Source organism: Cupressus sempervirens, chromosome 10, assembly GCF_028749045.1.
Source record: "Cupressus sempervirens isolate cs-2001-9-10 chromosome 10, ASM2874904v1, whole genome shotgun sequence".
NCBI lineage: Eukaryota > Viridiplantae > Streptophyta > Pinopsida > Cupressales > Cupressaceae > Cupressus > Cupressus sempervirens.
In genome coordinates this window covers 710,641,180-710,713,268 of record NC_143127.1, presented here as the reverse complement: position 1 = coordinate 710,713,268, position 72,089 = coordinate 710,641,180, and the positions used below count along the sequence as shown (strand labels likewise).

The 72,089-nt window shown below is 36.2% G+C and overlaps 1 long non-coding RNA gene and 1 pseudogene across 1 annotated transcript; one reads left to right on the top strand and one right to left on the bottom strand.

The window, feature by feature from the left end:
- Positions 1–35,395: 35,395 nt before the first annotated feature.
- On the top strand, positions 35,396–35,987 carry LOC149535798 (uncharacterized). The gene is made up of 3 exons (XR_016358203.1): positions 35,396–35,532; positions 35,616–35,712; positions 35,963–35,987. It is a non-coding gene; the product is annotated as an uncharacterized LOC149535798 (long non-coding RNA).
- Positions 35,988–36,015: 28 nt separating this feature from the next.
- Positions 36,016–48,207, bottom strand: LOC149535797 (leucoanthocyanidin reductase pseudogene; annotated as a pseudogene).
- Positions 48,208–72,089: the final 23,882 nt, after the last annotated feature.

Genomic DNA, 72,089 nt, shown 5'->3' with positions numbered 1-72,089 from the left:
TTACATGACCACATATGTCCCTAGGGGTCTTAGGACCCCTAGGGACATATTAAAATCATTCTTATGGGTCAAAGGGGCTCATAGGGTGACCTATGACCCCCTTCAACCCATTAGATGATGACATATATCCCTAGGGGTCCTAGGACCCCTAGGGACATATTACAATCATTTTTATGGGTCAAAGGGGGTCATAAGTCTCTTCGACACATTACATGATGACATATGTCACTAAGGGTCTTAGGACACCTAGGGACATATTAGAATGCTTCATATGGGTCAAAGGGTGTCATAGGTTGACCTATGACCCCCTTCGACTCCTTAAATGATGACATACATAGTTAGGGGTCCTAGGACCCCAAGGGACATATTAGAATCGTTCATATGGGTCAAAGGGGGTCATAGGTTGACCTATCACCCCCTTCGACCAATTGCATGACGACATATGGCTCTAGGGTTCTTAAGACCCCTAGGGACATATAAGAATCATTCTTATTGGTCTAAGGCCTATGACCCTCTTCGACCCATTACATGATGACATATGTCCCCAAGGGGGCCTAGGAACCCTAGGGACATATTAGAATCGTTCTTATGGGTCAAAGGGGCCCATAGGGGTACCTATGATCCCCTTCGACCTATTAAATAATGACATATGTTCTTAAGGGTCCTAAGACCCCTAGGTAGATATTAGAATCATTCTTATGGATCGAAAGGGGTCATAAATCAACCTATGAGCCAGTTTGACCCATATGAACAAATCTAATATGTCCCTAGGCATCCTAGGACCCCTAGGGACATATGTCATCATGTAATGGGTCGAAGGGGGTCATAGGTCAAACTATGACCCCATTTGACCCATATGAACAATTCTAATATGTCCCTAGGGTCTTAGGACACCTAAGGACATATGTCATCATGTAATCTATCGAAGAGGGTCATAGGGGTCATAGTTCAACCTATGACCCCCTTGAACCCATAAGAATTATTCTAATATGTCTCTAGGGGTCGTAGGACCGCTAGGGACGTATGTCATCATTTAAAGGGTCAAAAAGGGTCATAAGACAACCTATGACCCCCTTTGACCCATAAGAACGATTCTATTATGTCCCTAGGGGTCCTAGGACCGTTATGCACATATGTCATCATATAATGGGTTGAAGGAGGTCATAGGTCAACCTATGACATCCTTTGACCCATATGAAGCATTCTAATATGTCCCTAAGGGTCTTAGGACTCCTAGGGACATATGTCATCATGTAATGTGTCGAAGTGGGTCATAAGTCAACCTATGACCCCCTCACACCCATAAGAACAATTCTAATATATCGCTAGGACATATGTCATCATGTAATGGGTCGAAGGGGCTCATAGGTCACCCTATTAGCCCCTTTGACCCATAAGAACTTTTCTAATATGTCCCTAGGGGTTCTAGGACCCCTAGGGACATATGTCGTCATGTAATGTGCCCAAGGGGGTCATAGGTCAAACTATGACCCCCTTTAACCCATAAGAACGATTCTAATAAGTCCCTAGGACCCCTAGGGACTTATGTCTCTAGGACCCCCTTTGACCCATATATACCATTCTAATATGTCCCTAGGGATCCTAGAACCCCTGGGGACATATGTCATCATGTAATGGGTAGAACAGGGTCATAGGTCAACCTATGACCCCTTTTAACCTATGTGAATTATTCTAATATATCCTGAGGGATCTTAGAACCCTTGGGGACATATGTCGTCATCTAATGGTTCGAAGATTCTAATATGTCCCTAAGGGTCCTAGGACCCCTAGGGATATATGTTATCATTTAACGGGTCAAAGGGGGTCATAGGTCAACCTATGACCCCCTTTGACCCATATGAAACATTCTAATATGTCCGTTGGGGTCCTAGGACCCCTAGGGACATATGTCATCATGTAATGGATCAGAGGGGGTTATAGGTCAACTTATAACCCCCTTTGACCCATAAGAATGATATTAATATGTCCCTAGGCATCCTAGGACCCCTAGCTATATATGTCATCATTTAATAGGTCGAACGGGGTCATAGGTCAACCTATGACACCCTTTGACTCATATGAAGCATTCTAATATGTCCCTAGGTGTCCTAGGACCCCTAGGGACATATGTCATCATGTAATGTGTCGAAGTGGGTCATAAGTCAACCTATGACCTCCTTTGACCCATAAGAATGATTGTAATATGTCCCTTGGGGTCCTAGGACCCCTAGGGACATATGTCGTCATGTAATGGGTCGAAGGGGGTCATAGGTCAACCTATAACCCTCTTTGACCCATATGAATGAATCTAATATGTTCCTAGGGGTCCTAGGACCCCTAGGGACATATGTCATCATGTAATATGTCGAAGGGTGTCATAGGTTAACATATGACCCCCTTTGAGCCATAAGAATGATTATAATATGTCTCTAGGGGTCCTAAGACCCTTAAGGAGATATGTCATCATTTAATGGGTCAAAGGAGGTCATAGATCAACCTATGACCCCCTTTGACTAATATGAAGAATTCTAATATGTCCCTAGGGGTCTTAGGACCCCTAGGGACATATGTCGTCATGTAATGGGTCAGAGGGGCTTATAGGTCAACCCATGACCCCCTTTGACCCGTAACAACGATTGTAATATGTCCCTAGGGGTCTTAGGAACCCTAGCTATATATGTCATCATTTAATGAGTCGAAGCGGGTCATAGGTCAACCTATGACACTCTTTGACCCATATGAAGCATTCTAATATGTCCCTAAGTGTCCTACGACCCCTAGGGACATATGTCGTCATGTAATGTGTCGAAGTGGGTCATAAATCAATCTATGACCTCCTTTGACCCACAAGAATGATTCTAATATGTCCTTAGGGATACTAGGACCCCTAGGGACATATGTCGTCATGTAATGGGTCGAAGGGGGTTATAGGTCGACCTATGACCCCCTTTGACCCATATGAATGAATCTAATATGTTCTTAGGGGTCCTACGACCCCTAGGAACATGTGTGATCATGTAATATGTCGAAGGGTGTCATAGGTTAACATATGACCCCCTTTGAGCCATAAGAATGATTCTAATATGTTCCTAGGGGTCCTAGGACCCTTAGGAAGATATATCATCATTTAATGGGTCAAACGAGGTCATAGATCAACCTATGACCCCCTTTGACCCATATGAAGCATTCAAATATGTCCCTAGGGGTCCTAGGACCCCTATGGACATATGTCGTTACATAATGGGTCGAAGGGGGTCATAAGTCACCCTATGACCCCTTTTGACCTATTAAAAGGGTTCTAATATGTCCCTTGGGGTCTTAGGACCCCTGGGGACATATGTCATCATGTAATGAGTCGAAAGGGATCATAGGTCAACCTATGACCCACTTTGACCCATAAGAACAATTCTAATATGTTCTTAGGAGTCCTAGGACACCTAGGGACATATGTCATCATTTAATGGGTCAAATGGGGTCATACGTCACTCTATAACTCTTTTTGACCCATAAGAACGATTCTAATATGTCCCTATGGGTCCTAGGGACATATGTCATCATGTAATAGGTCAAAGGGGGTCATAGGTTGACCTATGACCCCCTTTGACCTATAAGAATGATTCTAATATGTCTCTAGGGGTCCTAGGACCCCTAGGGATATATGTCGTCATTTAATGGGTCAAAGGGGGTCATAGGTCAACCTATGACACCCTTTGACCCATATGAAGCATTCTAATATGTTCTTAGGTGTCCTAGGACCCCTAGGGACATATGTCATCATTTAATGGGTTGATGGGGGTCATAGGCCACCCTATGACCCCCTTTGACCCATAAGAATGATTCTAATATCTCCCTAGGGGTCCTAGGACCCCGAGGGACATATGTCATCATCTAATTGGTCAAAGGGGGTCATAAGTCAACCTATGACCTCCTTTGACCCATAAGAACGATTTTAATATGTCCTTAGGGGTCCTAGGACCCCTAGGGACATATGTCATCATTTAATGGGTTGAAGGGTGTCATAGGTCAACCTATGACCCTGTTTGACCCATATGAAGCATTCTAATATGTTCGTAGGGGTCCTAAGATCCCTAAAGACATATGTCATCATGTAATAGTTCGAAAGGGGTCATAGGTCACCCTATGACCCCCTTTAACCCATAAGAACAATTCTAATATGTCCCTAGGGGTCCTAGGACCCCTAGGGACATATCTTGTCATTTAATGGGTAAAAGGGGGTCATAGGTCATCATATGACCCCGTTTGACCCATATGAAGCATTCTAATATGTCCCTAAGGGTCCTAGGACCCCTAGGGACATATGTTATCATGTAATGTGTCGAAGGTAGTCATAGGTCAAACTATGACTCCCTTTGACCCATACGAATGATTCTAATATATCCCTAGGGGTCCTAAGACCCCTAAGAAAATATGTCATTATTTAATAGGTCGAAAGGGGCCATAGGTCAACTTGTGACCCCCTTTGATCCATATTAACGATTCTTATATGTCCCTATGGGTCCTAGGACCCCTAGGGACATATGTCATCATATAATGGGTCGAAGGGGGTCATAGGTCAACCTATGACCCCCTTAGACCCATATGAAAGATTCTAATATGTCTCTAGGGGTCCTAGGACCCCTAGGGACATATGTCATCATGTAATGGGTCGTAAACAATTTTGAGACGTTCCTAGGGGTCCTAGGACCCTTAGGAAAATTTGTCATCATGTAATTGGTCAAAGGGGTTCATAGGTCAACCTATGACCCCCTTTGACTCATAAGAATGATTCTAATATGTCCCTAGGGCTCCTAGGACCCCTAGGGACATATGTCATCATTTAATGGGTCGAAGGGGGTCAACCCATATGAATGAATCTAATATGTTCCTAGGGGTCTTAGGACCGTTAGGGACATACGTCATTATATAATATGTTGAAGGGGGTCAGAGGTTAACCTGTGACCCCCTTGGAGCAATAAAAATGATTCTAATATGTCCCTAGGGGTCTTAGGACCCCTAGGGAGATATGTCATCATTTTTTGGGTTGAAGGGGGTCATATGTCAACCTATGACCCACTTCGACCCATATGAAGCATTCTAATATGTCCCTAGGGGTCCTAGGACCCCTATGGACATATGTCCTCAGGTAATGGGTCGAAGGGGGTCATAGGTCACCCTATGATCCCCTTTGACGAATTAGAAAGATTCTAATATGTCCCTAAGGGTCTTAGGACCCCTAGGGATATATGTCATTGTGTAATGGGTCGAAGAGGGTTATAGGTCAACTTATGACCCCCTTTGACCCATAAGAACGATTCTAATATGTCCTTAGGGGTCCTAGCACCCCTAGGGACAAATGTCATCATTTAATGGGTTGAATGGGGTCATAGGTCAACCTATGACCCCCGTTGATCCATAAGAACAGTTGTAATATGTCCCTAGGGGTCTTAGGACCGGTAGGGACATATGTCGTCATTTTATGGGTCAAAGGGGGTCATTGGTAAACCTATGACCCCCTTTGACCCATATGAATGATTCTAATATGTCTCGAAGAATCCTAGGACCCCTGAGGACATATGTCATCATGTAATGGGTCGAACTGGGTCATAGGTCAATCTATGACACCCTTTAACCCATATAAATGATTCTAATATGTCCCTAGGGATCCTAGGACCCCTGGGGACATATGTTGTCATGTAATGGGTCGAAGATTCTAATATGTTCCTAGGGGTCCTAGGACCCCTAGGGATATATGTTGTTATTTAATGGGTTGAAGGGGGTCATAGGTCAACTTATGACCTCCTTTGACCCATATGAAACATTCTAATATGTCCCTAGGGTTCGTAGGACCCATAGGGACATATGTCATCATGTAATGGGTCAGAGGGGGTTATAGGTCAACCTATGACCCGTTTTGACCCATAAGAATAATTGTAATATGTCATTAGGGGTCTTAGGACCCCTAGCTATATATGTCATCATTTAATGGGTTGAAGGCGGTCATAGGTCAACCTATGACACCGTTTGACCCATATGAAGCATTCTAATATGTCCATAGGTGTCCTAGGACCCCTAGGGACATATGTCATCATGTAATGTGTCAAAGAGGGTCTTAAGTCAACCTATGACCCCTTTTGACCCATAAGAACGATTTTAATATATATGTCATTATCTAATGGGTCGAAGGGGGTTATAGGTCACCCTATGTGCCCCTTTGACTCATAAGAATGATTCTAATATGTCCCTTGGGGTCCTAGGACCCTTAGAGACATACGTCATCATTTAATGGGTCAAAGGGGGTCATAGGTCAACCTATGACCCCCTTTGATCCATATGAAGCATTCTAATATATCCCTAGGTGTCTTAGGACCCCTAGGGACATATGTCATCATGTAATGTGTTAAAGGGGGTCATAGTTCACCCTATGACCCTCTTCAAACCATATGAAAGATTCTAATATGTCCCTAGGGGTCTTAGGACCCTTAAGGACATATGTCATCGTGGGATGTGTCGAAGGGGGTCATATGTCACCCTATGATCCCCTTCGACCCATATGAATGTTTCTAATATGTCCCTAGGGGTCTTAGGACCCCTAAGGACATATGTCATCGTGGAATGTGTCGAAAGTGGTCATTGGTCACCCTATGACCCCCTTCGACCCATATGAATGATTCTAATATGTCCCTAAGGGTCCTAAGACCCATAGGGACAAATGTCATCTTGTAATATGTCGAAAGTGTTCATAGGTCATCCTGTAACCCCCTTCGACCCATATAAACTATTCTAATATGTCCTTAGGGATCCTAGGATCCCTTAGGGACATATGTCATCATGGAATGTGTCGAAAGGGGTCATAGGTCATCCTGTGAGCCCTTTTGACCCATATAAATGACTCCACTAAAAATAATATAGTAAAAATAATAATAATATAGTATAACAATCATACATACATACATACATACATACATACATATATATATAATTTATAGATTATAATAATAATAACATAATATATTATATGTTAATAATTTACATATGATAATAATAATAATAATATATTATAGATTATAATTTATATGTGATAATAATAATAATATGTATTAATAACATATATAATATATTACGTTATTATATTTAATAAAATTATAGTAAAAATAATAATAATATATTATAATAATATATATTATATTTATACATAATAATAATAATAACATAATATATTATTATATATTAATAGATTATATATTATATCTTTACATTATGTTATATATATATATATATATAATATAATAATAATAATATTTTATTTTATTTTAGACTGCAGGAATCGGTGCAACACGACCCCCCTATAAACTGCAGTGCGCCTAATAAACTTTTTAATGTGACCGGTAGCGCTGGCATGACACGCCCACCGGTACCACGAGGACGGGGGAGACTAGAACCCGTGACTAACCCCCTGCAATAGGGAAGATTTAGCCAACTGAGCTAGGGCCCCCGCCCTATATAATATAATATTATATTATTTTATAATATATAGATTATATATTATTTTATACATAATAGTTATGTTATTATATTATATATTTATAGATTATATATTATATCTTTACATATTTCATAACTCAAATTAGTTATATCACTTATAAATTTGTTTTTCCCTTTAATTTTTGTTCATTTCCCTCCAATTTTTATGTCGCCAATATCGGATATCGGATCTCATATCAGATATCCGATATGAGATCCGATATCCGATCTCATATCGGATATCTGATAAGGCTTGGGCCTTACTTTCCAGGTTTGGTACCTGGATAGGTGAAAAAAAGTTAGAGCGGATTTTGAAGCGCTTTTAGACGTGTTCAAACTCTATTTTTTTCACATTGCCACTTTTTGGCACACCATGATCCTGCACATACCCGTATCTACCATTTGATACACCTCATGATCTTATATTGCAATTATTCTGTACAACAATGTGACATTTATTCTTAGTAAAGATGATGTCAAACTCACAAAAATTAAACATGATCTAACTAATTAAAAGAAAATTGATTTCCATGCCCAAAACAAATCATACAGTAGTGAACACAAGATTTCTACCTCTAGAGAATATCTTAGCATTTCCATTTCCAAAAATGATGTAATTTTCACCACCACTAAAAATTGCTAAATTGGATCGAGACTTACAATCTTTTAACCAATCTCTCTTGTATTTAAAATGGCAAGTTGTTTTAGAATCAATATACCGTGCAAAAAAACCTAATATGACTAGTTGGATGTTGAGCCATGAATGCATAAAAGGTTGATTCTTTTAAACACTTTGTGGCATAAGCCTTATGTTAAGACTCTTTGTGGGTGCATTTTTTATCAACAAACTATTAGCTTTTCTAAGTTTTTGTTTGCATTGATTGTCATTTATGTCAAAACCTCCATAATGATATTTTGTTGATGTTATTTGGTTGTTGGAAACTTTAGATATACACCTATTTGCTATTAGTTATGCAAGTAGAGTTTTGGTTATGTACAGTATGAATTCAAAATGACCATTTTTCCACAAGTGTACAATGGTCTACTCATGGATTATATGTTTTGTTGCACTTGTGTCGTTTTGGTGTCCTATAAATTTCTGGTGATTCAAGTATTTTAGATACCTAGACAGTTCAACAAATGGGTAAAAGCACAAACCCATGTCACCTTTTATAAAGAAAAAAGATCCTAGAATGCAAATTGTTCAACTTTAATGATATAAAAATGGTATTTGTGTTTAGAATTTGAAGATGATGTAAACTAACAAAATGTGTGAAATTGGATGAAGTTGATATCAATAATTTTTTTAATTTTTTGGAATAACAATTTATTCATTTTTAAGAAAAATTGAAGTCCTTATTTGAGTAGAAATCTATAGGGTGTAGTTCTCATCAAACAAGTATACGAAAATCATCTTTTTTTTCTCTAATTTTAAAATATGTTATAGATGACATGTATAGCTAGGGGGAAAAAAAAATATTAGTTTTAAATGTATATTTTCTTTGTTATAAGTACTCGAGATTGACCTTATTAGAAGCCAACAATGTTTTCCTCCCATCAGAACATCCCTATCAAATCTACACCCCTCTCCTATAGGGATACACATAGATTTTTAGTTTTTTGATATGATTTACTAATTTTTTTCCTTTTTTGAGGGGGCATCTTCTCAAATATTTATTTGAGCATCTTCTCAAATATTTATTTATAATATTTTAAAATTATAACATATAACTAATCAAAACACTATGAAATTTATATAATGATGATATTGACTCCAAGATATATAAAAGGGTACTTTTAGTTGTTGAAAAAAGACGAGTTTTGATAGCAAAATGAGATTTGACCAAAACAGGTTTAGAGGTCCTGGAAGGTGACACATATCTCTGCTTTTATGCAAATAGTTTGGGTTTATTAGCTTCATTAGTTTTATCAAGATTTATTTTTAGTAATCTTGATTATTTCATGGTTCGTCTTTTGGACTTGTTTGTGGTATTCAAATATTTTTGTAAATTATTATAATCATTGTACTATCTTAAGTATGACCTATCTATGGGTCATTTTGTAGAGTGTTTATATATATATATATATCCTAGATTCAAGATCAATGTTACACATTGAATGTAATTGTAATTTCTTTTTCTTTGGGGTTATCTCACACTTTGGTGTGGGTAAGTAGATGTTTGATTGGATACCCATACAAATAAAGAAGATCCTTTGTATCTTTGTAGATGAGTGTTGATGTAAAGAGCATAGTGCAAGTTGATGACATTGTTGTATGTGAGAAAACATATTTGAGGAAATCATTTGAAGATCAAAAGGAGGCTTACATACCTATAGAAGTTCTTGACTTCACAATAGGATCAATAACTAGCTATCTAACCTAACTTGGAATATAATATCCTATCTAAGCAATTATCTTTCTCATTAGGAAAGCTCTTTTAATCATCAAACCTAGCTAGGGACATTTACTTCAAATGAGAATGCATAATATATGCTTTAAGGACCAATTGAAACCATACTACTTTCTAAGCTTCAAGAAATAAATGCTTTTGAAAAAAACCTATTCTATGGCCATGGAAATGAATACTTGGAGATTAACTTAATTAAAGTATAGAAAATCAAAGGAAACAATAAGAATCAATTGTTAAACTATTTGTCAATTCTAAACAACTTTGAGGAAACATAACCACAAAACCAACGTATTTTTTTTTTTTCTATTTTACAATGAATGCAATTTCTAATCAATGCAACTCTATGAATTCATATTTTGACCACATGTTTGAAAAGAAAATTATTGAAAGGGGAATTTTTAATGGAGATAAGCCAAAGAAACAACACATCTGCAAATTAAATTATCAAAAGGACATGGTAGGAAACCAATGAAAATAGGAGCAACACTTCCTCAATTCCATTGATGCAATAATCAGCGAGAACTTTAATGAAAATTGAAAGATGTTTCAAGATTCATCAAATTGTATAGACACGAAAAGCGCACACACACAAGACAAATTGCTATGCAAGAACAATAGTGATCATTTCTCCAATTCGTGACAACATCATAATTTATTAACATAAGGTAAACACTAGAATTAAAAGATCACATATTTATCATAACCCAAAAAATCCATTGGCTCCATTACTATTCATGAACATAAATTCATAAAAAATAACACTCTAGCCAAAAAATTACTACACTTTGAATGAGAGCACCAATAGAATTTATTATTGAATCAAAATATCTACCCGAAGTACATATTACATCCATATATTTATAAGAGATCCTCTCCTTGTTTGGTGTTATAAGTGAGAGCTCTTCTAATGCAAACACTATGCTAAAAACTAATAGAATAAAACTAATTATATACAAACTGACTCTCTAAATGATGTTAAGTATGTCTCCACCCTTATTTATATCAATTAATGGGTGCATGAGCCTTTACATAAAACAATAAAATAAGAAGAAGATAAGAAGAGAGAAGCCATGAGATGATTTGGGAGTTATTGGAGCTTCAAAAAATGCAAGCTTGGCCTTCTTTGAGCATTTCTAGGAGTTAAACTACCATCAAAATGTGCTTCTAGTGCATTGAATGCTCAAAAATAGCAACTGACAGTTAACAATCAGTCTCACCGCAACTGATCAAAATAGTCGATGCACCTTAATGTTTGGTGCACCTATGTATTTTTTGCACCTTGGCACTAGCACATCTTTAGGTGGCATGACCAAAATTGAAAGAATTTTTTGAGGTTTCAAAATTTTAATTTCCAACATCTAGGTTCTGTGAACCTTCTACTAAATAGATGTCTAGGTATGTCACTTTGAACTTTCGAATAATGGTAGTGATCTCTAGGGTATGAGGCAAGTCCAAAGCTTCATAATTTGTTCTCATCTCTCGGTGATATTTGCTAACCTCTTTCCTGGTCCCTACAAAATAATCCAATCTGGAGTTCAACTCTATAAGTGCTCTCCCAATCCTTAAAATATGCCTAACATTGTCTTTTGAGGATGCAATCTCAAACAAATTTTGAAATTGTTGCACCACTACTTCGCTTGAACATAATCAAGTCCTAGAGTCATCTTTTAAAATCTTGAAACTGGTTGCACCATAAAACTTATCATCTTCCAAAATTTGATCAAGGGCCCTATTCTTTACATCCTAAATATGTTTATAAACCCAATCATCACCCTATTGCCTGCTGCTATTTTCTCAATCCAATCATCTACTTTATCTAACTCTTTTGCGAAATATATATCCATTAGCATCTGATATCTTTTGGACTTAATTGTTTGCAATGCCTCTAGGTCTTTGGTCCATGTGGTTTCTTCATCCATCAGCCCAAAATCTTGATCTACTATAGCAACTAGCCTATCTATATTCTTCTATATACATAGCAGTTTATCCATGTTGGACTCAGTAATTTGTACTCCTCTATCCTCAAAATTGTGGTGCCATCTCTAATACGCATCCAGAAATGAGCTTGTGGGTGTCAAGCTCGGAGCTCATTTTTCGAGAGCATCCTCTAGGGAAACCTCAAGATGATCAAGGTCTAATAAACTAACTACCTCCTTAACATACTCCTTGAGATAATAATTTTGCTTCCTCGATTCCAAAATCTTAGCTTAATAGTCATCCAAGTGCTAAAACACTTGTTTAAGGCCTATTGTAGTCAAAAATTTGGTTGTGTCCCAAGTGGCCTTCCCCAACACTACTTCCTACATCTAGTAATCCTTAGGAGAAATATCTTCAATATCTTCATGGGGAGGAGGAATAGCTATATGTGTTATCAAGTTGTTTATCTGATTCCTCATGACAAAGGCTTTATTGCCTTTGTCAATGCCTCCAACCCCTCAACCTCTATATATTCTTCATATTTCCTTTAGCGTGTCAAGACCTCTTTCTTCATCCATACTAAAGTGGTGCCCATGGGAGACATATAAAGGCCTGATGGTGAGGTCATCTCTGAAGCTAACCTCTTGCCCACATCACTCTTCCCCGCAGTCTTCTTTGTTCTAGGTGGCTCAATTGACAGAGTGATTGTTATCTTCCTTGGAAGAGAGGTTTATGATCTCTCTACAAGTGGTGTTTTCTCTCTATCAATTTGTCCCTCCTCTAAAATCTCATCATTGTACAATGATTAGAAATCCTCCCTATCAACTATCTCACTATCTAATCTAGTGATAGGTGGTGAAAAATGGGTGGTTTCCTACTTTGGTGCTGGAGAAGGAGGCAAAGGTGGTTTCCCAATGGTGGAGGTGGTATACCCACTGGTCCTTGTATAAGTGAAGGCAACTGATTCTAATATTCACCCAACAATTCTCTCCGTGGAGTGTCCCTTATCACTCTGGCCTCTAAATGGGTCCAGGTTGGCATAAAATCAAACTCTAAGAGGTCAAAGACATCATAGCCATCTCCTTCTCTAGACTCCATCCAACCCTTTTGTTTTGTCTATAGATTCTTCAAGCTGGATGGATTATTTTGGAATGGAGGGAGGTGTCTATGTTGCATTCCTTCATCTTTCCTCCTCTACGACTCTAGTTGACTAGGTTCTCCTATTGAGCGGGAGATATTCAGTTTCTTCCCCTTACTCTTCCTCTTCTTCTTTTGGTATGGTCTCTAGGATTTGAGGAGATGGGGTACTCTTCTTCCTCTTCAATCTCCTCCTCTTCTCTCTTATCACAATTGTATTGGTGCTAGCCTTTTTAGGTACCGAGGGAGAAGCTTTTGTTTGGGATGGCATTTCTTCAAGTTGAGCCAATATTTATTCTTCTCGAGCCTACACTTCAAGACTTTGACCCTCTCCCAACTAGGCTTGTTCTACCTGAATAGGCTTCTTCCTCTTCTTCCCTTTCACCCTATCAATTTAGAAGTATTCTACTTCTTGCTCGTGTTGGTGCATAGTCTCGAGCCTCATTGGTGACTTCTTCAAATATGTTGGAACAATTATTTTAGTCCCTTCGCCTTTCTTGGGATATGTTGTAGCCTGCAATGTTGGCACATTAGGAACTGGCTCCAAGTGGAAAGGCTTCCTTACCCAATCTCTAGTCAGTTGAATGGCATGCTTGGACCTATGTTGTATATCCTTATTCTCTTCTTGACTAATCTTAGCATTCATTATGGGCCTCTCAGAGATCCTTTCCCTATTGTATAATGGATCTGGCACATTGAGACTATCTTTGTTCCAAATATTCAAAGGAATATGTAGATTAAGGGCACTTTCTGCAAGTTTTAGACCCATCCTACAATAGTTCCTAACCCAAACATCTTAGTCATCTACATGGTTCATCTAGTGATCTTCAATAGGGGCATCGGGTATAAATTGTTTCCCCGCATGATGTTGAACCATCCCTATGTTGTCAAAGTAGGGTTGCAACACTAGCTAGTCATCTAATGGGTATTAGTTTCATTCAAGCTTATGTGTGGCTATATCCAATTTTTTCTTGATCTCAAAAGCTCCAATGGTGATGGGCCATACCCATGTATTCTTGTGTTGCTTTCTCACCCTATCATAGGCAGAGGCCAATTGCCTAGTTATCTAGAGTAATATCAACCTATCTGATGGATAGTGAGGAAGATTCTTCTGACATAGGAGGGTACAAGCTACCCGAATATATGTGAAGGTGTTGAACTAAATGAAATACGCACCTACTTGTGCTACTCTAGTTGTGGCTTCCACCGATATTATCTTGGCATAGTCACTTCCAATAAATTAGTTGATGGTAAAGATAAAACCATTACTTACCAATTTGTAATTAGGGCCTTTGAAAGGAATCTTCTTCTTCACTAGCTGGGGATATACTATGTGTGGTCATGCATTGGCATCCTGCATACTTCCTTTCTTCACCAATCCCGAATAATTAGTGGGCCTAGCTCCCAAAAGATACACGACATAGGAGGTCATGTAGAATCATGGGTCATTCTTTATAGAGATGATATTATCATCCAGGTTGTCACTAATAATCATGGCCCAATCGATCGACATGTTTCCTCTTCTCATGGTCTCTATGAAGTGGACCAACCATGTCTCAAGATGACTTGTCATAGAGAGGCCCATGGCTCTATTGAAAAGGACTATAGAGTAACTGATATCATCGATCATGTACCCTTGGTCCATGTATACCTTTCCACCTCTTCTATTCAATGGGGGCTGGTAAGGATGTATCTCTCTTGCAGCAATTCTCTCACTTCAATCTCATCTTCCTAATATAATCTATCTATCATGTCATAAATAGTATGCAAGTACTAATCTACTCTTGGGAGGTGAAAGACCTTCTCAATGTTAACTAGAAGTATGTCCAACACAATTGCTCTAGGAATGTTCTTAACTACCTTCTTTGTAGGTACATAGTGATGGACCAATGTCATTATCAACTCTGATGACTGGATGAACACTGGATGTGAATATGTGCTCACCAACTTGCTCCTAAACAAAGTTGACACCATTGCTGACCTCTCTTTGGGTTTGTTACATAGCACAAGAAATGCATTCAAATCTATATGCCCCAGCTCAATGTCATGGATCTCAGAATGTTTGTCCATGAATCTAAACTTCTTTGGTGCACCTTGATACTTGAAGGTTGCTAGTTTCAGTGTAATTTTTGCTACCATGGAGGATAATGAGGATGTCATTATAACTTGCATAAGAAACAAACATTAGTATACCAATGCCAGAATCTTGAAAATGATGTTGATCAATATTGATGCAAATGAACAAGCAAAAAATAGAGAAAACAGGAAAAACTGACATAAAAGGAAAAAGAACCCATTAAGCGCACTAACACACCTAGCACACTTGACGCACCTACACAAGGTACACTTGATGTGCAATTTGCTAAGCAATCATATGGGCTCACCCTATGTACATAGTGCACACACACATGTGCTTTGGTGTGGTTCAATTTTTCTCTCATAAGTTGTCCTCTAAAATAAAGGCTTTCATGATGCACCTTGCGCACTTGCATAGGTGAACAAGGTGTGCATTAAGCCCTACCTTGTGCTCTTATAGTGAATTTGCATAGGTATCAAGGGCACAAAGGTGCAGCTAAGAGGAGACCAAGGATGTGAATTATCAAAAAGAGGGAGGGGTCTTGTAGTTATAAGTGTGGAGTCAGGAAGGGTGCACACGTAGCACACCCCCAAGGGTGTGCAATATATGCATGTGTGCCCCTCATGTTGTTGGGAAAAGAGTACACCTTGCACATGTCTCGAAGGTGCGGAAATGCGCCTAGTGCATAGGTGTGCACTAGGACTTGGTGAAAAAATGCCAACTTCTAGATAGCCCATTTTAATTCAAAAATTGTTAGGACACTAACAAAGGACTATAGGAGTCCCTCTCTCCAAGGCACATAGGTTGTTGCCTTGTTTTCAAGAACATACTCTCTTGGTGGAAATAAAAAATGGGGGTCCCATTTTTAAAATAAAAATGGAGCATGTGTTGTGAAACCACAACAAATAGCCTCAACAAAAGGAAGAAATGAAAAAGTATTCCTTTATCAACAAGCACTATTCAAACTTGTGTCCAATTTGCAACTTAATCCCAAGTTTCACAAGTGGTTTTTGAGTACTTGAAACTAGAAATTCTGCATTTTCATCTTTCACCCTTAATGTGTGTTCAGTGTCTTAATTGCTTTCCACCCTTGGTGCCAACCACCATGAGTGCCTAGCAACATAGAAACAATCTTTTGCTAATAAAAAAAGGGCATCAAAGGTCCCCATAAAACTACTACCAATCATTGTATAACCATATGTGAGAATCCATTTAGAGGGCTCTTAATGAGTCATCAATTGTGTGTCCTTTCATATTTGGTAATTTGCCAGCTTGCTTCAAAGATCTCATGTGTTTCCACTTGATTCTTCCTTTAAGCCTTTGTTTGTGTTAAGTAAGCTAGCGATTATATTGTGCTAGCCCCACTTGATTGCCATTTTTGTTTATACCAAGCTCAAGAATCTTTTGTGTGACACCATTCTGATTTTTCTTTTCTTTCCCTTGACCAAGATTAGATTGTGCAACCAAGGTGTTGGTGTTCCTTTGTTTGTGTTAAGTAGGCTAGTGATTATGTTGTGCTAGCCCCACTTGATTGCCCTTTTTTTTTATACCAAGCTCAAGAATCTTTTGTGTGACACCATTCTGATTTTTTTTCTTTCCCTTGACCATGACTAGAAATTGCAACCAAGGTGTTGGTGTTCCCTTTTTGATCTATTCTAGTTTGATAACTCTTGCATTCCTCTTTTAATGATCTTTTAGAAACTCACGTGCCAAATGACAATCTTGATAAGTCTTGTGAAATCTTCCATCCAAACTGGTCACTTTGGAATTATCCTTTGCTATTGTCCACTTCAATTGAAGACAACTTGGATGGTCAATTTTTTAAATTTGTAAAGTGTTGAGAGTGATCAATCTAAAATCTGATTTTAAGGTTGAAAGTCTCTTTTTGCCTACGAATAATACCCGTAGTTAGTTTTCACAAGAAACAAAGTTATTGAAATGCTTTGACGAAGAAATAACTCTTCCAAAAATTGACACCAGTTGGGATAGTTCACCTACTGAGAGAAATCCCAATTACACACCAACCCCTAACTCAAAACAAACACAACTAAAAGAAAATGATTGGAAAAATATTATTTTTATTTTTGAATTTTTGAACAACATTTTCTTTTTCAAGTTTTGAAATAATGTTTCAAAAATTGGCCATTGATCGGTAACAGAATCAATTCTCCTTGTAAAGTACTTAACCTAAAAGTATTTTCCCCACAAATCTTTGTAATCTGGTAAGGACCAATCCACAAGCATTGAAACTTGGTATGACTGGTTGGCTTTTCTTTTGTCTTGTTCCACATAAGAACAAGGTTAGAGAATTTTGAAAGGTTTTATCGTGGCTCTCTTGTCAAACCAATGTTTGGTGAAAGCTTGATGTTTTGATATGTGTTCTAATGTTGTTGTCCTTTTCTTGTCCAATTCCAAAAGGTTCATCAATATGATTTGGATTTTGTTTGCATTTTTAACCTGAATTTCAGCACTAGAATCTTAAGGTTGAGGGGACATACAAGTTCCTAGCCATAGACCAAAAAATTTCAGCACTAGAACCTTTAGGTTGAGGGGAAATATGGGTTCCTGGCCATAGACTAGAAAATAAGGAGACATCCCAAAAGCATTCTTTACTCTAACCCTATCAGTCCACAAGGCATATTTTAATTGTGTGTGCCAATCCCTTGGATTTTTTGTGAGCAAGTGCTTTATGATCATTAGTAGGTTCTTGTTGGTAGACTAAATCATTCCATTCCCTTGCGGATAATAGTTGGATGAAAATTTGATTATGAGTTGATTCTCCAATGCCCATTGGATAAGGAAAATTAATGTAAAAGATGATCCATTATCGCAAACCAAAAAGAACGACATCCCAAACCTGGTCACAATATGTTCTTCCAAGAAATTGGTGATCACTTTTGGAGTATAATTCCTAAATGTTTTAGCTTTAGTCCACTATGTGCCATAATCCATAACCATTAGAAAAAACATGTGTCCTATAGGAGATGGTGGGTTTACAAGCCTGATGAAATCTAGTCCCCACTTGGCGAAAGGGTGAATCTCAAAAATTGGTTGCTCCCTATTGGCACTTGGTTGGAAAATGTGACAAGAACACCATATGTTTTTGTGTGTACTTGTAAATGGTAAGCTAGAAGTATCTTGGTCTTAGAATTTGATGGGTCATGGCCTCTACCGATGCATGTCTAGTATTGTACTTGTCATGATATTGCTCTAGTACTTCTTCTGTTTCTTCACGGCCCAAACATTTCATGTAAATCCCTTTGTATTGTCGCTTGTAGATATTTCCATCTTGAAGCATATAGGATTCATATTTCATCTTCAAACCTCTACATTGGGAGATGTTCATCCCTTGAGGGTACTAATTTTGCAAGAGGTAAAATACAATGTCTTGATACTAGACATCTTTTATTATCCCTTCATTAGTGTCCACATGAGACACCATGCTTTGGTCTTCATTATCTCTTATCATCTTAGTTAACCCTTGTCCTCTTAATAGCTTCATTGGTTGAATTTATAAGTCAAATTCCTATAAGATGGTCATCTATTTTCCTCTTCTTTCCCGTAGCTCATTATGTATTAGTAATGATTTGATCGTAGGGTCTAGTACAATGGCATATACCTTATTTGGAGTATGTAATGGTGAGACTTCTTGATTTCTTTCACTAGGGAAAATGATTGTTTATCTAGATTAGGATGATATAACTTAGCATTATTCAAGGGGGAACTCATAAATGTGATGGGCCTTTCATCCTCTTTATCTTTATTTTGTGTGAGCATACATTCACATGAGTGGTCTAAAGCGAAAGAAAAGACTTTGAATGATAGTTGATAATCGAGACTCACAAGTACTGGGGCAATAGAAATAACCACTTTAATATCTTCAAAATATTTCTTGACTTTGGGAACCTAACCAATCTTTGCCCCTTTCTTTAGTAAATTGTTGAGGGGGGTGAACTATCTTAGCAAACCCACTAATGAATTTTCATACAAAGTTAACCTTCCTAGACAAAGACTTAAGCTCTTTGCGACTATGAGGAGACAATAATTTCATAATTGATTCTATCCTTTTTGGATCAATTGAAATACCAACTTCAGAGATGGTGTGTCCCATGAGTTTTCCTTATGTAACTTTGAATGAACATTTCTTCGAGTTAAGAGATATGTTGTATTTTCTACATCAATTGAAGACTTTCTTTGAGTTGATGATATGGGTGCTTCTCTCTTTTTAAAATTTTTTGAGGTCATCCATGTAAATGACTATGCATTTGTTTACCAATCCCTTAAATACTTCATCCATTTCTCTTTGAAATGTAGCTCCTGCATTAATTAGGCCGAAAGGCATCCTTCTATATGCAAATGTTCCCCACTTGGTGGTCATGAATGTTGTCTTCAATATGTCATCTTCACCTACCATCACTTGGTCATATCATAAGTTCCTATATAAAAAAGACATCATCTTAGATCCATTTACAATTTGTAATACTTCATCAAGAAAAGGCAATAGTAATTATCTTTCTAAGATGCTTAATTTAAGTTTCGAAAGTCCATGCAAAGGTGAATCCATCCAGTCTTTTTCTGTACATTTACTAAGTTGGAAACCCAAGTAGAGTGTTGAATCGAAAAAATGATCTTGGCATCCAACAAATTCTAGACTTCTCTCATTATTAAGTGTTCAATAATTTGGTTTATCAGCCTTTGTCTCTAGCGAAATTTTTTGGCGTCGGGCTTTAGGGGAATATCATGGGTAATAATGTTAGGATCATATGTCTTGAGCTCCTCATAACTCTAGGCAACGACATCTCTATATTCTATGAGTAGATGCAACATGTCTTCTATTTCTTGGGAGTTACAAGCCCTTCAAATATTTACCATCTTAGGGTCATGTCTAGTGCCTAGGTTGTAAGGGTCAAATTCATCAATTCCCTTCTCTTTAGGGGTTCTCTTGTGGTGTGTTGATTTGTATCAATCAAATATGTGTTTCAACTCCACCATCCCCTTAGGAATAGTGTTAGTTTTTAGATTTATGACCTCATCTTCATCTTCTATTTCATCCTCTTTGAGTACATCATCATGTATCATCAATTTCCTATCCTTTCACTAATACATTAGGGGTCAATTTGCGACGTTAATTTGTGACGGCAAGAAAAGGTAATGTGGTTTTGGCTTTTTTTTTTTTTTTCAATTTTAGCCCGATGCCATCGCAATTACGACGGCAGGCATCGCAATTGCGATGCCAGCGGGATATAAGAGAAAAAAAGAAGCCAAAAACCCTCATTTGAATGAAATTGCATGACACAGGGTTCTTCTGAAAGGAAAGGCGCGCACGCGGGAGATCACTTCAGCAAGGTGTAAGGCGAACTCGAGGCATTCAGAGGGTCGGGCAGAGACGTGCATCGACAAGGTGTAAGACAAATAAACCCATTACTCCTTTGTTCTCCATGTTTTTCAGTGTTTCCATGTCTTAGTTGCTTAATATCATATTTCTTTTGCCTACTCTTTTGCTATTATTTTTGTGTTCAATGTCTGGCTTTCCAAAAGGTTTCAGGGCCCCTTGAAAACATATTTTACCCATAAAATCAAAAACTTTCATTTCCTCATCCTCTTTATTATGGAAATTGCTAGCCTCAAAGAATGGAGAGGGAAACTCCTTCAATAGGAAGGCCTTTCATTCTTTAGCCTCACATTTTTGTGAACCTATATTAAGAGGCTTCCACAATCGTTTTAGTGTGGATCACTTGGCAAAAGGTTACCACAACTCATTCAAAGCGACCTCCTATGGTGTTCATTATTCTTGCCCGCCCTAAATTACTTTTGGACACTCCATTAATATTGAGCTTGTAAAAGCCTAAGGGAGGTGGATCCTAGTTTGTATATTTGCAAAAGGACAAATAATGCTATGGGCAGTAGAAAGGGATGTCATGGTGTTGGCCCTTGGAGAAATGGGATCTAATTATTTTGAGTAATTAGTAGTTACTTTACAGATTTATAGATTCCCAACATCATTGTCTCAGTCAAAGGGAGAAAGAAAATGTCTTTTCCAAAAAATATATGTAAGAAACTTGCAGTTTGAATAAAATTGTTAATTTTTATTTTTATACTCAAAAACCAAAACGTGTCTCATAGCCTTTAAAGCAATATGGAAAATCCATAAACAAGATAACATGGCATTATTAAGATATTATTCAAACTGTACAATGTTACAAACACCTCAGCCCAGCACTGACTTGAATAGACAAATTTTGTCACTATTTTTAATATGACAAACTATTGCTCTCTTCCCTCAGTCATGAATATTGTTGATTCTGACACTTCGCACTTCAATATTTCAGTGTGTCATCACCATTCATTATTGCTTTCACATGCTACTCATTTCAAGCTATAGAAAAGTGCCATTACATCTCAATATATTGCCATGAACTTCGGTGTGCAAGTTAAAAATTAAACCTGTACAAGAAGCCCTCTAATTGCTGACATTTAAGATGCAATCATACAATAATATCCACTGCACAGCTTCGCTTAAAACATGAATCTGCATGTCGGTTAAAGTATATATTTTGCAGAATTGATATCTAATGAGATATATCAGACCTACGAGATTATACCAATAATGAATTTTGAAAATAATAATTGAGAAATTTTCATTCCAAGAAGACCTACATTATGTAAAAAGCTACATGACATTAGGCATACAGCAGATTTAAACATCAAATACTTACAGAATGGCCTCAACCAAAAGACAATCTTCCAACTCAGACCCCAAATGAAATTTTCATTTCAATGTGGGACTGTATGGACTGGGACATGGAGCTACAACAAGATCAGGTAATCGATCAATAATTTCATTAACTGCTTCTAGGCACGTGTTAAGCATTTTTTTCTCTATTCATACCAACCGTGTTGCCACCTGCCTTTTGGGGTCCGTACTTGGGTTTGCAAGCTGATGTAGTGCAAATATGTTGTAAAAAATCACTTTGAAACATATGTTGGTTGAAAAAGTATAAGGATATAGTTATCCCCAACATTAAGGGAACAAATTCTTACCACTCTTTCATCTTCACTAGCAGTTGATGGATAGCCTGCAAGTCATTCTCTGAAGTAACTAGATAACTAATCTAGAACTGCTCTTTCTGTACATGGACTCACCTGCACTCATATTCTAATTGGTTAAATTGAATTTTCATAATAAAGGCAATATATAACTAGTAAGGATAATGAAACACATAAATTACCAATACAGTGAGGTATGAATATTATCTAACCACCACCCCAATGCAAAATGTTGGGCCCAATAGTTTCTACAATCTAGAGATGACTATTTAATATTCTGTTTCTGCAATATAGATCTACTTAAGATAACTTTACTTTTGAGCAGCACCAAGAAAATGACGTGTCCAAATATTTTTGAACTTCTAAGATGACAAGGAATTCTGTTTCCAGGAATTTCCTGGAAATTGTAATCCTTCCTTTGGTAAAAATATATATCTAAGATCAGAAGCATTCAAAAACTACACCTTCTCAATCTCAAAAAGGAAAAATATATACCAAAGATAGTACAAAATTAGATCTTCCATTTAAAGAATCGAAGATTTAACTACATCAAACGATACATGCAGAGGGTTGGGAAGAGATGCACATCGGCAAGGTGTAAGACAAATAAACCCATTACTCCTTTGTTCTCCATGTTTTTCAGTGTTTCCATGTCTTAGTTGCTTAATATCATATTTCTTTTATCCATTGTTCCTCCATCACAAACTCTTTTCATTTATTGGCATAATTCCAATAACTGATATAATGCCACTCTTTTATAATAGTTTCACTGTAATATCTCATAGCCTGACTTGTATTCAATCTGCAGGATTAGTAATTATCCTCAACTTTGCATTCTCTATTGTCAAGGCACAAATATTTGCTGCTGCTTCTTAGCTAGAAGTATAACCTTTTATCATTAATGTCTTACGGCACTCCAAGATAATCCCCAGACAATCATAACAAATTTATATGAAATCGATTCCATGACAAAACAAAACAAAATCTTTGAGCTCTTCCTTGAGATGGCTTATAGTCAACAGAGTCGGCACTTATTAATCAATCAATATCATATCAAGTAACAATATCACTGATTTCTGCTCAATAGATGATAAATTCACAAATATTTTAGTTAGGCTAAATCAGTTCTCAACACTTACATTATTTGGAATATCAAAACTCATTTGCAAAAAGATGCAGCCTTCAGGATTACTTTTTAAATTGTCTTTCCAACCCTTACCAATTTTGTCCCTTCAGAGACTTCACAATAACATGATACTTAGATGCCTTCAGGTATCCCCACCTGAAGGCACATCAACACAGATTTCCTGCTATGTGGCAAGCTGAGGCGAGACTAATCCCTGCAGATGTACCAAGCTACCCATAATTCAGATCCATCAGTAGATACTGAGCCTGAGTCAAACCTAAGACCAATTGGGAGCAATCCCAAAGTCAAAGTGAACTCCACTACACATCCGGGCTCAAAAAAGGGTTTGTGGTAAACCACATGAGAATCAAACTAGAGTTGATGTGTAGCATTGAGATCATTAGCCTAAAACTATGACTCAAAACCTACCTTCAGACCAACTTGGCTACACGTGCACCATTAAAAGGTTTTGTGGTTAACTAGGTGAGAATTGAAACATATTTGATGCGTAGTCTTAGGAACATTAGCCTAACACTATGCCTCATGACTTGCCTTCGCACCAACTTGGCTACAAGTGTGCCCTTTAAAAGGGCTTGTGATACATCTAGAGAGAATCAAATCGGTGTTGATGCATAGACCAGGAACATTAGACTTCACAGCAACTCGGCTACACACATACCCTTATTTTTGTCTTCCAAATTTATTATTGTTATTTGTTAATAAATACAGTATGCTACTTGAGAAAGGGAACATTGTAGAGGTTGATTCATCTCTTTAGTATTTATCATATAGTTCTCTAGGGTTCTTTTAGACCTCATTATGTTATGCTATGAGTTTGTTAGCTATTGCTGCTGCAATCTTGGCTTATGGTCTAACACCCTTGAGTATCCCTGGGTTCAAAGGGACATCTAGGCTTCCCCCTAGTAAGAATGGGGTGGTACTGTGTAAAAGCTTTGGTTTATAAAACCCTGGTACATCATATTTCAGGGCTGCAATTATTTACTAGGTTTGGGGAGGATCAAGAGGTGACTTCAGAGTTGTAAGTTCAAATTTGGACTACCTACAGCAAGGTATCTTCATAGGGACAATGATTAAGATGTAAATTCAGAGTTACAAGTTCAGATTTGGACTTCCTACAGAAAGATATCTTCATACTTCTGACCATCATTGAGGACAACAAGAAAAAGGATGAGATTATCAGACCTGGCACTGATTTATGGGGAGTTTGACAAGGTGGTTTGAAAGTTTTTTTGAGAACGGATAAGGTTTGAAGATCAACACTAAGAAATTTGTATCTTTATCTGCATATTTTAGTCATCTTTATCTAAGGACAATAAGAGGAAATCAATGTAATCCTTTTTTGAAATTTCTGAGCAGAATTAAAGGGATTTTCTGCACTTTCCCAAGTTCAATGATTATTTGTTCTAGCAAAAAAATAAGATCAATAAATCTGATTATAAATCTGAGTTGGTTGTTAAATTTCTTATTTACAAGTAAATTTTCAGATTTTTATGTGCCCTATTTTTGGAAATATTTATGTTTCTATTATCCCTATTTGGGAATATAATATATTACATTCAGGTGGAATTTTCAACTAATTGCTCTCACCGCTTTCTGTAACTATGGGTTTGCTTGATGGCAGCAACCCAATTATTGAGAAAATTTGGGGGTAACCTAGTCGCTTCTTTTTTCAAGGTGATCTGAGTTCATTATTGCTTTAGTTCACCCTGAGGAATGTTGGTAGGAGGCACAACAACCCTGCATTGTCTTATGGATGATTCTCTTGTTGAGTTTGTATGGTTGCAACGAGTTTTATAATATAGCAGGTTTACAATTTTGTCTTGAGCTGCATGGTTATATATTTGCAATATCATTTTTTTCTACAAGAGCAGCAAAGATGCCAAAAGAATTGAAGTCAAATTCTTGAGTTGTGTGCCATAACCATAATACAGTGCAGTTTTTGGAAGGGAATGCAGGCTCACAGTATCATATTTTGTGTAATGGAATAAAATGCAACATATTCTTTTGGAAATAGTGGTCAATTTGCAATAGACTAGACTGGAAGTGCATTGTTATATCGTGTAATTCCAATCAAAATTTTAATAGTCTAGCACATTGATAAAGTTAATTGTAATAGGCCAGCTCATTTCAAGAGTTAATTGTAATTCTCTCTTTTTAAAAGAGCCTGTAACATTATTGATCATGGCATTATATTTTATGTAAACGAAAGTTTGCAGTGGTTTCCTACTATCTACCATAGTAGTAAAAATCTTCTTAGTAAAAAAAAGGCAAACCAAAAGATTCAAAAATTATCAAACTATCACGAATCAATCAAGAAAAAATCATATTTTCAACACACGTATTGTTGCACTTACAGCTGACATTTGACACTTGGAGTTGATATGCACATTTCTTTGAGGTGGGTGATAACAAAGAGCTCATCAATTTTCACTGTGTTATCTTCTAGCTACAAGTCTACACCATTCTTCACTGTTTTTTATTTATACCTAATACAATTTTATTTTTCAAAATGTTTATCACTGCCACAGTTTTTGACAGTTGGCTTCTTTGTATTAAAGCCTATAAGGAGCCATTGGATATTGGAAGATAAAGGTTATAAATCTCAGGTAGTTTGTCTGCGAGATTTCTTTTGGATTTGGCTGTGTTACATGAAATGTTGAAGTAAGATGCACTGATTTCAACCCATTCTGATTGATTTGTACAGATTCTTATAACTAGTTCCATATATTTAATTACATTTAGACACTATCTTTTAATGCTTTATTTCAGTGTGCTACATATTCTATTTCATATTTGTGATATATGATGAAAGTATTATAACATATGGAGGAACAATCCATGAGTGGCGTGGCCAGTTGAAATGGTTTTAGTTTCAATTTTACACCATTTGATACAAATAATCAGTTTACCAATCGACCCCTAGGTTCATTCCATTTGCAGTAAAATCTTCATTACATAGAAAATGTTCACAAAATCTATGTCAATGCTCACACATCTTCTTGGACTTACGCAAATCTATGTCAATCCTCAGACATTTTCTTGGACTTACGCAGGAACTATGCTGCCCTGTAGCTCTTGTTAAATATGTTATCAACTTGATTTTTCTATTAAAGGCTCTCATGCTGAATTGAAAGCCAGGTAAAGAAAAAGATATTATACACTATTTTGTTGGTACCCTGTGCAGCACAACAAACTTGTTCTTACTATAAGAAAATTTTATTTTCTTTTGTTTCATTGCAGATCTTCTGCTTGCACGAAGGTCTCTCCCCATCATTGGACACACTTGATAACATTCGAGCTTTGGATCGCATACAGGAAGTGCATCTATACACATAAGTATAAACTTCTTCTTTTCCCGCAACACATATAACAACAATTTTAAGTGCTTGCAAGGTATATACTTATGAATAAATATTACATCCTGATTTAAATGTATGAAAACAATTTTCATTCCTTTTAAGCTTCATTCATCTTGAGGTGCAATTCACAAACTCAAGAATAGTGGCTTTTGTTCTTAAGGATACCTTTAGGGGAAGAGTATGTGAATGCCCCCTCGTATCTGGAGTCCAGTTTAGAGGAGATGGCTATTTACACTGCTAAGGTTTGTTGAATCTAATTTTGAATAACATTTCTTGCTATTGTTGAATCTAATCTAATGTATATTTTAACTAGACTTGTAGCTTATATGTTTTGAAATTTTTGTTAGGCCTTGTAGTTTGTATAATTTGATTGCTGGAGAGCTTCTACAGCTAAGCAAGAAGGCCGTTGCACAAGTTATAGCCGCGTGCTCGGGCATGAAAATTGTTTTTTTTTAAATTCTAATGTATATTTTAACTAGACTTTTAGCTTATATGTTTTGAAATTTCTTTTAGTGGCTTAATGTTGTAAGGTCTCTTGAAATAAGACCTTCAGGCGGTTGGTCAAAGTTTTACAAATAATCTTAGGAATAAAGTCAAAGAAAGTATTTTTAAAATATTAAAGTATTTAGCTAGGTCTAAGAAGATTTGTGTACTTTCAACAGTTTTGCTTAGTTTGTGAAAGTTCTAGACCGAAGTTTTCATAGCCCAATTTTTGCTTCCTGCAAAGAACGATCATGTCAGATAATATAAGTGAAGAACAAAACAGGGAGACAATCGCTAGATTGTGGTCTAACTTGAAAAGAAAAGGTGATGGAAAATGTTATTGTCCTTGCAATATTTTTAAGGTCTTAAATCATAGAAGACTGCTAATCAAAATAGTTAAGAGACATTGTAGGGAGAATGGTCACATTGAAGGGGGGCATGACTATCATCCACTGGTAAGTCGTTCATTATATCATTTTAACAATTTATATACATATGAAATCACTTGATGATGAGTTGATGATCATGGTTTATTTATGTTAATCAATTTTATAGAGGTTGATCTTCCCAGGGAAGTGCATGATATGAACCACAACTATCCGAAGAATATAGTTTTCAAAGTGGAGGAACATGGAGGTGCAAATATCCAAGGTGAAGATAATGATCCCATGGAAGATGACGATCATGCGCCAGAAAACACAATTGAAGAGGATGGTATAAATACATTGATCCATGACACATCTATTCCAAGCATATCTAATCATGATGATGATGATAGCCTTGATGTACCTCTACTTCAGAAGGCATACGAGCCCCTATACAAAGACTCCCAAACAACTCTTCTCTCTGTTGTATTGTTGTTGTTGAACTTGAAGGTTATGAATAGTTTATCCACCATAACAAGTCACGTATGTTAAGGTATGTCATATATGTCTTTATAGTTAACAAAGGGTCAATATTGTACCACTAATATTGTTTATATTAACAACTTATTTTTTTGCTGTAGATTGATAGGCGAGTTTCTGTTACCATCATCAAATATTCTACCTCGCTCATATCGAGAATTAACTGTTGTTATGAAAGATATTGGAATGGAGTATGAAGCAATACATGCTTGTCCCAATGATCATATTATATATTATAAAGAACATGAATTTGCAACACAATGCCCTATATGTCATATGAGTAGATATCGAACAGATCGACTAACAAAAAAGGTGCCTCAAAAGGTTCTTCGTTACATCCCCATTATTCCACTTATGCGACAATTATTCAGGTGTAGTAGCTTGGCTCAATTTATGAATTATCATGCACGTAATAGAAGTCGAGATGACATTATTCGAATCCCTGTGGATGGTTCAACATTTATGCACATAGAGGAAAAGTGGCAATACTTCAAAGAAGAACCTCGTAATCTCAGGCTTTCATTGGCAGCGGACGGTGTGAATCCATTTGGAGAGATGAGATCTGTTTACTCAATGTGGCCTATTTTTGTTATCAACAATAACATTCCTCCGTGGATGTCAATAAAGAGGGAGCACATTATGTTGGCAATGATTGTTCCAGGTATCTTATCATTTGATAGTTATTAATTTACATGTACTTACAAATCTTGTAGTAAAACGGTCACAATAATTATGTAATGTTACTATTCATTCAAGTAGGTAAATATCAAGTAAAAGATATGAATGTATATATTGAGCCTCTTATCGACGAGTTGGTGGAGTTATGGAATGATGTCACTATGTATGACGTGTCTAGACCAATAGGACAAAGACAATTTCAATTCCATGCAATACTTGCATGGACAATACATGATGCCCCAGGGCTAACACATTTTTGTGGTATGTTATAGTGAATTCAATTTGCACACAATAATTCTAATTATAAAAATCAACATATTTAATAATCCAATTACATCATTATCTTGTAGGTCTTCAAACAAAGGGAAAATTTGCATGTCCAGTTTGTGGTCCAAAGATGAAATCTCGTTATTCAAAAAGTTTAGGAAAGTAGGTGTTTGATGAGTATAGACACTTCCTCCATAGGAATCATAAGTATCAAAGTACGAAAAAACCTCTTTTCAATGGGAAAGAAGAGACTACATCAAAGCCACGAAGAATGACACCTCGCCTATGGAAGTTGGAATATAATAGAATTAATCATCGAGGTAATGCCATTCCACCTAATGGTTTATGTTTGTAATTTATATATTTCTATTTTGATTTTTGTTGACTAATTGTGTAATTGATGATCATGAAGGTTGTCAAGGCAATACTCACAACCTTCCAAAGGGACTAAAAAGCTATCCCAAACAATTTAGTAGGTTGCCCTACTAGGAGCACTTACAAATTGTGCATTTGTTTGATACTATGCATATTGGAAAGAATATAACAGAGACATTGTGGAAAATATTGGATGGAAGGCGTGACAAAGAAAAAATTGTCAAAATTTGTAATGACATACATGAATCCAATCATGCATTGAAAAATTTCAGTCACTCAAATAGCAATAGAGATCAGATTAATATAAGTGCCCTTCCATGGTTATTAACGGAGCAGCAAAGTGATGCCATAAAAGAAGTCATACGAAAAATTTGATTTCCCATAGGATTTGTTGTAAACATAAACAATCTCATATCAAAAAAAACTAAATTTGGGCCAAGGCTCAAAACACATGATTGGCATACTTTCGTCAAGGTAACTTATGTTATTCTGTATTTACAATATATTCATAAACTATGTGTACTATTCGTTATGTTATGTTAGAAAACAATGAAATGATTGGTTTATAATTACTGCAGTACGTGCTTCCTCTATCTCTCCCAGAGCACTTCAACAATAATATCGAACAAGTGATATATGATCTTGGAAAATATATGAGGTAAGCAGTAATATCTGTTCAATTTTTTGTATATATTTATTATATTCGCGATTTGTTTTTCTTGCTATGTAATCTATTGTATATTATTTTGTAAAGTCTCATATCTATATATTTTTTGTGACTTGAATCTCTTAATGTAGGTGGTTGTCATCTAAAGAAATCCATAAAGAAGATATAAACTATTGGAAGAGAAGAATTCCTCATTTACTATGTAAAGTCTCATATCTTGGAAAATATATGAGGTAAGCAGTAATATCTGTTCAATTTTTTGTATATATTTATTATATTCACGATTTTTTTTTCTTGCTATGTAATCTATTGTATATTATTTTGTAAAGTCTCATATCTATATATTTTTTGTGACTTGAATCTCTTAATGTAGGTGGTTGTCATCTAAAGAAATCCATAAAGAAGATATAAACTATTGGAAGAGAAGAATTCCTCATTTACTATGTGAAATGCAAAAGTGTCCACCTCCAACTTTTTTCAATGCACAGGAACACTACCTCATACACCTAGTTGAGGAGATTGAATTGTGTGGACCTGTACACACTAGGTCAATGTGGATGGTTGAGAGGCATTTGAAATCTTTGAAAGCTTTGGTTTGACAAAGAGCACATCCTGAGGGTTCTATGGTAGAGGGATATATGGTATACCAAACTATGGTGTACATTACTGAATATCTTCCTAAGTTTGCATCAAATATCCATGTAGATCGCATTTGGGATCTCGAGCCTTTTAAAAAATTAGAAGGGGAGTACTTGATGGGAAAAGGTACATTGAGGAAAGTGAGAGGTAATAAATTATAAGATGTTATTGTAATAAATTATTTCTTAATCTTCAAAATAAATCGGTTGTAAGTTGTCTATTTTTTTTTTGTACAGGTGCTTGAGAGTGGGATGCACTACATTTGTATATTACAAACAATCTTGATTGGATGACGGTATGGATTGAATGATGTCAACATTCTGGTTGCACATTAACATGGGAAGGTGTATCTTCATTGGTTAAAAAAGCTCATCGTAATGGAGATTCCAATGTTATGCAAAGGGAAATAGATTTAGCACGTGGTTCAAGAGATTTCCAGGTACGTACAAATTTATTAATCACCCGTATGTTTATCAACTCATGATACAATAATTTTGATATGTTTCACAAATTATTGCAGGTTAAACACCACAAGGCTATGTTTTGTAACGGTCAAAAATTTTGCGTCAAAGTGTTGGATGACATGAAGAAAACTTGTGATTCAGGAATAACTGTAGTCTTTCAAGTGACTAATATTTCATCTAGAAACGACTTACATCCTCAAGAGTCTGTAAATCGATACTATGGCATTTTGTATGAGATACTTGAGTGTGACTTTAGTTCCTTCAAATTAGTACTCTTCATTGTCAAATGGTACAGGCTACGACTTAATCCAAATGATCCTGATAGAACTGTTATTGAACATGATAATGGATTTACAATGGTTAATACAAGGTCGTTTGAGCTAGTTGGGGATGAGCCTTATGTTCTTCCAAGACAATGTGAGCAGGTATTTTACTCAAAGGTTCCACATAAATCAGGTTGGTCATTTGTTGTTAGACATGAACCGAGAGGAAGGCCAATAAAGTATAATGTGATGGAAGAAGAAGATATTGAAGAAGTAGAAGATGATGTAGATGGTGATCACGATCGACAGTTATTGGATGATGTTCCTGACACAAATTTTCATGAAGAAGAAGAAGATGATGATGACGATGATGCTGCTACTGATGATGATGATGAAGGTGATGTTGATGATGATGACGAAAACGACGACGATGGCGAGGATGATGATGACAATGACAGTGATGATGATGATGATGAGGACGATGATGATGATGATGATGATGATGATGATGATGATGATGACGACGAGGATGATGATGATGGAATTTAGAGGTATGCCATCAATCCTTAATCTATTTAATATTCATTTCTTGATAAAAATATATTTGTCTTATATATATGGTTACATAGTTTATTCATTATCTATTTAAAAGCTACAAGTTTCAACTACAAATAGAATACTGCTAATCTAAATTAACTATTAATCTAAATTAATTAAATAAAACTATTTAAAACACATATTGATGTGTGAATGTATTGAGCCTTATTTTCTTTCAAGTCAAAAGCATTTGTAAGTGTTTAGTTTAGAAAAGGGAATTCATTAAATATCTATAAAAGGGAGTTGTACCTAGAATTTCATAGGGAAAACATAATATAAGTGCTTACCCAATTTGTTGGTTAATAATTCTGCCTTCGTAGGTGATGCAGAGACCCTAGGTGGTCTTGCAATCATTCATAACAAGAGGGACTTCCATAGTGTTCTCACAACACCAACCAAGCATCTTCATAAGATCCCTCTCCTTGATCCAAGCCAACTCCATAACCTATCAGAGTGCACACCAAATCCTTATGCCACCTTAGGTTCTACATCTTTAGAATAATCCCATGAATGTCCCTCAATCGATCCAATAGATTCATCCAAGCAATCTAATCAACAAACTATCAAATGCTCACAATGCCTCAATAGGCACCAAACTTGACTTCACCTTAACTAGGTGTTTCCTCCACCTCCACACACATCAAACAACTTCAAATAGCATGTCCCCAAGGTGACTAAGCCCTCAACTCATCAACTGATACAAAAACCCAGTTTTAGCCCTTCACTAGGCCTACTTCCCTAGTAGGCTTATAATGTGAGCCTGATTTAAGTGTTTTATTGTGTACCTTTTAATGTTTTTAAATTTTATGTGATGCTAATGATGGATGTGATTATGATTATGATGTGATTATGCTCACGATAATTGAATTACATTTTCAGGAAACTGAACCCCTTTCAGGAGCATCCCGCACAGTCTCATGGATCGACAGGTATAAGTCAATACTCCTTATAGACAGTCTATTTAATACACTTATCAATAGTAAGATTGATGTCTTCTAAGATCTCTCCCATTTGCAGGTACTAGCAAATAGGTATTTGTCAGAAGTGTCTTCCTCGAGTGAGGGAAATATAGGAATAGAAGAGGAAAATGAGACATGAAGTTTATCTAGAATAGGGAGATTAACTAGAGGTCAAAGGACTAGAAGGAAATTCAATAAACGCATGAAATTTTTCCTTGCTCAAGGGGGGTCATGTTCTTATGATGATGAGATGGAAGGCGACATCGAGGTGCCCTTGAGGTACCAACATCTACAGAAACATTGGGTACCCAAGGAACTTCCTCCAATAAACATTGATTTTTGTGTTAATGAGAGGATATATCGCATAGCACCATCATCACTACATGGTTTGGGCCTATTTTCTATGGACAACATAAAGGTGTCTTACAACAAAGTTTCTGAATTGATGGAGTATGTTGGACCATGTTACGATTACAAAAGTTGGATGCATATTGTTAAATATAAAAAAAGTATGCGTAGGTATGCCCTCTCGACAAATTATATACAACAGCAAGACAATAATCAAAGTAAAAGTGTGGCTATATACATTGATGGAAGGCCAAAAGCAACAGGGAATATTGCAGAATTTATAAATAGTACACGACCTAGGTAAACTATAAAGCAACCCAATTGCATATTTGAGGCACGCGAGGGAAATCGTGTATTCATCTGTGCGATAAAATCAATACATGCAGGGGAAGAGCTTCTTATTGATTAAAATTTGAACCGCATAGATACAAACGAGGCTACTATCATGAGGGTGGTACATACTATTAAACCAACTTCTAATCAATGACTCCAACATACCATTTAGTCAATAAATTTTTGGCTAACATTTTTATACTTGATCTTTGACACAGGGGCACAATATGGAGCAACCGCCCGAAGGGGATGCTGGCGATGTTCCTGACTCATCTAGACATGAGCAGGTAAAACTCATTGTAATTGTGCAAACTAGATAGAAGCAAAATGTTATTTTTTTAATGTTGTTTTCTTCATTGTTTTGGAGTAATTTTAATAATACTAATACTATTGTTGTCACAGAGGGCTAGTGGTCGGAGGGAGGGAAAGGAACCTGTAGTCCCTGATCAGCAGCCCCCCCCTGAGGAGGACCCTTTTTATATTGATTTAGCAGACACCGATGACCCGATCGGTTCGACTAAAAAGTTGCTAAAGAAAATTGGCAGAGAAATTTTACATTTGGCAACCATAAAGCCTACTACTCAGGAAATAAGAGAAAGGGGAGTTGAATTGATGCACACCTCTGAAACCTTAAAAGTAAGTATTAATGAAATTTTTAATTATAACAAGAGTTCAATAATGATTTTTATGTTATGCTCTTTTATGGCATTAATTAAAATATGGATGCATTGTCTTTACAGAGTTTTTTGCGTGATTTTGAGCCTCGTTCCCATGATGAGGGTGCTGCAGGTGGTTTAGGTAGATCGCATGTTTCATTCCCCACTTCTATTTTCCACTGAATATATATAGGAATGATCATAATCATTGACAATACATGCTCGAACAATCATTTTTTTAATGCTCTAACAATCTTGTCCATGCTAGTCCATGCGTTCTATATTTATGCATGCTCTAACAATTTTATTCTTCAGCTTCACATCAATTGAATCCTATGATGACGCCGCCTCCATCCAGGACAACCACAAATCTCTTCCCGACTACTGAGTCAGCAACACGCAGCTTACAGGTATCGACTGTTGCACCATCTGCTGGTACACAAATCCCTCTTTTTCTCTCTTATGACAGCAACAAACAATTTTTTTTTTTACAACTTTTTAACATCAATTATCATTTGTTCTTTTATACTTCGTGAAAAAGACTTATGAAACTTATGAAACTTTTTGCAATAGGAGCTACAACATCATTTCCTGGATGTTCCAATGTTCCTAGTACGGGAACGGTGAAGGATGTCACATTGATCGTCAGCGACGATGAAGGCATTCCATTAAAAGTAGCCAAAGTTCCAGGTACTTTAAAGTTATTATTATTCTATAGTGATATAATAGTAATTTAGTTTTTGATCACTCTTCATCGACTAATGATCCCATGATTGTTTTGTAGGGAATGATCTTTTTTGGAGAAAACGTGGTGATGAGTGTTTGCGAATATTCGGGCCCACCATGCGTACCTGGTGGAACATCATATCCTAACTAAAACCCCAAACCACTATTTTGATTTCATATCATTGCTATAATAGTTTTCCTTTTCATCCATTTCTTGAACTATATATATTAAAGGTAGCTTCAGTTCATTTATGAGTCTAACATGTTTTTTTTTACTTAAAAGGTGGAATAACCAACACAAACCGTTGAAGGATGATCTTATAGAGAGCATGACCCAACTCTTTGGACCTCGTGCATTCAAGAGAAACAAGCTCCTTGAAAAAGATGGTTTATGTTTGAAGTATATTAGGGACCAATAAAGAAAAAATTTATGGGATAACCCCAGGTACGAGCGTCCGCCCTATGTTCCTGAGGCTGAGTGGCAGGCTCTGATTTTGGATGGAAAGTATAAAGATGACAAGAAAAATAATATTACACCAGTGGAGAGTACAACAAGGTATGTGATACTATTGAGAATCTAATTATGTACTAATTAACCTCTATATTTATACTATCTAACATATTTCAAACTTTTCATAGATTTCCTGACACATCAAAGGCAACAAAGGCAAGACTAGAAAAGCACGGGACACACAAGCTCGGCTCTGGTGGTTTTTCGAAACTTCAAGCAAGAGTTGTAAGTATTAGTAAATGAAAAATTGTATCAAATTTTTTATATAATGTGATGGGAAATTCTAGGACTCCCTTATTTAGCTCATCAATTATAAATAGGTCAATAGAATATAATAACAGTAGTGGATTTTCATATTCAATATAAACAATTCAACAATTGAAGTCAGACTCTGCAATCTAGATTAGTGAAGATTCCTTCATTTACTAATATGACATTATTTAAAATCTCACCCTTGATTTTTCCATCTCCATAGATTTCAAACTGATCTTGGGGAGGAGCAAGCTTAGAGGGATGGGTATGATAAAATTAAGGCCACCCAGCAATAGAATTGCAGCAGATGTAAGTGTATGGAATGTTGGATGCCTCAATTTCCCTCCTAACAACTCTCTTTTCTTTGTAAAAGCTTAGCCCTGGTTCTACTGGATTGGCTCTATCTATATCATGCCCAAATTCTGAAGGAAGAAACCTCTGCATCAAAGTTCAACAATTCTTAAGTCTATTACAGTTAACAAGCATTCATGGTAATAATGTTAGGGTCCTATGTTCTGACCTTAATAGTGCCAATTTCTTTAATGGCATCTACAATCTTAAGCTGATATGTAAGTTGACCACCGACCAAAATTGAAATAACAATATCAATGCCTTGAATGGCCTTTACCATTGAATTATGATCACTTAAATCTCCCTACAGAACACCCATTATAATATACATGCACATTAATAAGACCCATTACAGAACATGTAGACATTAATAAAACCCATTACAACACAAATTTTTACAACTATAATATAGCTCATGATCCCAACCAAATTAGACTCATTGATAAGGAGATCACTGACTGAACACCCCTTCTTAACATAATTTCTAAATACCCAACTTCACAACAAGACAGTCAAACATGATTATTTGTGAGATGACCGCTATCTAACAATTTAGAAAACAACTGCAATAGTAGTTACTATGAACAAACAAGCAAAGCTTAATCATATATTCTAAACCTATATGACCAATCAAAACAATCTATAGTTTGTAAAATCAATATTTTAAACAAGTACACGCACTTTACAACTGTGCCATACATATCTACCACAAAATATTTGTTATGAACAGAGCTAGTGACATACATAGACAATGTTAACACCAAAATCTTTCAATTCATAGAGGCACTTTTCTTTGGCAGAATCATGGGCAGTGATGGGTCTAATGACAACATAGGTAGAATGGCCTGCATTTACAGCTGCAAGAGCAACAAAGCGACCAATATAACCAGTGGCTCTAATCACTAATATTTTACTTTTCTCTTTGTTCACAAAATCCTCATATGAAGAAATATCACAAATGGAGGCCATGGTTGAGACTGAATTTTCCTCCAATAGTTGAGAATAAAGGCAGTGATTGAAAGAATGAGGGAATGCAGCAACACTTGCAGCCATTTTTATTTCCAAAGAGCTGAACTAACTCTTACCCAACTTAAGAATTTGGAGAAAATATGTTGTTACAAGCAAAGCATACAAACACGCAACATTTATATAGTAGATTTCTCCATCAAAACTGCTCGATTTTTCTCCTATTATATTGTGATGGATATAGATGATTTGCTATTGATATTTTAACTACCCTCCATTGGTTGATGAAACAATGCAAGTAAAATTCACCATACCACGCAAAAATGCAGGGCTCAGAGTTCAAGAGATGCCTCACAGAAGAGGATAAGAGAATTGGCTTCCAACAAGGCTATAGAGCCATGGCTGAACGGCTACGAGCTAAAATTAGTGTGGAAGGTTCTAATAATGATGCATCTGAGCCACAGGTAAATAAGCTAAATGAAATTTATTTCAAATTGAATACTTTACCAATTAGTCTATTTGATGTTAAGTTCCAATATAAAGTGAGTATATTTGTTTTAAGCAAGCAATGATAACAATGCGTAGGATGTTGGAATGCAGCCTGACAATCCTTCTACACAATCTGTGGATGCTGAAGGTTCGCATGATGTGCATCCCAATGGTGGAGGTAAACATTTGCTATTAAATTTTTTATATGTAATTGCAATTGGTGTTTGGATTAAAGTAACATTTTGTATAGTAGTTGTAGAGGATCGAGGGGTCGATGTTCATGATCGTGTTGACGTTGAGTCCAGAAAAAATGATGTGGTCAGATCAGGTAAAGAGCGCCACAGTTATGTTATTTAAAATAATTAAATACTTGTAACAATTATAATAAATTATTTTTAATTTAACTCTTTGATTTGTTATTGTAGAGGACCCCCCTTTGCAACAGCATAAGAATTTGAGATCATCAAGAACAGAGAACAGAACAACTGATGAGGGGGGAATTGATGATGGCACTGATGCTCCTCTTAGAGCTTACATAGAAAAAAGAAATAGAAAGAAAAAAAAGAAATGATTTTCATCTACATACCTTAATTGATAATGAATGAATTTTATGTCTCAATGAATTTAATTATGTGCTAATGAATGTTCATGAATTATGTGTTAATGTAGAATATTGATGAATGTTGCATGTTAACGAATCTAATGTGTTAATGAATGTTATCATGTGATATTGATTGAATGTTATCATGTGATATTGATTGAATGTTACATTTTATTAATGGTTGAAAGAATGAATGAATGTTAGATGTTAACGGGGAATGTAGATTGATGTTAGGGGGAGGGGGGTGGGGCCAAATGAGCTTCCACCTTCATGTGGTTGGCCCTGTTTAGTAGAGAATATTAAACTATTCTCGAAACAAAGTGAAGCTCAATAAGATACTAACAATAAGTAGAAACAAGAAGCAATAACAAGCTCCTTCTAGAACATAACTCTTACCAATTATTGCTATCTTCCCCACACTAGGAATCTCCATCATATTCTCATATGCCTGCAACAAAATTAGAATAACTAACTAAAAATAACTCATATTTTCATACTTCTCCATGCTTGGAATATAATCACCTTGTTTAGCCTTCCCTTGGCTCTTCATCTCCATTGTCTTCTCATCCTTCTCTTTGCACCTTGAGACCTCTATTGCTATCTGCAACATGTCTTCACACCCTTGCCATTTGCCTTGGTATACCAACTCCTGGTTGGTGGTTGTTCTATCCGATTCAGTCATCATTGTCTTTGTGAATTTTCTTTGTCCAACTTTCAATGGACACCATATAGAACCAATCAATATCATATCTGCTTCTCCAAGCCTTGTTTCTTTCCTATTTACATCAGCATTTGTACTTTTCATCTTTGTTCCAATCATCTCCTTTCCCTCAAGCCCTTCAAGACTTGATCTTTTTCTGTCTTCATCAGCATCCTTTCTCTTTACCTCTGCTACAACCTTTTGAACCTTTTTGGTGTTGGTTTCTCCTTGCTCTTCAACACTTGATTGCTGCTCATTTGTTATTTGTCCTTCAAATGGACAACTTGTCTTCATATCATCCTTTTCTAGGTTCTTTTCCTCAACCTCATCCTCATTAGCTGTTTGCTTGAAAGCATCGTCCTTTTTTATCAAAACATCTTCCATTGCTTCACCATGTTCCTCTTTTCTTAGGAACCTTTCCCTCTCAAAGATGCCAATGCTTGCTGACACCTTCGAAGTTGTCTTGTGCTCCTCCAATGGTGTTAATACCATCTTCTCTCCAATATTTGTGAAAGTGTAGGTGTTCTTTCTGACATCATGTAGGGATCTCTTCTCAACCTGCCAAGCCCTTCCTAAAATTATATGACAACCACTCAAAGGTACAATGTCACACAACACAACATCATTATACGATCCAATGGTGAAGGGAACATAAGCTTGCTCCTTCACATCAACACAACATCCAACATCCAATCCTTGTGCTTTGTAAGGCCTAACATGTGCTATTCTTGGTAGATTCAATTTGTTAACCATCTCAAATGAAACAATATTTGTAAATGAACCACTTGAAACAATAACCTTTTAAAATTTCATAGATTGGAACATGAGATTGGATGGCTTGAAGCTAGGAAACCTTTCTATCCAACAATGTTTGATCTTGTACTTCAGATTTTTAGTCATGATCAACCACTTAGTTGTTTGGGAAGACCTAGGTATGTAATTGCATTGTATTAGATATGGTTTATGTTTTTGTCGAGATTCTATTACTACAAAAATGTTGTGCAGTCTGTAACTTCTAATTGTATGGTGTTTTAACATAATTTTTGTTTTAATTTGATTTAGTTAGATTGAAAAATGTCTACACAGTTACTGCTAGAAGCTCTTTCAATTTTCACCTGATGGAATGTAGAAATCTCATGTCTTCAAATGTTTAATAGAATATGTATATGAATTTTGCTCACTTTCTTTTATTGTAGGTCAATTATTCAACTAATTTTTTGGGATCGACATTTGAACTTCCATTTTTAGAGGTTAGAAAGTTAGGCTTAGAAACTCAAGTTATGCTGAACCATGCCTGGACATCAATGTCTGGTTCAAATAATAGTAAATCTACATAGGAATCTCAATCTAAGAGAAGCTCTAAGGTATTCTTTTGGTCAATAAATAAGTTTTGTTCTTGAATTGTGTTCATCGTTGAGGTTGTACAGAGATTTGAAACGATCTATTGTTCTAAGTTCTTTCTATCAAGCTTTTGAGTTTTCTCTCCAATTCATGCCTTTTTGGATTTTGGATTTTTTGGACTTTGGTTATGGTAGTTTTTATAACCTTGTGAGTAAAGGAAAAAATAATTGGTTCTAGTTTTTAGGATTGTAACAAGTCCAAGCAGGTCTTGTGTCATTTGTTGATGGTTGCTAATACTAGTTTAAGAGCATCGGATGGTTTAATGTAACCTTGATCTTATATTTGATATGGCTCATTAGATCTACTTCCTATTTCCTTTTTATTTTCTCTATCCCTTGATTTTAACATTGTGTCAATAGAAATTAATGGATTAATCTGTGTTGTGGTTCTGATGTCATTTTCAATTTATCAATTCTCTTTTAGGTCATATGTATAAATTATTAATGTTATATTTGTGTAGGTATTGTTTTATGGTGGACAAGTGACCTCATGGAAGAGTGAAAATGGAGAAGAGTGAGCATGATTAAAAAAAAAAAAAAAAAAAATCCAATCTTGAATTCTAAGGATCAATTAACCATTGCAATATCAAACACTTCATTTGGAGCTTTTAAAATTGAACAACTATTGACATGGAGGGCCTCCGGGCACGTGCTTGACAAAATCGAGTCTCACACATCTTTTCTTTGGGCTTAAAACAAAATCAGACCAACTCTTGAATGCTTTAAAGGAAATTAATCGATACTTGACGTGGAGGGCCTCCGGGCGCGCGAGTTTGCTTTTGTTGACCCTAACTCTTCTTATTGTTTGCATTCTTCGATCGATTTACTTTTGTTGGCACTTCAAGTTGGAATTGAACATTGTCTCTTAAACATGAGTGCTTGCAAAGTCTAGATTAGCATAGATAAGAGTCAGTTGGTAAAAGAACAAGCGTGTTTTTTAGCCCAAGGTCATCCAAGTCTTCTCTCCCCTTGTCATCTTTCGAGGCCATCTTGGGTGCATAAGATTAGGATCCAAAATCTTGTCTTAGCTTTTTAGGAGGCCTGCTTGGGGATTTCATCACCCCTTGGGACGACCTCAACTCCAGCGTTCCGACGGAGTATAAAGATCGGGAGGTGAATCCAAAGACACCTCTCTTGGGATCAAAATTTTGTCACTCGGGCTAAGCCTCAAGGAACTTTATACCCTTGAGAAGTGAAAGAGGAGAAGTGGGTTACCGCTCCTCTCGGCTGTGTGACATCTTTTTGATTTCATCTACGGATTTGGGCCTCACGTACCTTGCGTATATCGAGGACTCCCTAGCTAAACCAAATTTCATCCTTGTAGAAAGCTTCCTAGGATGTTGGTGTGTTTGACATGCTTGCTCCAAAATTTTGTCTGCTTGTTTGTTCATAGCTTTTGAATGAATGTTTGCCAATTTTGGTCGAAATCCCAGAAAAGCAAAAATCTCCCAACTCAAGGCATACTTAGCATAGTCACTGCCTTATCATAAAATCATCCAAGCTCCGTCGATGCAACCGAATCTATCTAGTTCTTTGCCTTAGAACAATCCCAAATCCAAAGTCCATCCAAATCATCCCCCTAGCCAGCTAGCAACCCAATCCAAAATCACCCAAGCCTTTAAAGAGTTTTTGTTACTTTGCCAGAGTTTGCTATCCAATCAATCCTACCAATCAACCAATCTCACCAAGGTTATCCCTTTGACAGAGCTTTGTCTAGGGTAATCTAGCTTTGTCACTTGCATCCCTCATCACCTTGAGCTAAAGGTTGGGATCCACAAGTGGTCAATCTTGTGTCATGCCCATAGGATCATTAGTCTATCCTCAAGTTGACATAGCCACCACCAAATCTAGTGCATAGGAAAGCAAAACTCTCACCTTTTGACAGCATGCCCTTGAAGTCTCCCATCCACAGGAAAGCCAAAAATCTCCAGCCAATCCTCCTTAGGTCTGTCATGCAGCTTTGACTCTCCCTAGGAAATCTTTCATCAGCCAATCCAAAATCTGTGCTTAACCAAAATCCAACCATGAGCTTCCGTGTTCATCCATATGCAAGACCCCATCCCCATCAAACTCATCATCAAAGCATGAAGTACCAATCCTATCATGATGTGTTTGGTCGCATTGTCCTTTCTCCCGCCACCTCCTATTCCAATGATGATGAAAATCTTGTTGACTATGATGGGTATATTGAAAGCCTTAGAAACATTCCCCCAATCATCCCCCAAAATCCAAGAGTTATTCCAAACTATCTAGTCATGCCATCCGATATTCCAGCTTCCCCTCCATCACCCCATCAACCAAGCTTCCAATCTTCCACCCCCATCACACTAGCTATTCCTGTCAATCCACCTCCACCTTCGACACACGAGTCTCCAAGGAATCTCCTAGAGCAAATACAAGAAAAGTTGCCTCCAACAGTCGATAAGCCATGTCATCTAATCCAACCATGTGAAGTAGTCAGTGATGAAGCTTCCCCATCTATAATATCACCTCCATCTCCCATAGCTATCATCCCCATACCATCCATCAAATTGCTTAAAATCCTTCCACTTCTCGCAAGCATCAAAATTCCACCACCTATCAAATCCCTCCAAATCCTATCCACATCGCCTCCAAGCATTTCCCAAATCTCTCGTAATGACCCTTATGCATCCATCTTCTACTCACCCATCTCCACTATTGAATCTCCCATCTATCCATCCGCTACCTTTGAAGAATCCATCCCTTCACCTCCTATCGCACCATCCACTCCAAACCAATCCTATCAAGATCCTGCCCAAAAGCATGTTGAAATCCCCCAAAGCATAAATGAAGATATCATCGTACCATGTCTTCCATCCATAGTGCAGTCACGATCTCCTCCATCTCCAAAACCTCAAGCCATATCTCCTCCACTACAAGATATCTTGTCATCCCACCAGCTACATCAAGATCCTATCCTTCCATCTCCCCCACTCCATGCTTCCATCTTACCACCTATCCAAGCTATTCCACCATCTATAATCTACCCTCTTGGTTCACTTACATTCATCCACGGTGGCCCTCTCTCAGCAGAAGAATTAAGAACAATATCTCCCCATTGCAATACACCTAATAAATCACTTCTACCATTTTCTACAAGCAAAAAGTTTCCTCAGCTTGTTCAAATGCTCAATCGATGGCATTATCAAGGTCAAGGTTTAGGACCACAAGAGCAAGGAATCAGAGAGCCTATTATTGCACAAAAAAATCTAGGATTTCATGGTCTTGGATATGTATCCAATGGCTCACCATCTAAAGGTGTTGGTACACCACACCCCCAAACCAAGCCTATCTCCAAGCCCACCATGCCAGCCTCCCATCACTCCTTCAAAAAATCTTATGTCATCCCCCCTCCACCATCTTTGCAACCCAAAACAACCTACCATATCCCCCCTTCATCCGCTAAATCAATTTTGGGTCCCTATGTCCCAAAATCTACCATCCTCCATCCTCCTATTAGCCATCATAAAAATCCTATTCCATCCATTCCTATGCAAGATCAACAAAGGCACATATCAGGGCACATCATCCATCATCATCCCCCTACATGCTCTTTCATATCCTCTCCATCTCACAAAGCTTCTCCTAACCATCTTCCCAAAGCTTACCACAACAATGTAAATGCCAACTTCAAAATGCATAAAGCTAAAAATCCACATCCTAGGCAATCATATGTCTATTCTAAAAGACATACTCCAAAAAGGCAAAATCCAATCAAAGAATGCAAAACAATGCAAAAGCCTATGAAAAGAAAATCCAAAACCATGTGGATCCCCAAGAAAAAAGTTGAAACCCAATGCATAATGGCATCCACCATTGCTAATCCCCCATCTAGTGACTTATGTCCCCCATCTCCTGACTCCATCTTGGGTGCCTATATCCCCAAGCACGCTTCCACAAATCCTCCATCACGCCCGCATCTACCATCTATCCCCCATATGCTCTTTTCACACCCGTTCCAACATGTGCCAATGTTGCTCTTGCAAGCATCCCCATCTCATGCTCCTTTCCAGCATTTTCATCCCTCCATCTCCTACCATCAATCCCATCTAATCCGATCTATTGCATAAATCACACATCCGGTGTACCAACAGCTAGCAACAAAATTGAACATTCCAACAGCCAGTGAAAAATCTCAAAAAAGCCAAAATAGCTGAAAAAAGCCAAAATCATTCCAGCTAAGTCCAAAGTCAAAAAGTCAAAAAAGAAAAGAAAAATAAAGCGTCCACTGGTGAAAACTTGGCAATTCAAGCGCCTTGGACAAGTACCATGATGAAAACTTGGCAAACAAGCATCATGCATAATCCCGCCATCCCCAGCTTAGCCTATCACCCTCATGCTTTTGGTCATCTCTTGACATCCAACTCCATCTTCCAATCTGTCCACCTATCCTCCATCCTCCAGCTTCCATCTCACACCATCCACTAATCTTATGCAGCTTCAGCCAATCATCTCAGCTATCATACATCTCCCTAGCCCCTTACGCTTTTTCCATCCTAGCTTCAATCCTATCACATCCATCATAAGACCTCCTTCTGCATGTTATCTTCTGATTGGGGGCACTATATTCCTTGGAGATCTTGTCTTGTCCATCCTCCCTTGTCATTGGTATCTAGCTCTAGGCTATCCTCATGCAAACCCAATGTCATCTCTTTATATCCATTATAATCCTAGCTATCTACTATCCTATCCAGCCATCTCATCCTGATCCTTTAGCTATCCTTGGTCACAAAATCTCTCATCATCATTGGATTCATCTTGCCAAATCCATATCTTTTGCTATCACCCCACCCTTAGCTTTTGCATCTTGCACAACATCGAACCATCCTGCTATCCTCTCATCCTGAGCTTTTTATCCATCTGTATCATACCTATCATTGGTCTATTAGCTTGTACCATATCTTGATTAGCTCGCTTGTATATATCTTGGTCAGTCAGCTTGTACATCCTCTTTAGCTTAGTACCATTGTATCTATCCAGTGTTCGTGTCAGTTTCTCCTTGATCAGCATCTTGCACCCATCGCACATCTTGGTTAGCTATTCCAATGCATCCTTTAGCTAGATTTCCTATCACCAAAGTGTTATCTTTCTTAGTTCAGCTTGCTAGACGCATCACTCATCCAAATCCACCAGCTTAGGTGCTCTCCGATAGGTCCTTGCAGGATATAGCTTTCCTCATGTCTGATCTTGGTCCGTTAGTACCTCATCCTACTCATCTTGTTGGCAAACGGTTCTCTTTTGGATTTTCGCTTTCTTTTGATGTGGACTCTTCCCTATTGGGTCTTGAAATATCTTTTCCAAGCCATCTCCTTGTTCCCTCCTCAAGGTTGCCACGATCTTCCATATCATGGTATACTGCGAATGGGGCAATCAGAGCGTAAGGTCTTGATCATGTCTTTTGCTTGTTTTCTTTTCTGCTTGTGGGTTACCTAGTGTCGGTTCCACTCTGATTCTTTCGAGATTCATGTGTGATGCTAGGGCAATCCTTGTGTGTTTGTTTTGAGTCAGTCCGTCAGTCCTCTGGACAGTTGGTGAAAAGGCCTTGATGTTCTTGGTAACCTTGGCAATTAACCAACAATCCTATAGCAAATCTAGTTCTCAACTACATGGTGGTACTTCTCTTTGAAGTATCCCCCCGCTCCAAAAGCTTCAATGGTTTTCCTTCATTTGCATTATCCCCCATCCATATCCGGCATCCGTCTCTCCTACCCCAGCTGATGCATCAGTATCTCTTTGAATCACTCATCACTCTTAGCTTTATTGATCCACAATCCTAGTCTTAGGGATCCACCAATCCAAATCAACCCACCAAGCCTCATCTTTCGAGATCCACAATCCTAGTCCTAGGGATCTCCGAAACCCATCTTCCACCAATCTGACTCTTTGAAATCCTGTTGCATTAGCTTTTTAATCCCCTCATCCATCTCCCCATCCTGGATTCCTTTTTATAGCGCTCTGCTCCTTCATCCTCCACCTTCCCTAAAGTCTTAAGCTTGCTTCCTCTTGTGCATCTGATTCTCCTTTATCATTCTCCCATAGTGAGAGTTTGAGCTAATTTAGCCCCTTCTCTTTGCCAATTTGAGTCTCCTTGCTCATCCCAGATTCTTGTATTTTTCAAGAAGCCACCAAGCCTCGCTTTCTCTCCCCGCTGCCTTCTTGAGGGGGCATCTCATAGTCCATTCTCTCCTCTTCTGCTCTAGCCTTGGGCATCTTATTTTCTTATCTTTGATATCATGCCACTTGCGGCATCACATCAAAGAGGGGCAAAATGTAGACACCTAAAAATCCTTTAGAAAATAAAGTATTTTTATTTTTTGAAAAATTCCCGATGACATCATCATTTATTAATTAATTAATTAATTAATTTTTATGCCATTAAATCCTTTTATCTTAATCAAAAATATTTAATTAAGGAATCCCTCCCAAAAATGTTTAAATCTTATTTAAACATTATTTCCTTATTTATTAATTATTTAATTAATAAATTGACCAAAAATCCTAAAATAAATAAAAAATTTATTTTTTGCCCAAAACTTGGCCAATTTCCTTATGACCAATAACCTCTTCCAAAATCTTCTAATCCTTCTTTAATTTCGATTAAAGGCTAATCTCATCATTTCCTACCCGTAACCCCAACTCAAAATATTTAATTAAGATTAAATATTAATCCTCATGTTTATTAAAAAAGTTTTAATAAATATCTCCTCAACCCAAACCCTTGAAATAAATAAAACTTTATTTATTTCCTAAAAATCTAATTTATCCTCATCCTAAGAAGTTCTAGACTCTTCTAGAAAGTCTTCATCCTCATCCTAGGAAATTCTAGACTATTCTAGAAAGTCTTTATCCTCATCCAAAGCCTAGACTCTTCTAGAAGATGTCTTTAACCCTAATCCTAATCCCCTTGTAACCTTGTCACATTCCCTAAACATGGGTTAAAACTTACTAACCCAAGCCAAAGTTAACAAATATCTCCTCCTTCACCCACCCTCATTAAATGCCATCCACTTGCCTATCCCTAAGCTAATCCTAAACCATCCTAATCCATCCTCTAATCATTTGCACAAGCCTAAGCAAGCTTAGAACCTTCCTAATCAAGCCCAAGTCGAAATTGCTCTCATCACCCTCAAAATATCTCAACCATAAAACTTTATGAAGTCCACTAGGTCATAAATGACTCTTACAAGCCCTTTTATTGCTCTTACAAGTCATTATGAGGGTCTTTATGAAGATTTTATCTCTTGAGCCTCCTTTGTTGACTCATCCTTCCCCTTTCCTCCATCCTCTCACCATGTGACATGTGTCACTCCTTGATTGGCTATAAGGAAGCACAATCCATGTGCTCTCCTCTCATGCAATCTGAGCCTTCCATAAGCTTTTTCCCATCCTTGCATCTTAGCCCTCAATCCCTCAAGCCTCTTGCCTATAAATTGGATCCTTCCCCTTTACAAAAGAACACAATCCATGAAGTAAAGTCATAATGCCATTTTGAGAAGCCATTTTACATCAAAACCATACACTCACACCCAAATTCCAACTCCATTTGAAGCCCTTTTTGAAGCATAAGCTTGAGCATACATCCTATCTACTTAGACAAAGCTACTCAACAAGAGAGCTTCTCATTGAGAGAGCCCATTAATGGCTCATATTCTCAATTGAGAGTTCATCTTAGTCTATCTTGAAGTTTATGAATTTTTTATTTTGTAGAAGCTTTATTTAAATTTGGTTTCTATTAGCATACTAACATTGCTCATATACAATCCCAACAGGTAGAAAATTTGTCAAATGTCAATTTCACTTCAAAAAGTCTAGAAAAGAACACAAGTTCTGGCCAGTCATGCAGTAAATCTAGATCATTAGCAGATCATGATGCATCATGCTTGCAGCAGGGCCGTTGTGGCGGCAATGCGAGCGGCCTCGTCGCAAGCATGATGCACCATGATCTATTGATGATTTGGATTTACTGCATGACTGGCCAGAACTTGTGTTCTTTTCTAGACTTTCTGAAATGAAATTGACATTTGACAAATTTTCTACCTGTTGGGATATCTTGTTTACACCTGCAACACTAAAAGAGATTGCTATCGTTTGGAAAGAATGCATGTTTTCTGTCACCTGGGGCGAATATGAATTCATATGCCCCATGCTTGTTGCGGGGCCGCTGTGGCGGCGACGGCAGTTGGCGTCGCCGCTGTGGCAGCGACGGCACTTGGCGTCGCTACCACAGCAGCCCTGCCATATTGCTAACCATGGACGTCACAATTGTGACATCTGCCCATGCATTGTGTCAAAATGTGCGTCGCATGCTTAGCGATGCTGTCGCAATTCCTGACTATGTGTCGCAATTGCGACACATTTGGAAATATTGCGACGGCCAGCGATGTCGACACGAGCACTACCGTGCCACTAGCACCGTCACGTCCCCGTTGCAATTTTCCAAGACCATCGCAAGTGCGACGTCCAAGGAAGAACTAGAAAGGTTGTCGCCTCAGCGAACCCATGGGCAGATGCCGACGCCACCCTGTCACAATGCGTGGGGAAGATGTCAAAATTGTGACGGGATCTGCATGCATTGTGATGGGAGTCATGCAGGTTTAGAATGGTGAGATTGCGACGAATAGGCATTGAAATTGCAATTTCTAAGGATAGACGTCGCAATTTGCGACTAAAAAACAATGATGTCTACTGCCTTCGCAGTGGCGACACATTGTTGTCACAGTGGCGACACTTAGCCATCGCAAATTGATGCCAAGTGTATTAGTGTTTGAACAAACTGTTGCACGTGATGAATTCCAAGATGTGTTGGCCATCTTGGAAAAGTTGGAAGTTGGTAATGTTATCAAGAATAGATGGGGCAGCCACGAGCTTTATTGATAATCTCTTGTGTTTTTTCCTTTCCATGGGTTGTAATGCACTAGCCAAGATTATGAGTGCATCAACTACTACATTCCTCCTTGAGATAGATTTGATATTTTGTGCTTCAAAATCCTCCATCAAGTCCCAAACTCATTTACAATAAGTCATCAACCTTTTGTCATTGTAAGAATAAATTGACTTGACTTGTTGAATTGTCGGCTGGGAATCTCGTTCAATTATGAGATCTTTGACATTTTTTTCTAGCACAAAAGGAGTCCTTGTACCAAGGCTTTGTATTCTACCACATTGTTAGTACATATGAATTGTAAACAATATGCAGCATAGAAAGACTTACCTTTGGGATTAACTAGCTCAATTCTAGCTTCTCCTCCTAGTTTGCATTTGGAACCATCAAACCTTAGTGTCTAGATTGATTTCAATTTCCTTGACTTGTGTTTATTCATCGGAAGCTTTTCCTTCATTTCGTCTTTGAAAGATCATTTCTTGGGGACCCACTACATCTTTCCTCATCTTGGGCTTCATGAGCCACTTGTAGCTATGCATGACATAGGGATTTCTTGTTCCCTTTGTTTATCCTCGATTTCTTCAATCAACTCCATGATTTTGGATGTTTGACATTTAGGATAGACAACCATTGAGGCCCAACCTTGACCTTTCAAAAAGTGTCTCCTTCTATGAACTTTGATCATTCCTTTGGGAACAGATGATAAAACTCCCCCATCTGAGAATGTATCACTATACAAAGTGTTCAAATCTTCTTCATTTTCATCCATAAGGGCATCATTTGTGACTTCAAGCTCACCTAGGTGAACCAAATTATCTTTGGGTTTGTCACTCATAGATTCCTTGGTTGCAGACTATGTTATCTAAGTCAAAACTCAGGCAATCACGTCTTGACAATTTAAGCATCCGAACTCTAAGTGACTTGTATGGTGCAACCTACAAAATTCTAGAAGGAGTAAGATATGTGGGTCTACATCTTCTTTGCAACCATACCATCCATGAATTGAGTAACAATTTATTCCTATGGGGAGGGCTCTTGTGATCTTGCAGTAACCTTGTCATAGGATATTTCAATAAGGGATATATCAAACATCATCACTCTTTAGGAATCTAGGTCTAATTGAAGAAATAACACTTCATTAGGAGCATTGTATTTCATGATCATTGTCTTCAATTTTGGATCAGCATCTATCCTGATCTAGTTATTCAATCTCTTTTAGGGTAGCCATAATTGAGTGAAATCTGTTGAGAACCATCCTCTCAAACACCTGGTTCATTCTCTTCTTAGAAGTAGGTTGTATGTTTTTGGGATGTTCACCACATGAATTTCAATGATATCCTAGATTCTTGGATCTATAGTCAACTGTATACAAACATCCTTTAGCACTATAATGACTTTCACTACCATTTTGTTGCATTGGATTACAATATGGTTCATAGGTTTTGGAGTGACCCCTAACCTTCGAGATATCAAAAGTGGCATGACATTACACAATGTGTCTAAATCAACAAGGTAGTTGTGAAGGTTTTTTCTAAAATTTGGGGACTTGCAAAAAAAAGGGGTACCTCTATTTTGTCTTCATACATAGTGGACATAGCCTCAATGATGTTAATCGGTGGAATAACCGTCTTTTGATTCTAGTGTCAGTTGTTGCTTTTGCATGATCAAGGGTTTTTAAAAATGCTTCCCCTTGGCTAGGACAACTTTGTAGTATGTCATACATTGAGATATTCACCTTAGTCCTTTTTAATTCTTCAATTGCACTATACTTTTCTATTAATTAAGTAGGATTCTTTAGTATAGTGGGTATGTTCCCTTGTGCCTGAGTTTGCTTCCCTGAGAAGGGTGCTCTTGTAGGTGTCAAATTATTACTCGCCCTTGGCTTAGGCATTGTTGGTTGTAATACTAGAGGAATTCCATTAGCCATGGGTTCCCTTCAACTACTAGGTTGTAAGTGTTCTAATTATCATTGTGGAAAGCAAACATCTCAATTGGCTTAGGATCTGATTCTTGATTGAATGGGAACATGAATTCTTCATTGGTTGAGTCTCCCATTTTTTTATTCTATGGAGAATCATAAGATTCCAACATAGCATTGAACTAAATAGGGGACTTGTTGTTGGCATTGTGTGAATTTTGAATTGTCTCTTGATTTCCATCGAAGAACATTCCATCATTATTTGATACATTCTAGTTTGTATCAAGTTTATTGATATCAAAAAATTGGTCATTATTATTGGTATTTTTAGGGATATAGTTCCATTATTCGGATGAGTATGCTTTGAAAGTCATTGTTTCGGTTTGGTGTGTTGAAATTGTTTCCCAAAACATTATTTCCATCAAAATTCTTGTAATTTTGACCATAACCATTATTGTTTGGCATTGCATTAGCTCTTTGGAAATTGTTATTCTTCCCTTGTGATAATCAAAGATGGGATAGCTCATTGGTTATCTGAGACATGGTCTTTTTCATTTGGTCAAGCTTGGTTGTAACATTTCTCTCTACCTTAGTGGATGGCGTTACCTTTTGCTCAAAGAAATAGCTTTTGGAGGTCCATACCTTGGGTAGGCTATAGCTAGAACTGAAGTAGCAAGTTCTTATTGTATTGGTACCAAATTCAATGAAATGAATTGATTAGGCATCACTTGTGCTCCTACAGGGTATGGCGGTACCATTGTACTAGCATTAACATGAATTATCATGCCCCCTCTATTGGGGTTAGCCTGTTTGGTGAAGGTGACTTCTTCTCTGAAAACCTTTTCTAGAGTATCGATTGATGCAGCAGGCAGTCTCCTTAAGAAGATAGTGGTAAGATGATCCATAGAGTTCAAATAGATTTGAATTGCAGGCCCTACTGGTACAACATGGGGGGTTTCCAGCTTTTGGAATGCCATGTGAAAATGATGATTGAAGTAGGAGATAGTCTATGTTGGATCCCTCTTGATATATATGAACTGGTGCTAGATTGATGAATCCCTTGAGTTTATCCAAGAACAATTCCTTGAAAGTTGCCCAGTTTGGAATGGATTTCAACAATAAGTTAACATACTAGTTAAATGCAACCTCTCCCGAGGTGTATGGGAGCAAACGAAGGACCACATTTTCTTGTTGAATTTGTTTTATATTGCATCTTTCCTTGAAAACCTTGATGTGATATTTTTTTGTCTATGTCTCTCCATAAATGAACCTTGAGAAAAAATTCTCAGGGTTCTAGGGAAGATCATTGAGTGGACGTTGTAGGTTGATTGGTGAATCTATTGCACTCGCAAAGAAATTCATAGGTGGACGACTTGGTGGAATGATAGTTGGGGTGAAGTAGAATGTGGAATAAATGATGTTAATGATGGAATTTGTAATGTGAGCAACCAAAGCCTAGGTATCCCTTTGTCACTATGAGGCTTGTGAAAGTGACTAATTTCTAAGAACTCTTGTTTACTAGGCAAATACCTCAATGCTCGTTGAAAGGCTGATAGTGGGTCAAGATCTTCTAGTTTATGCACCTTTAGGGAAGGACACTATGGATCCCAGTGCACCTTGGTGAAAAATGCACCTTCTGACTATGAACAGATTGTTAAAATAGAACTATGAAATTCACAAAACTATCAAAAAATACACTCTTGTGGCAAAATAGATTTGTATGGCCCTCCTTCTAGTGCCACTTATGTTCAGAGATCTTTTGTCACAAGACTAACAACATAAATTCTCATGAATCTCTCTTGAAAAGCTTATCAATGACCAACTTCAAGGTTTGAGATCATTATTTTCAACCCATTGGATAACTCAATCGAAGATAAATGTGAATGTTCACAAGGAGGCCTTTGTTGGTATCTATCAATTCTGCACAACTTTAAGGAAACGTAACCACAAAACAATTGTATTTTGCATTTTTTCATTTTATGATGAATGTAATTTCTAATAAATGCAACTATATGAATTCCTATTTTAACCACACTTTTGAAAAGAAAATGATGTAGATAGACTAATGAGAGATTAAAGAAAATTATTGAAAGGGGAATCCCTAACTGGCATAAGCCAAAGAAACAACACATCTATGAATTAAATTATCAAAAAGACTAGGTAGGAAACTAATGAAATTAGGAGAAATGCTTCCTCAACTCCACTGATGCAATTGTCAGTGGGAAATTTAATGAAAACTGAAAAATGTTTCACAATTCATCAAATTGTCCAGCCTTGGAAAGTGTGCACACACGAGACAAAATGCTATGCATGTACAATAGTGATTCTTTCTCCAATTCCTCACAACAATAGAATTCATTAACATAAGGAAAACACTAGAATTGAAAGATCACACAATTATCATAAGACAACAAAACCATTGGTTCCATTACTATTGATGAACGTAAATTTATAATAAAAAAAATAACACACTCTAGTAAAATTTACTAAACTCAGAATGAGAGCAACAAATTTTTTTATTATTGCATTAAAATATCGACCTAGAGTACATATTACATCCATGTATTTATAAGAAACCCTCTCCTTGTTTTGTGTTAGAAGTGATATCTATTCTAATGCAAACACTAGAACTTAAAAAAAATGCAAGCATAGCCTTCTCTAAGCGTTTCTAGGAGTTAAACTACCATCAAAACGCGTTTTTAGTGCATGGAATGCTAAAAAGTAGCAACTGGTAGTTAATTGTTAGTGCAACCACAACTAATCAAAACTGTTGATGCGCCTTATGAAAAGTGTGCCTATGTGTTTTGCACTCCTTCGCACTAAAAGTGCACCTTTACACAACAAGACCAAAATTGAGAAAAAAATTCAAAGCATCAAAATTTCAATTTCCAACATTTGGGTTATGTGACCGTTCTACCAAAATGATGTCTAGGTGTGTCGCTTTGAAATTTTTAATAATGGTGGTGATCTCTAGAGTATCAGGGAAGTCCAAAGAATCATACTTTGTTCTCATCACTTAGCGATATTTGCTAACCTCTTACAAAATCTTTCAATTTTGAGTCTAAATTTGTAAGTGCTCCCTTAGTCCTGAAAATATGCCTAACATTGTCTTCTAAGGATGCAATCTCAAACAAAGCTTAGAATCATTGCACCACTACTTCGCTCAAAAATAATTGAGTCCTAGAGTAATCTTCAAAAATCTCCAAACTAGTTGCACCATATAACTTATCAGCTTCCAAAATTTGATCAAGGGCCCTATTCTTTACATCCTTAATATCTTCATACAACCCGATTATCACCATATTGTTTGCCACTATTTTCTCAATCCAATCACCTACTTATCTAACTCTTCTGCGAAATATATATCCATTAGCATCTGGTATCTTTGACCCTTAATTGTTTGCAATGCTTCCAGGTCTTTGGTCTATGTGGTCACTTTTTCTGTTAGGCCAAAATCATAATCTACTACAGTAACCAGCCTGTCTATATTCTTTTGCATACCTAGTAGTGCATCCATGTTGGACTCAATAATTTGTACTCTTCTATCCTAAAAACTGTGGTGCCATCTCTGACACGCATCCAAAAATGATCTTGTGGGTCTCGAGGTTGGAGCTCATTTTTTTTAGAGTAGCCAGTAGGGTGAACTCAAGATTATCAGGGTCTAATGGACTGACTACCTCATTGATGTACTTTAGGAGAAAATCATTTTGTTTTCTTGATCTAAGTGCCAAAACACTTGTTTAAGGCATGTTGCAATCAAAACTTTGGTTGTGTTCTAGTTGGCCTTCCCCAACACTACTCCTTGCATCTGGTAGTCCTTAGGAGAAATATATTTAATATATGCATGGGGAGGAGGAATATCTATATGTACAATCAACTCATTTCTTTAATTCCTCATGAAAAAGGTTACTTTCTTCGGATCACCTTAATTATGTATTGGTATGTTTACTGCCTTTGATAATGTCTCCAACCCCTTTGCCTCTATGTATTCTACATGCCTCCTTTGGCGAGTCGATACCTCTCACTTCGGCCATGCGAAAGTGGTGCCCATGGGAGACATATAATGGCTTGATGATGAGGTCATCTATGAAGCTAACCTCCTGCCCCTATCACTCTTCTCTGGAGTCTTTTGCTTTCTTGGTGGCTCAATTGATGGAGTGGTTGTTATCATCCTTGGAGGAGAGGTTTTCAATTCCTCTACAAGTGGTTTTTTCTATCTCTCTTTAATTATTTTTCCCTCCTTTGAAACCTCATCAGTGTGCAATTGTTAAAAATCCTCCTTGTTAACTATCTGACTATCTAATCCAGTGATAGGTGGTAGCAAAGGTGTGGTTCCCTGTTCTGGTGGAGGAGGAGGAGGTGAAAGGTGGTATACCTACTGGTCCTTATGGAAGTAGAGGCAATTGATTCTAATCCTTGCCCAACAATTCTCTCTGTGGACTATCCCTTATAACTCCACCTCTAAATGGGTCCTCATTGGCATAAAATCAAACTCTGAGTGGTCGAACACATCAAATCCATCTCCTTCTATAGACTCCATACATCCCTCTTGTTCTTTTTTTTTAGACTCTTTGAGATGGATAAGTTGTTCCAAAATGAAGGGAGGTGTTTGTGTTAGACTCCTTCATCTTTCCTCTTCCATAGTTCTAGTTGATCAGGTTCTCCTATTGAACAGAAGATATTCAATTTCTTCCCCTTGCTCTTCCTCTTTTTTTTTTGGTATGGTCTCCGAGATTTGAGGAGATGGAGTACTCTTCTTCGTCTCCAATTTCCTCCTCTTCTCTCCTATCACCACTATTTCGGTCCTAGCCCTTTTAGGTACCAAGGGAGAAACTTTTTTTTGGGTTAGGGTTTCCTCAAGTGGAGCTTAGGCTTCTTCTTCCTAAGCCTACACTTCTAGACTTTGACCCTCTCCTAGTTTTGTGTATTCTTCTTGAACAACCTTCTTCCTCTTCTTCCCTTTCACTTTGTTAGTTCAGAAGTATTCCACTTCTCACTCGTGCTAGTGCACAGTCTTGGGCCTCACAAGTGACTTCTATGTATATGTAGGAATGGTGATTTTTGTCCATTTCCCTTTCTTAGGCCTTGGTGTAGCTTGCAAATTTGGCACATTAGAAATTGGCTCCAAGTGGAAAGGCTTCCTTACCCAATCTCTAGTCAATTGAATGGCATGCCTACCCCTATGTTGTATATCCTCATTCTCTTCTCGATCAATCTTAGTATTGATTATAGGCCTCTCAAAGATCTTGTCCCTATTGTATAATGGGTCTTGCAGATTAGGACTATCTTTTTTCCAAATCTTCAAAGGAATATGTAGATTGAGGGCTCTTTCTGCACATTTTAGACCCATACTACAATAGTTCCTAATCCGGACATCATAGTCACCTACATGGTTCATCCAGTGATCTAGAATAGAGGAATTAGGTATGAGTTGTTTCCCCATGTGATGTTGAACCATCCCTATGTTGTCAAATTAGGTTCGTGACAATGGAGAGTCATCTAAGGGGTATTGGTCCCTTTGCAGCTCATATGTAGCTATATCTTGTTTCTACTTGACCTCAAAAGTTTGAATGGTGATGGACCATACCCATGTCTTCTTGTGTTTCTTTCTCACCTTGTCATAGGAAGAGGCCAATTGCCTAGCTATCTCTAGTAATATCAACCTATTTGATGGTTAGAGAGGAACCTTTTTCAGACATAGGAGGGTACCAAGTACCCGGATATATGTGAAGGTGCTAAACTTAAGCAAATAAGCACCTACTTGTGCTACTATAGTCGTGGCTTCCATCGATATTCTCTTGGCATAGTCCCCTTAATTAAACGAGATGATGGAAAAGATAAAACCATCGTTTACCAATCCATATTCATAGATTTTGAAAGGAAGCTTCTTCTTCACCATAAATTGTGTGGCCATGAATTGGCATCCTGCATACTTCCTCTCTTCACTAATCTTGGATAGTCAGATGACCTAACTACTAAAAGATACATGACATAGGAGGTCATGTAGAATTATGGGTCATTCTTTACTAAGATGAGATTCTCATCCATGTTGTCGCTAATAATTGTGGCTCAATCAATTGACATGTTTCCTCTTTTCATGGTCTCTATGAAGTAGACCATCCATGTCTCAAGATGACTTTTTGAAAGGACACCCATGTTTCTACTCAATAGGGCTATAGAGTAATTGATATCATCAATCATGTACCCTTGGGTCATGTCTACTTTTCCACCTCTTTTGTTCAATGGGGGCCTGGCAAGGAGGTATCACTCTTGTACCAGTTTTCTCGCTTCAATCTCATTTTCCCGATACCATATGTCTGTTATATCAAAGCTAATTTGCAAGTACTAATCTATCCTTGGTAGGTGAAAGAACTCAATGTTACATGGACATATGTCCAACATGATTTCTCCAATAATTCTCTTAACTATCTTCTCTACAAGTACATAGGGATGGGCAGTGTCATTATCAGCTCCAATGACTAGATGGACACTGGATGTATAGCTACATTCATCAACCCACTCCTAATCAAAGATGACACCATTGTTGACATCTCTTTGAGTTTGTTGCATAGTACTAGAAATGGTTTTTTTGTATAGTACAAGACAAGGTGGATGGAATAGTATCTCTTATTAAGACAATGCAAGAATTTAATGATGTTGTATCTAATAATTGTCTTAAGGATTGCATTTTGACTAATGAGAAATTCATGTGGATGAGAAAGAATCTAATTTCCTTTGTATTTTTGAAAGGTTGTATAGAATACTCACCAATGTAGCTTGGAACTCTCAACATAGCTATTATGTCTCACAAATTCTTCCATATTTAGGATAGGATAATTTTCCTCTACAAGTCAACCTATCTTTTATTGTGGTTCATAATAAACCTATGTATGCATTTGGATTTGAGTAGATGTGGTTTAAGGATCCCTAATTTCTTTATCTTTTGAAGTTGTGATAAAAAAATCCCCTTTCATTATAGGTTCTAGAACATATTAGTTTTGGAAAAAAAAAATAGCTAATTGAAATTCATATGAAAGAGTAGAACAAAAACATTTTCAAAAACATTTTTGCATCCAATGCTAATCTTCAAGACCACTTATCCAAACTAAATGATTATATTATTCAAAATGATACTATCCACTCAACTTTCTATCAAGAACAAAAAATAATTTAGAAAAGATATGAAGAGGTCCTCTCAAGGGAGATTCTTGAGACAAAAAACAAGAGAACTTTGGCTTAAAGATGGGGATAAAAATACCAATTTTTTCCACTCATTAGCCAAAGTGAGATTGAATCCTTATTCAAATTTTCAAACCAAAGATTATTTTGGATCCTTATTGATAAAAAATGAGAAGATTCAAAATGAGGTGGTTCTGTTTTTCTCTAATCTCTTTTCAAAACCTCAACCAAATACAATCCCAAATGAAGATGGTCTTTGAGGTCTAGTAGGAAATATTCCCCATATGATTACTTGTCAATATAATGCATATCTTCTCAAGCCATTTTTTTCTTGAAGAAGCGAGGATTATAGTATTCTTAATGCCCACTTAAAAAAGAACCAGATCCTAATGGTATTAATGCCCTCTATTAAAGTTCGATTAGATTTATAAATTTAGATTTTTGTATGAACTAAAATCTTACACTTAGAACCCCACTTTGTAATAGCACTTTGATATTATGTGTGTTTCAAAGGCAGGTTCTTACTCCTATAAATATATTTGAAGGGGGATATGAACATAACCTTTACCAAGGGGCACATCTCATTAAATACAACCTATCATCATGAAACCTGTAACTAATATATGTATCTATGCAATGTATATCTATTAATATATATTTCATAGATCTGTATCATTATATCTGTGATAACATTTAATCAAGGAGATGTCCTTTAGGTTAACACTATATATTTTATCTGACTAACGCTATAAAACATTAACACTCCCTCTTAGCTAGGGAGGATGAACACGATTCGTTCACAATATGAATAACATATGATCTTAATGTTAAAATGGTTTCTAGAATGTCAACTTATTTGACTTCCTAGTTTATTGAATGCCAACTCATTTGGAAAATGTCAACTCATTTGAAATTTTAAATTCAACTCATTTGACTTTGAATATCAACTCATTTGATATTTGAATGTCGACTTATTCGACTTTGAATGTCAACTCATTTGACATTCACTAGGTGCCTTTGAGTAATGACCTCCTGAACTTCAAGTTGCATAACATTCACTAAGTACTCAAAAATGTTTATAAGGTATGTGCACACACATTCTCATAATGCATACCATATAAACATTCACCATAATCTATCATGATCTGCATAGACATTGTGCAACATCCATCATAATAGAAAATTAAGTTATTGTAAGATCGTCACCTTTCAATAACTCCTACAAATACAAGTGATAATCATTTGGAAGTCGTCACTTCCTCATGATGTACACAGGACCCATATGAAATAACTTTTATTAATAAGTAATTCAATAGTACAATAAATATCTTGAGACTCTTCTCATTAATTTCAGCATACCAAGTTTACTTCGGAAGTGATCCAATTTTATTTTGCTAGAGGCTTGGTGCAGATAATAAAGAACTCCCTCTTAATCTAGAATTTTACAAAATCTTTGAGGTTCTTTTATAATGCAAGATTATCTAAATCCAAGTTTGAATTTATGATTTCAGCAAAAGAAGCTTGATGTTTGATTTTGTTAGGACATCTTGCTACAGTGTGACCATATTTGTCGCATCTAAAACATTGTACATGAGAAAGATCTTTTTGTTTCTTGAATGGTTTTTTATCATTCTTTCCCTTTTTCCTTTTTAAGTTTGTGATGAGAGCCTAAATGTATTCATTTGTGGACTCTGTGTCAATTCCTCTAGTTTTTTTATTACACTCTTCTTGAATGCAATTAGTTTTTAGTCGATCAAATTTTGGGGGTTCAGGATGAGCACCTATTCCTTGTCTAAAGTGTTCCCATGAAAAAGGCAACCCATTTAATGATACCATAATTAACTATTTGCTATCAAAGTTGTGACCAACTATTAATAGTTGGTTTCTTAACTCTGTTATCCTCATAAAGTATGATGTGATGGACTCTCCTTTCTTCATTTTTATATTATTGAGTTGATTTTTCAAAGTGAGAATCTTGCTAGTGTTGTTGATCTCAAACATGTCTTCTAGAGCTTTTAACATATCATATGCAGAGTCTAATTTTGTGATAATTGGTAGTAGATGATCTTTTACTCCATCTACTAATAATTCCATTGCTTTGGTGTTGTTAGTTTCCCATTCGTCAGTCTTCTTAACTTTCAGAGGATTTTCCACAATCATTGTTAACTTTTGTTTTTTTAGTATCATCATTATACACAATTTCCATGCTTCAAAATTTGAAGCACCTCCGAGTCTATCTTAAATCCTCATTCTGCTTATCATTTTGATAAGTAGGCTTTAATAATGTTTGAGTGCACTGATTAAATAAATCTAATATGAATTGTCTCTTAGTCTAGCTCTGATACCATGTTAAAGTTTGATTAGATTTATAAATTTAGATTTTTGTATGAACTAAAACCTTACACTTAGAACCCCACTTTGTATTAGCACTTTGATATTATGTGTGTTTCAAAGGCAGATTCTTACTCCTATAAATATATTTGAAGGGGAATATGAACATAACCTTTACCAAGGGGCACATCTCATTAATACAACCTATCAACATGAAACCAATAGCTAATATATGTATCTACAATCTATATCTATTAATATATATTTCATAGATCTATATTGTTATATTTGTAATAACATTTAATAAAGGAGATGTCCTTTAGGTGAACACTATATCTTTTATCCGACTGACGCTATAAAACATTAACACCCTCTTCTTCCAAAATAGTTGGGAGTTCATAGGGTCAAGTTCTTTGGCATCCCTAGAAGAGGCTAAGAATAATAATAGCATACTCAAGCAGTTCAACATAACTTCCATTTCTATCATTCCAAAAAATATTGCCTAGATTCCTTTGTTGATTCTAGATCTATTAGTCTATACAACCCATTTTAGAGGAATAAGGGAGTTTTATGTTCCCATTAGGTTCTTCACACTATCAAGCATCACAAGTTGGAATCTATTATTATCAAACTAGACATGCTTGAGGCACATAATAGAGTCGATTGGAATGTTGTGGAGTATATTCTCATTAAGTTTGGCTTCTTAAGAAAATGGTGTAGGTGGATTATGTCATTTCTTTTAGGTTTCAATTTTTTTGTCCTTATTAACAAGTACCCATGTGGATTTTTCTCTCATTCACAAGGAGTTGAGCAAGGAGATCCTTTATCTCCATTCTCATTCATCATTTTATTTGAGACCCTTTGCCATTTCATTGCACTGAAATATTGCCTTAATTTGTGGAAAGGAATTAGCATCCCTCCTTCTAAGGTGAGTGTCACTCATATCCTATTTGTTGATGAAATAATTTTGTTTGGCGAAGCTTCTACAAGAGAGGCCCAAATCATTCAATAGGTTTTGGAAAAGAATTTTGAAGTCACAGATCAAAAATCAATGCATCCAAATTTTAAAAAATCCAAAACTATTCACCTATGGTTTCTTTGAGATTATCTAAGTGTCTTGGTTTCACACAAGAATGAATACCCAACAAATACCTCGACATTCCCCTATTTGCAAGTATAAACAAAGAATGTTTCTAGGAAACCATTTCAAACTCTATTTAAAAGCCCATATCTTCTTGGAAAAAAACTTGGATTTCCTTGATGGGAAGACTTCTAATGATTAAAACTATTTTGCCTAGCATTCCAAATTACAGCATATCAATTATTCATATACCAAAGGAGATTTTGTCTGATATAGAGTCTAAATTAATAAAGATCCTTTGGAAAGAAAATAAAGAACTCAATATTAACTTCATTTTTAATCTTGGGATAAGATTTGTACACCTAAACATGTTGGAGGTTCAAGTATACACAACTTGGAATACATAAATAAAGACTAAGTGCAAAGTTAGTATGGAAAATGTTCTCTAATCACAAATGACATGCAATCATGAGAGCCAAGTATCTAGACTTTGAGGCACCAAAAATAATCTTTATTGCCCTTAATCCGCCCTCAAGATCTCAAATGTGCAATTTCATGCTTAAATTGTAGAGATATTTTTCTCTTTCATTTAAATTTAGATCATGCATGATGGTAGAAAGGCAACATTTTGGTGGGACTCTTGGAATAAGTACCCTCCGCTTTGTAAATTGGATTCACTATCTCAAAATAGAGAAGTGGGGAATCAAAATTAGTGATTATTTATTCATTAAGGAATATAATGGGATGATAAAAGGCATATTGAAAGACCTTTCCTCCATTGCCATTTCATCAGATCAAAGAAATACACTTTTAATGGAGATAGATTGTGCATTTTTGCATTATAAGAACTCCCAAGATTGTCTTATTTGATTTCCCTTGTCCTTTAGTAACTAACCAGTCCAAGAAATTTGTAATATTATAAGGAATCCTAGACAAGGCACAAAGATAAAAGGTTTCTTAATTTTTTGGTTAGATGTTGGGCTCCTAAAGGTGAGCTCCTTTGATTTGTTAGCACTAGAAAGCATAATCTTAACTACTGACAGACTTTCCCACCTTGGAATTTCTCCTAATTCTAACTATGTGGTATGTGAATCAAAATCTAAGAAAATAAACAACTTACATCTAAGTTGTTTATTTGCAGTGTCTTGTTGGTCATTGGTTCAGGAAAAGCTCCATTAGAATGTGCCCCTCAATGGAATCTTCTAGCAGTGTTTGAATCTTGGCACTTCTTCATTAGAATTCTTTTTTGTAGTAATTTGTAAGGTTGCTCCAACTATTCTAACTTAAACTATTTAGTGGAAAAGAAATAGATGTATATATAGAAATGAAAAGAAAATCCTTGAGTCTATTTTCCCTAATATCAAATTTTCAAACTCAAAACCACTTAATACATTTTTTAACAATCTTGAAAGAATTGACTCCTTTCCCATCTAAGGATGCAAAAACTATGTCTTATTGGAAAAATATTTCTCTCTTATTAAAAGGTTGTTTTCTAAACAACGTGCGAAATAAAGTTAACATTAAGGAATTAAAATGGAAACCCTTTGTAAGAGCTTCGTTAAACTAAACCTTGATGGAGCATGAAAAGGTAAGCATTTAACCTCTAGTTTGGTGTATTTCTTGAAGGATTTGATGGGTGTGGTTGTGGCAACCCTTTCTGCTACATCTCCAAATGATACAAACAACATGGCAGAAGTAAGGAATTCATTTGCTAGCCTCAAACTAGCAATGAAACTCAAAGTGAACCAGTTTGTGATTGAAAGGATTCTCATAACATCGTCACATCTCTCAAGAAATATGAAGTCCCAAATTGGAGAATCAATTACATCCTCTAAGAGGCATCAGAGTTATTCATCGATAAATTCCAAATACATCATTGTTATAGAGAAGCTAATGTGGTTTTGGATGGACTACCCAACAAGGGATGTCTCATTGAACATGCTGAGGAAGCTATTGACAAAAAGGAAAAAATATGGAGGCTCGATTGTCATCCTCTTATATATTCATTAATCATTATTTGTCCTAATCTTTTGTTTGGTTTTTCTAGATATTTGTATCCTTCTCATTTCCTCATAAGGGCTAATTATCCTTAGTCTCTCATGGTTTGTGTTGGCATGCCCTTTTCTAGCCTCATTCTAGTAGCCCATCAAACGGGTTGCATTTGAGACTTTCATCTTCATTTCTCATTTTTCTTTCTTTAGATTCCTATAGTGCTCTCAATCCTCCTTTTGTCAAAGTTTCCTTCTTGATCAATGTCACCACCTTTGGGACATTTAGTGTCCTTGTTATATGATTGTCCATATTCAACACTTGACAACTTATGCATCTAGTATTCCAAGCTTTAATTTATTTATTGGGTGTAGGTCTTCAAAGATTCTTGAGTGTACAATATTTTGAATCGATTTTAGGATGCATATTTTCAAAGATTCTTGATTTTGCAGAGATATATGTATGCTCAACTATCAACTCTATTGTAATTTTCAAACCACTCGTAGTTAGGATAGAATTTCTCAACATCAAGGTACATATTTTTTGTCTTTCTGGTTGCATTTATGGGTACATGCCTTCATATATTCTTGTCCATCTCCATATTCATGTTCAAGATTTATATCTTTTTTGAAGCCACTTGTTCTAAAATTGGGGTTACGCATTATATATATTTTCATATCAAGGGGATTTGTTTAGGCACAACTTTGAGCATTGGTTCAAGTTAGTGATAGGAGTGCTTGTTTTGTGTCATTACAATGGTGTTCATTGGATTCATCTCCAATTTCAAAATTTAAAAACTTCTTTAGTATTGAACTTCTTTGGTATCCCATTTGATGTCTTGGAAGAATCTCTTAGGGCCCATTTGGTTGCAGGCATAGGAATAGAGAATAGGAATGCATATTGGGAATAGGAATGGCTATTCCAATAACAACTATTTTTTGGAATGGGTATAAGCTCATTTTAGAGGAAAAATGGGACTATGTATTCCTATTCCCTATTCCAATTGACAAACCAAATGGAAAATAGAAAATGTATTTCAAATTTTCTATTCATATTCTAGCAACCAAACGGGCCCTTAATGATCGGTGTCAGAGACTCTTCAAGTTAGAGGAGACAAAGTATGGAAGTTCATTTCCTATATGTTGCAACTTGGGGAGTCTCATACACATGATGGAGTAACTTATGAACTTTTATTTAGCCTATTCTATACAATCAGTCATTTTCCCTGATTGGGTGTGCATTGTTGAAAGAAAACTTATGGTATACCAATACTGGTTGAAAGTGTCTCAAGCTCTAGGAAGTATTGTGTAGTGCCTGCCCCTGGTTCACATTTTGTTATCGTTGTTGAACTCTTTTAGAACTAGTTTTATGTTGTTGGTTAGCAGCATTCTTTTGAGATTATCAGATATTGTGCTATGGATTCAGTTTATTATGTGATGAGATTATTTAGACTCTACATTTCATGTATGTATGATGATTATTTTTAGTGTTCACAATTATTGATAATGATTATTACATTGCATTCAATTATTACTGATGATTAGTAAGATGATTTATTATCATATGTGCTTTCTTATGGATACTTACCCCATACTTGCATGTGTATGGTGTGCGTGTTTGCCTTGCGTGTTTGCTTTTGTATGGCGTGTCTGATGTGGTTAAGGAAGGGAGTCGTAGTCACCTGCTAGTCAGGATCTACACGATGCAGCACTTCCTACCATTGTCTGTTTAGTTTAGTATATATTGTGTTTGTACATGCATGGTTTTTATGCAAGTTGCAGGTACCGAGTATCGACTTTCCTGAATTGCCAAGATGAGCGTACCCTATCACATTATCTCAATGATAAGAGAGGGGAGATAAATTCTCAAGTCCAAATCCCAACCCTTTGAGCCATTTGTCCTAATTGAAAAATTAGGACAAGTATCTGAGTTGAATACCCACTGAATGTGTCGGATGACATATTTCGTGATTTTTAACCCTTTAGATTTATTTTGTATGATTTGTTCTATGATGGGTTTTCATATTTTATCTTGGAGGTCTATGGTGAATTTTTCATTAATTAGGTCTTAATAAATAGATTTAATTAATAAATTGTTTATTTGAAAAAATTAATAAAATATCATGATCTTTGATAGTTTGATCAAGTAATTAATTAAATGTGAATTATTGGGGAAAAGAAATTAAATAAAAGAAAACTAGAAATTAAAATTAATAATAACTATAAAATAATAATAATAAAAGTTATAAAAAATTAAAATGAAAGTTATAAAATTTAAATAGAGATTATTTAAAAAGTAAATTGGAGTTTTAAGCTTGCATGGGAATTAACATGTGTCAACAACACGAGGGTTAGTGCATCAATTAAGCACAAGATGTCTACAATTCTATGACGCATCAAAAAAGAATTGGAAAAGACCCATGCTTAGTTGGTGACACCTTTCAGCAGTTTCAAGAAGCAATCCAAAGGTTTCTTGAGAGCTCTTTATATTCAGGCATTCATAGAAGCTTGGAAAGGGGGTGGAGAGCAATTGGAGCATTGGAGGACTCAAAAACTCTGAAGAAGGGAGCTTGCTCTGCGGGTTTTTCTGAGGAAGAGTGAATTAGCATCAGAATTCGAGTAGATTCTTGTAATTTTTTTTATGCTATTTCCGCATCGTGCATTCTTGTCTTCTTCGTGTCTTCCATATGTCTTCTGAGAAATTTCATATTTTTATTGTATGCATTTTCAATTTGGGCAATTAAATTTATTTGAGAATTTTATATGCATGGATTTTAAAAAAAAAGAAAAACGGGTTTGGGTTCGAATTAGAATCAAATTGAAATAGATTTGAAAATGGTTTCAAGATTTATGGCCAAATCCATTAGTGAAATTATTGGATAAATTTAGAGAACAATTACCTTTTAAGAAGAAAATTTTAATTGTCCTATCGCTACCCCTTGGATAGACCTGAAATCAATTATTCATAACTTTTTATCGTGATCGAATTTATTCGATCGCTCTAGTCAGAATTGGCGCAACTTGGCCCTCTCCAACATATTTAAATTTCAGCCCGATCCAACAATTCATTAAGAAGATATGACCGTTGTACTGAGACTGTTTTATTCAAAGACAGATATTTCTCCATTTCCCATAACCAAGAGTGCTTTATGCTTAAACTTCAAAAAAAAAAATATATCAAAGAATGGAATGAATTAAAGATATTATTGAAATCTTCCCTTATTAGAATTTTATTAATATGCATTAGTTTTATATGGTTTATTATCTAATCTAATTAAATCAAATTTAATTAAGATTAATTAATAGTAGAAGAAGTGTAATTAATTACTAGTCAATTTAAGTAAATGGATGAGAGAAAATTAAAAGAAAAGAGATGATAATGATTTAGTTGTTATTCATTGATTGGTTCGAATATCAATCATTATAATTGAATATTGAAATTATTAGTGAGTTATTATTTATTAATAATTGTTAAGTTTAACAAATTATTAATGAAAGATAGTATATATAAGTTTATATAATTATTAATTGATTCAATTAAGTTCAATCTAATTGAGATTAGTTAATAATTGAAGTATAGTATTAAGAATTTAGTTGAGATCAAATTAAGGGGGGAAAATACAATGGAAATGAATTCATGTTATCATGAATGAAATTGTGATTAATGAAGTTGGTGATCATTATACTTAGAATCATCAAAGATTATTTTAGACAAATGATTACCTATTGATTATTGGTAAATCTTATCCGGAGAATGATTCTTAAGGAAGTTATATTTAATTTACTAGTGACATCATTGTTAGCAAAAATAATAAAGAATCTGTTATCGTAGATTTATTTTAACTTGTTATTAGTTATTAAACTATTACTAATTCTAATATTAATGAAATGGAATATAGTTGATTGATAATTAGTTGAATCAAATGAAGTTTAACTAAATGATTATCAATAATACGGGTTTGTCAAAGAAAAGTTAGTTTTCATTGATAGAATGGCGAAGGTGGTCATTATAGATTTATTAATAAGATTTCCAACATAGCTTGTTATTAACAAGTTATTAAACTATTAATATGAATATTTGGATTGTAGATGACTTTTTACGTACAAACTATTGTTAGTTGTTAGACAACTGAATTTGTAATTATTAATTGAATTAATTAGAGTTATTAATAAGTATTTAGATGTTAGATAAGTCGTACTATTTAGATGTATTTAGATGTTAGATGTTAGTCGTAGTATTTAGATGTTAGATGACTTGAATAACAACCTTAGATGTTTTAATGGTGAGACTTAGTATTATTGAATTGGAAACTATTAGATGTTAATAGGTCATGGATGGTGTACCTATGTTAATTGTTTGATTTAATTGATCATTTTAATAAAGTTATAATTCTTATTAGTTTGATAATTGGTTCTTTTATAAATGAATAATGATTCTTGATTTATGAAAGAGAGTTAATCAATTAGAATATGGATCTTAGTTAAAGAAAGCAATTTAATTAAAGGTCAGTGATGATCAGTTTAATGAGTAAATAATTATCCTTAAGTTATTCTTAGAATAATGCTATCGGGGAACAATTGGGTTGACTTGTAGGTCAAATGATGAAACTTAAAACACTTGAAGTATACTTGCAAACAGAAAACAGAAAACCCCTACACATTATTCAACTATGTGAATTTAGTAAACCAAAACATGTGTTTGCATCATGTATTCTATATACTTCTTGTTTTGGGTTTTGGGTTGACTAGTGTTGACCAGTCCTAGGTTGTTACCAGAGGCTCGGGGGTTATGAGATATGATGGCATGTTGATCTTATTTGGTCTCGATCTTTATAAGCCCAACCATGGTTATATGATCGTATGCTCTATGAAATGTTTGTATTTTCTGTATGTTATTGTTCATCAGTCTTCATATGTGAAGCTGAGATGTATGTGTATGAGACACTTGAGCTAACCATTTTTGAGTCATCGATCAGTTACCCTTGGATTATTTTCTAGTCGCCATGATGGGACTAAAATGTGGATTTATTTCTTGATGATGACATGTTTTGACTCAACCATTTTGGAGTCTTCGATCAGTATGATTTTGAGATATTCTTGGTTGCTTGTTGAGAACCAATAGATACTTATGATTATCAGTGATGCCTTCAGTTGCCAATAGAGAACTGTTGTGGTCATGATTTTCTATGGATGCTTTTCTAGATGCTCATGGAGATTTGATGATTCTTATCTTGGAGATTTGATGATTCTTATTATGAACATTTGATGCTTTTATGCATATTTGATGATTTTATTATGGATTATCTTTTTTGATTTTGAGATTTATGATTCCATGAGCTTAGGGTAGGTAATCTACTTGTAAGTGGCTTGCAATGGGGGCCAGGGCCTTAAGTGGTTGCCAAGGTAACTCATTGTAAGTTTGGTTAATAAGTGATAACATTTACACACTAAATGGGGATTAAATGAACCTAAAAAGATAATTGTTTTGATGTTCTTGCCCATGCCTTGAGTGCTTGTACAGGCTAGGATGGGAGTAGTGAGAACGCATGGTTGCGACTGTGCATTCCGTAGTATGCCTCGTCAGTATGAGAGGATACTAGTGGCCGCATGAGATCAGTATGGACCCGTGGAGTTTAGCTAACTGACAGGGTAACTTATACGTGATAAATGCGATGACACTTTCCCACTTGCAAAGTAGGTTTCCTACATGTCTTTGTGTGCCTCTGGGAATTAGATGTCGATTTTGTGTGATGGAACCTTTGAGTTAGTATACTTTTAGGATTCTTGGACTTATAGAGTTTTGTGCTTCGTGAATTGATATCCTGTTTGGGACTTAAGATTATCTCCTCAGCACGGTGGGAGTGGACAACTTAGGTTCCACGCAGTCAGGTGGTAGTGTATTTTCATTCTTATCATTTGAGATCCGTCCGAGACACCGTCGCTGGAGTATCCTTGGTTGATATTTATTCTTCATTATGTTCTTGGAGCATTATGATAGATAATATACCTTATGATGGATGTATTTGTAGACACCTAAAAACCATTAGAAAATAAAGTATTTTTATTTTCTGAAAAATTCCTGATGACATCATCATTTATTAATTAATTAATTATTTAATTTATTTATTTATTTTTATGCCATTAAATCCCTTTATCTTAATTAAAAATATTTAATTAAGGAATCCCTCTCAAAAATGTTTAAATCTTATTTAAACATTATTTTCTTATTTATTAATTATTTAATTAATAAATTGACCAAAAAACCCAAAATAAATAAAAAATTTATTTTTTGCCCAAAACTTGGCCAATTTCTTTAAGACCACTAACCTCTTCCAAAATCTTCTAATCCTTCTTTAATTTTGATTAAAGGCTAATCCCATCATTTCCTACCCTTAATCCCAACTCAAAATATTTAATTAAGATTAAATATTAATCCTCATGTTTATTAAAAAAGTTTTAATAAATATCTCCTCAACCCAAACCCTTGAAATAAATAAAACTTTATTTATTTCCTAAAAATCTAATTTATCCTCATCCTAAGAAGTTCTAGGCTCTTCTAGAAAGTCTTCATCCTCATCCTAGAAAATTCTAGACTATTCTAGAAAGTCTTTATCCTCATCCAAAGTCTAGACTCTTCTAGAAGATGTCTTTAAACCTAATCCTAATCCCCTCCTAACCTTGTCACATTCCCTAAACATGGGTTAAGACTTACTAACCCAAGCCAAAGTTAACAAATATCTCCTCCTTCACCCACCCTCATTAAATGCCATCCACTTGTCTATCCCTAAGCTAATCCTAAACCATCCTAATCCATCTTCTAATCATTTTCACAAGCCTAAGCAAGCTTAAAACCTTCCTAATCAAGTCCAAGTCGAAATTGCTCTCATCTCCCTCAAAATATCTCAACCATAAAACTTTATGAAGCCCACTAGGCCATAAATGACTCTTTCAAGCCCTTTTATTGCTCTTACAAGCCATTATGAGGGTCTTTATGAAGATTTTATCCCTTGAGCCTCCTTTGTTGACTCATCCTTCCCCTTTCCTCCATCCTCTCACCCTGTGACATGTGTCACTCCCTGATTGGTTGTAAGGAAGCACAATCCATGTGCTCTCCTCTCATGCAATCTGAGCCCTCCATGAGCTTTTTCCCATCCTTGCATCTTAGCCCTCAATCCCTCAAGCCTCTTGCCTATAAATTGGATCCTTCCCCTTTGCAAAAGAACATAATCCATGAAGTAAAGTTATAATGCTATTTTGAGAGCCAAATCCATACTAAAGCCATCTATTCACACCAAAAATCCACAATCATCCATTGAAGCCTTTTTGAAGCATAAGCTTGAGCATACATCCTATCTATTTAGACAAAGCCACTCAACAAGAGAGCTTCTTATTGAGAGAGTCCATTAATGGCTCATATTCTCAATTGAGAGCTCATCTTAGTCTATCTTGAAGTTTATGAATTTTGTTTAGTTTGTAGAAGCTTTATTTAAATTTGGTTTCTATTAGCATACTAACATTGCTCATATACATTTTGGCACGCCCGGTGGGACCCCGCATGGGTCATCTTCATTAGCTTTTTTAGTCAAGTTTTGTATGTCATTTGCTGATTTTGGCTAATTTTGCTTGTTTTTGTGATTGGTAGGATTGTATAAATTGGTTTTGTAGGTCCACATGAGCATGAAGAAGACAAAAGAACTCATAGTCTATCTCATAGTATTTGCAGATTTTTCAAGCTTATAGGTGGACAAAGCACTTGGAATTCTTCTTCCTCTTCTTGTCTATATTCTTCTTATTCCATCTACTTCTTCTTCTTCTTCTTGTGGGAGATCTTGGCCATTTTTATTTTTTAAGGAAGCAAAATCATACACACTTCTTTTTAGTGCTTAAAATGAACCCCCAAATCATACTTAAATCCATTAAAAATTAAAAATTTGCAAAAAAGAAAAAATCTTTTAACAAGTGAAACTAAACCAATCCAATCATTTGCATCCTTGCAACATCAAGGTTTTAGATGCAATCATGCAAAGTTAGGAACACTTCATTTTGGGAATTTAAAAAGAACTTCAAGTTTCCATTTCAAAAGATTCAAAATCAACACTAAGTGCACACTAAAATCTAAATCAAACTCAAAGCATCAATCAAGGATAAAATGAACCTCATTTGCAAACATTTTTAAGTTCTTTTAAAAATCTCATGAAAACTAAGAGTCCTAAATGCTTGCCAAAAATTGTCCTAAAAGCTTTGTTATTTGTTCCAAACAAATGTCTTGTTGCAAAATCTTGAATGTTTCTTAGGTCTTTCATGCATCAAAACAATCTAGGAATATCATTTTTGAGCTTAAAACATGCAAACTAGAACACAAAATCTTGAATGAAAAGCAAAGTCCAAAGAGTCATTTTCACTTTTGAGTCCAAAAACAATCTTGAATGATCTAAGGTTAAAAC